We start from the raw sequence: 72089 nt of genomic DNA, 5'->3' as shown, positions 1-72089 counted from the left end.
ACATTAAATTTCTTTGTTAGGAAAAAACAAATTTTCATTTGTACGAACTAATATTTTTAGGAATTCACATAATTTAATCTATCTATGTTAATAAAATAACTTTCATATTTCCGACTTATTAAAGAGAATTTTTACATATTGTCAAGTTTACGAAATTAATTAACTTCAATTTCTTCTTAGTGTTTATGTTGTTATGGCTAGGGACATTTTACATCACATAAACTCACAAATAGGTATCTGTTGGACCATTTGGTATTATATTAAGGATTTAATAACACTATCTTGGTCGTCAGTCGTCACTATAATAGCAACAACTATGCTAATAGAAAAGCTAATTAATAATAGCTAATCAATCATTCATTTAGTCAAACACAAATTAGAAGAAATTTAATACTCTAATTAGGCCATTTAAATATTATTAATATTAAAAAGAAAGTAGAAGTACCTAACAACCAAGCAGGACAACCACCATATATACATACATGCTCTTTGAAACTATAGTACAATTTTATAAGTATCCATGCACGTTATAGATTAGGCAGTTGTAAGCAAACTAACTAGCAATTATGTTATAAGAAACAATAATAACAGTCAATCACATAATTAATTAGATGTACTACTTAATTAAGTATACTATACCTAACTTGCTTATTTTTATTCCAATTTTAGTTAATACCCACAACAGAAATCATCTAAAATTACAAAAATATGCCAACAACATATTCCCCACCCCCAACATAAATATGATATGCTACCTCCAAATTTTAATGTTTTTTTTTTTATAATGTGACAAATTCTAAAATCGGGTAAATTCGTTATTTTCTTATAACTGAATTTGAACGGAAAATCAGACTAATCATCTCACATGTAACTATATATTCTTTCCAGTGGCAGAGTCAAGATTTGAACTTAAGGGTCAAAAAATTTGAGAGGGGCTAACGGGTGGATAATATAAGGGACAATCGAAGAGATATTCGAAAAATCTAACCACAAATTCCGAGAATCTCATCCTTGAGGGGCTAGCCTCCCTAGCTCCACTACTAATTCTATCTATAAAAGGTACTCATAAGATGTGATCGTTAATGTAAATCGTTGTAATATAATCTTGTTTCAGTAATCGCAGACATATATAAAACATGATTTTTTTTTTTCTAAGAAAATACAAATGACTTTTATTAATCCACTACAAAAGAGAAAGATAAGTCAATTCCAAAACAAAATAATGGTAACCACTATATATAAACACCTTATCGGCGAACCATATAACGACGAGGTATTTAATATCAAGTATCAAACCATATAATTCGATGCTCCCTAATTAACAATGTGGCCGACCCATCATGTTGGTGGGTATTGCCTACACAATATTAACAAAACAATCCTTTGAAAATGACAAATCTCCAACTATACCACATGAACACTCTTTAGACTACACTTCTTCATCTTTCCTTATCCCTTATTATTGTGAATTTGTCCCTCCATTATTTTCTTTTGGTTTTATATATAGGAAAAATATTCACTCTAAAATGTACTATGTGTAGAAAGAACCTAACACATTTCTTGAAGATACGAGTAATAAACATACATAAAAAATACAAGAAATTTTGTTCAGTTCAGTTCAGTTCAGTTCATTATAGTAATAAAATCAAAATGTTTGTTTGACACAAAAGAATCGAGCAATTGAAATTTTGGAAAGAGTAGTTTATCTTCGCTATCATTTGTAATAATAGTCAAATAAATAGATTAGAGTGTTACCAGTAGAGCCGCTAATAAATAATTAATGCTTATCATTATTACATATCACTTCAAATGTTAGATTATGCCTTGAATCTATAGTTGTCATTGGCGAGCATCCGGAATAACTAGTGAATTACAACTTTATTGTACTGCAATTGGTGCATTAGTCTTTGCAGCATTAATGCTTTTTGCTGGTTGGTTTCATTATCACAAAGCTGCTCCAAAATTGGCTTGGTTCCAAGATGTGGAATCTATGTTGAATCACCATTTAGCAGCACGTACTACCAAATTACAACCTCATTATCTTTCGTTTTTATAAAAAAAATTCTTATTATTCATTAATTGAACTTCATTTGCTTAAATCGAAATTCTTTAAAAACCTCGGCCCTCCTTAAAATATCACGAGGTCTTGCTGCCCAATCAACGAGTCTGGTCCAAGTTTAGTCCAAGTTTGCTAATATTTTGATCTGGCCTTCTCGGGCTAAGGGTTTGGTTTTAGACTTTTGATAATTCTAATTTGCTAATATTCTGTGTTGGCCTTATGGGGTTAAGGGTTTGTTTTTAGACTTTTGACAGTAAAAGGATTATACATCTGATGTACTACCTCCAATTCTATAGTTTTTGAGCATCATAAAAAAGTTTTTGAGTTTTGTTTTAAAGTTTCTGAGTTTCACTATAAAGTTTCTGAGTTTATTCACTTACACATTCAGTTCTAAAAAATTACAATAAAACTCAAAAACATTATATATAAGTTTAGTTAAATTTGAGTTTTGACGGAAAAAATATTAAAAATTAACTTATAAACTTTATTATGCTCAAAAAAATACACATATGTTCAAAAACAAATAAAGTTTTAGGTAATAAGCTCAAAAAAATTACATATATGCTCAAAAAATAAAAAAGTTGGAGGTAGTACATCCAATGTATGTTCCTTTTTGTCGACTTTTGAAAATTCTAGTTGGTTTAGGAAGCTTTATTTGCCTCATTCTAGCTATTATACATATCATAACACTTGTAATATTCTTAATTCGAGTATGTAATTCCTCAAACCTATTTATCCATTTTACTTCAGTACAAGAAACTGGTCAATTAGCAAGCGACTACAATTTATTATCTTTCTGGCTTCTGCTATAACAAGAAGTACCTTCAAGAATTTTCATTATACATGGTCCAAAATCAAACAAATGATCATTCATTCATTCCCATAACCTTTACCAATTCAAAGATCAATACGTCTTCCTTGTGACGGGTATATCCATCACAAGTTTATGACGGGTCGAATATTACCCACATGGGTAGATAAGACAAAAATTAAAGTATCGAGGGAGTCACAAATGATTCGTCTTATCCATCCATGTGAATTTTACTTGACCCGTCACAGGCTTGTGACGGATATCGCCGTCATAAATGAGAATTTGTGTTCAATGATATAATACTATTTCCACCTCCATGATTTAATTTGGTTTTATCTAGTGAAAAAAATAGTCCCAAAAATAAGTAGGACCAAGCATAATGTCTGGTGGGTAAGAGAGCACTGCACGCCCTTTCATGCCCCATCGTTTTTGGGTCATTAGCAAAGACCAACCCTACATAACTAAGACCATTACTCCTCCTATAAGAACCCTCTTTAACTCTCCAATCTTCATTCATTCATTCAACCATTTCATCAAACACTTACTAAAACACACAATTTAACCCTAGTTAAACTTAACCATATAATTCACTTAATTCTCTCTTTCAAGCTTTGAAAAATGAAGTTTAGTAGCTCTGCCATGGGAGGAAGCAAGAGGAAGTTTGTTAACCGTGGTTTAAGTGGTGTGGTTAGAGAGCAAAGAGCAAGGTTGTATATTATTAGGAGATGTGTTGTTATGCTCCTTTGTTGGCATGAATAGGGTTTTATCGCAAATTCTTGTATAAGACCGTCTTATCGTTACAGTTAGGTTATTTTAGGGGTGAGGGGAGAAAAGTTAAACTTTGCTCTTCCTTTTAATCCTCTTTTTTTTTTGGTAGATTTAGTTATTTATTAATTATTGTTGTACATAGCTATAGGTAAATTAGTCAAGGTGATTAGCAAGAATGTATTAGGAGAAATCTTGACACAATTAATGGTTCAAATATATTACTAATTTTGATACACTTTTGTTCTTTGTTGATCAATTTATTTTGTGAGATTTAATTTGCTAAGTTCATTATTTTGGTTTATGCCATTCGGTTTGGTTCAGACTCGAGCCTGATAGAACCATTAGGGCGGTAAACTATCCCCGTGAATTTTAACATTGCTGCATTCTCAAGGCTTGAACTCGAATCCTATAGTTAAGTTAGAATATGAGTTTTTGTCATGTTAGTATGAGGATCTCTATTCATTAGCAACTTATGTCATATAATGGAGACATCTATTTTGAGCACGAATATAAGAGTCGATACATTTATAAAAATCGGAGTGATTAATTTTACCAATGGCAAATCGCTTAGGAATAGTTTTTTTTTTTTTTTTTTTTTTTTGGTGTCAAATGAGTCGTACAAGAGCATTACCGTCTAAGGGAAGACGTCGCTCAGGATTTGTTATGTTCTTTGTTGAAGACTTGAATGAAGTAAGTGATTAATTCGAAATTAGAGTTAACTAATGTATATACAAACGAAAATCGTTAAATGACCGAGCTTAATACTTTTAAAATTCCTCGAATGCGAATTAAAAAAAACAATCAAACATATGTTAACTGTAGCATAAGGTGATTGATTATATAAATTTCCGAGTAAGCATTTTTTGGCTGTCAAATAAAGTTGTTTGATCATGTCTCAAATTATTGTGTCTGTGATCAAAAGGATCTTTATTTTTTAGTATGCTTACTTGGCCAGGGATGAGTGGATGACATTCAAATTCGATACCAAGTTAGGTTCGGACGTGAAATGAATCATTGGTTCGGGTTTTTTAATAACTTATATTAATAAGTTCAGATTATTTTTATACGAAGAATGGATTTTGCCTTTTTCTGTAACGGGTTTTTTAGAGCAAGTTTCAATTGAGTAACAAGGCAATTTATGGACTATACAACCAGTTGTATATGTTGTACGGTGTAGAATCCGAGCTTTGTGATAAAGTATCCGAGCTTTGTGTTAAAGAATATGAGCTTTATTAGAAAGTATTAAACTCATCTATTTACACATTAAAAACATAAACTTTGAATTAGCTCAGAAAGAATACATATAAGCTCGGATTCTTATACCTTGGTTGCACAATGTTTATGGTACAACTAGATGTATAATCCTATTTATGGTAACAAGGGGCGTCGGAGCGGGAGCAAGAGGAGGTGTTTGAACAAAACTTCGAACCCATGGCCACCAGAACAAGGGGCGACCTTGCGCAATTGGCCATGGCTCAAAGTCTTTTTAAAATGATACAAGTAGTTATAAAACGGTCACACAATAAATATAAGCCGTAAGTAAAAATTGGTAGTAGTTACTAAACATTTTATTTAATTTTAACAAACCGACATTTTAAAATGATAAATATTCTAAATAGATCGGTCTCATCATAAAGTATTAATCCAAGTCGTCATATTCTCATATGTTCAATTAACAAAAGAACTATAATCAATTAATCATCAACAAAACATAACAAAACCTATTTTATCTTAAACTCAGCTTTCAATGTCTTTGCATCATTCTTTACCAACATGAGACGATCATAAATATAAGACGGTTATTGTACGAAATATTCTAAAAAAATAGTTTCATTAACAAGATCAACCCAATAACAAAACAATAATAATTTAATTAGTGAAAATATCTTACAAATCCTAGTATCTTACCACATTTAGATTATTAACGTGTGCCCTACATTGAAAAAACCGATTAATATATTGCACATTTGCATAGAAGATAAGGAGTCGATGTCTATTTCGGCATTTTAGTAATGAAGAGTATGACTACTCTTTTTGACTAAGAAGAGTATGACTGTTGTCTAATCACGCCTAAATCTTCTCTAATCCCCTTTCAAGATCATCTTTTACATATTTGTTCTTTTTTACCAATCTTGATGATTGTTGGTCCTACGTGATATAATTTGTGATTCATCGTACAATAAATTGGGTTAAAAAATTGCAATGAAACTTATCTCCAAGTTAAAAAATACTTTATTGGTCATTTTTGTCAACGACTAAAACTCAGGCTAAAAAAATAGTCACTTATTCCTTTTTAACAAAAAAAACAAACATCATCTTAGATTCTCAAAGTGAATATCAAATTAGTAAAACAAAAATAAATAAATACTCCCTTCTATTCCGAATAAGTGTTCCATTTGGACAATGTCACGAAAATTAAGGAATATAGTTAAAATAATGAAAATTATTGTATAGAGGTAAGAATATACTCCCTCCTATTCATTCATTTTGTCCCCCTTTTATTTTGTACAAGAATTAAGAAAATGATTTTGGATCACACAAAACACTCTATTCCACTCTACCCCACATGTAATTAAATTTGGACCACACAAAAGTTACCAAAAAGGGAAAGAGGGACAAAAATCCGACTAGCTTCGATAAGGAAAGAGGGACAAAATGAATGAATAGGAGGGAGTATGAGTTAAATAATGAAAAGTATTGAATATGATGGGTTATGGGTGGTTGGGGTGGTAAATAAAGAAAAGAGCTAAGGGTAGGAAAGTAAAAAACCATGTCCAAATATGGAACAGTTATGTGAATAGACGAAAATGACAAATGAGACAGTTATGTGAATAGACGGAAATGGCAAATGGGACAGTTATTTAGAATAGGAGGGAGTAAAATTTTTAGTCACAATATTTTGTGTGTGACGAGTTACAAGGATAATGATTTGCTAATCGGGATTTGAACTCGAGTTATGAGTATCAAAACTTTACGGGCTACTTAACCGTTGCACTAATCACAATATATGATAAGTATTAATACAGTAAACATATGGTATAGTCACAGTAACTTTTGCATTCAATCAACTGTAGTAGTGAATCTGGTGATCAATCATAAATTGTGATCATGTAGGACCAACAATCATATTAGCAAAATCTCTAAAGATACTAACGCATATACTGTATATAGGCATGCTTAAGAAAGTAATATCGAAACATAATACAAAATACAGATTTGTATAATGTTAGTGAAAGTTGTTTGAAATAAAAAATAGAGCCATTTATTTATCGGTCTAAAAATATTAAGTTGAAGAGGTGTATAGTTGCACCTCCCGAGTTTTATTTACTTTCATGTCGCATTGTGAAAATTAGATTAAACATTTGTCACTGTCCTAAATGTCCTTAAAACTCTCGTTAATTTTGATATGAACTACTTTGTAAATCGTACCAGCCGTCCAGCATTCGCTTAACCATATTAAGTTGTTATTCACTTTGTTGAAATTATTTGCCATTACAATTTTCTCTAGTGAAAATTCTAATTAAAGATAAATAAATAATTGAGATGAAATACGAAATATAAAAACTAAACATAAGTATGGTATAGGAATTTTGAGTTTTTGATTTGGAGGTCATAATTGACAAGCTCAAAATCTCCACTCACAATTAAGAGGGTCTTAGACCATTCCCAAGCAGAATGTCGACTTAATCGGGTCACCAGAATTTTCTTTATTAATCACACCTTATTAATCTTGACTCACTTTCACCCTCTCAATCAAAAGGTCACGACCCATGACCGTCCCAAGCAGAAAGTCACCACTTTAGGTCACCACCCATTTTTTTGTTACTTTGTTGTCCTCATTATTTATGTTCAAGCAATTAGAAGGTGACACCTATTAGGTCACCAAATTGACCTCCAATTGACATCTTCTACTTCAAGGTCATGTTAATATGGTGCTTAATTATGGATTAGCATGACCCTCTCCATAACTTTGCTTGGGCATGGTCTTACTAAGACCATCCCCAAGCAGTGGTGGCGCTAATTAGGTCGCAACCCGATTTTACTCTTAATCCCACCTTATTAACCTTGACCTATTTTCACCTCCCAAACAGAAGGTCGCGACCTAGATCATCAACCCAATCATTTTCCACCTTCCAACCCATTTTGTTTTGTTTACAACCAATAATAATGCGACACCTATTGGGTCACCAATTGACCTAATAAGGTCAAGAGCAACCAAAGAGGTCACAAATTAACCTCTTTCACCAAAAGGTCACACTAATCTCGTGCTTAATTGTTAGTTAAGGCGACCCAACAAGGTCACGACCCTCCCTCGTGACCTTGCTTGGGGATGGTCTAAACGTCCATCAAGATTCCATTATTACAAGTTTACCATCTATAAATAGTAAGGTAAGCTAACTGAGTCACTCATAAGGTAAGCTGAGTCACTCATAATCTGAGTTTAAATCCGTCAAAATATCATTTATCATTGTGACTTCCTACGAAAATATACCCAATCTAAAATTGATCGTTAAGTCTCTGTTAAAACAGAAACATCCGTCTTAAACTACTATGCACCTCAAGTCGGTAAAGGGTGACAAAGAATGTGACATCCCCTACTGTCAGTCTGTCACCCTTTGTCCTTCAAGGCTTCATGAACAATGACAAGACAAAGAAAGTAAAACTAGACTCAAATGTTGTACCGAGTACGTTTACCGATGTTAATAGTCATATTCTTGAACTAATACACAAAATTCTGAGCTCACAAACCAAGCACAACATCACAAAAAATCGACTATTGGTTTCGGGTCGTCTACAATTAAAATGGCTCACAAAACCGCATCAAAGACATTTCAGAAGCTAGAAAGAAAACATAACTCGAAATAGTCTACTTAATGTTACAGGAAAACTGAAATGCTGAAATTTCAGTAATCTAAATTCTAATCCTATCAGAGTTCAGAAACGAGATAAAAAGATCTCTATACATATGGTGTTTGGGATTAACACCAAAACGAGCCAGTATTGCTCTCCGCAAAATCAGCATATTAGTCGTAAAACAGGAACGACATGAACCAAAATTTTAAGCACAGTGCCAGTCCCATTGCATTGAATGTGAATTTGAGTCTTCATTGCAAAACCGGTCATCGATGTCAGGTCTGGGTTGGTGACCTTAATACCCAGAGAGAGTACATTTTCAATGTCAGTCTATCATTCGTCGCCTAATTTGCTGCCACCCCAGGCACTATAGCTTTCCTGAGAGCAAAAGTCCTACATTGCCAAATTAATAGATCATATTATTTCTCGGAGGAAGAAGAGTAAATCTAGTAGTAAGTACACTAACACTTTTACGGGACCCTTGCACCAATCTCACATATAAACTAAACCTGTAAACAAACGTTTGTATGAGATGGTCTCACATATGCAGCATTGCACCAATATCCTCAAATCATACGGAATCATACTCCGCATGATCTGTGAGGGCCATGGAAATATTTGTGTATGTCCATATGTGAGATTGTCTCATATAAGACTCGATGATGAATGAAAATCTTAGAAATGAACACAGAATATGAGACAATGTTTACCAGTTGGCTTAATCGGAATTCAGGCTGTGTATCGAGATCGGCGTTAGAAGGACCCACATCCAAATTTACACAGTCTTCCAGATCCTTCTTCAGCACATCAGATCCTAAATGAGCATACTCAGAAAGAACGGATTTTTTCTTTACAACAACATCCACATTGTCATCTCTTTCCGGAGACTGGCTTTGAAGGAAATCGGCGCACAGTTGAAGCCCTGCGATGAGTTGTTGAGAGTTTACCATATAAAGGTTTTCTTGACTTTCAATTTCATTGTTATCATGGTCAAGTGCCTGCTCAGCAGGGTTGTCAGAAGCACTGTTATCATCGTTTCTAAATAACGTCTCTTCGATTTGCGCAAATTCATCAGCAGCATATCCCATGTCTTCATCCTGTAAATCAATCATCACATGACATACATATATAACCAGCCCATCAACTCTATCACTAAACGAGGAAAACATGAAAATATGGCATTTGTGACAACCTTAAAAAGACTAATATCACCACCTGGTCACCACGCATCAATGATTGCATAAACTCAAATACTACTGTGATATGCTCAGCGCAAAAGCAATTGCTCAAAGTTCAAAAGCAATAAGCAAATGCAATTTTTATGATCAGAACATTCAAAAGCCTAATGCTTTAAAAGGGACCTAAGAATGGCGTGGGAGTTTGGATGTATGCAACCTTTTCATGCAATTAAAAAAAAAAGGTGGTTTTAATTTATCCCATAAAGAAAAACAAGACGGCAATTGGTTACTTCGAGAAAAGAGGAAACGTTTAATTCAAAATAAAAACATTATCATCCCCATTAAGCGAGTACCCAACAAAATTACAACATAAGGCTTTGTTTGGATATAAAGTTGGAGAAAGGGGAGGGAAGAGGTCGGATAGGAGGAGAAGAGAGGGAAGGGAAGTGAATATAGGTGTTTCCTTCCAAATCTTTCTTATGTTGGGAGGATTTTAATTTGGACTGTAAGAGGAAAATTGCATTCCTCCATCATAGTATTTAGGTCGTGTTATCAACCTATTGCGGCCTGCTCTTGCTCAATGAGGACCACGTCACCTCAAATCATGGTAATTTTATAAGTCTTCGCAAATGATAGTGTTCTGGTGTTGTAACCTTAATTCATAACCAAGATCTCCACTTCTCTCCCCTTCATTCCTTCTAATCCAATTTACTATCCAAAGTTCCAAACAAAAAATCGTTTTCCACCTCCCTTGTCCTTCAACAAACATATACTACAGAGTACTAAGCTAAGCTCTAGTCATTGCATTGGAGTAGTATTGGACAATTGAAAGGTTTAGCATGAATATTGTCCCAATACCTTGATATCAAATTTTAAAGGTTGAGACTTGAGATACTAAGAGACAGAGGTTATGTGCGAAAAACAATACACTTTAATAATCTCCAATTATAAACCATATACATCTATAAACTTAGTATCGAGAGCGAACAAGAAGCAAGGATAGAAAGAGCCAAGGAGACTAAACAGTACCTGAACAACAGGATCTGCACAAGGTAACAAAACCTCTTCAATTGGGTCGCCTTGCATTTCCTTTAGTGGAGGCTCAGGAGTCACAGACTTGGGAGTTACTGGATCTACTCTCACAACTACGTCATCAGTCACATCAGAGGCATCTTCTCCATTTTTGTCGCCTTGTTTTATTTGTTGTTGCTGACGGAAGACTTTAGAAATAACACACTCCCCATCTTTCTCATCCTCTTGTGTACCTAGATGATATTGGTGCATGACCCAATTCGTTTTTTCTGCCTTTCCTCCTTTTGCTGTGCTCATATATAGCACCATTATTTTCTTGCATCCTTTTTGTACACCATTGACAAAAACTGGCTTAGTCCTTCCAGTCTTATGCCAACGAACATCGCCCACGTCATCACCATGAATTTTCCGTCGCTTCCGGGTCCCAGTGTTATACGCCTTGATTGCTCTATGAAAAAAGTGAGATGCACTTCCATCTTGCTTAACACCTTCATCAGCGCCAAGTTATTGGAAATGAAACAGAGTAAGAAAATATCTACATTCCATTTGTATCATCCCCGTTACTTTTGGTGGTCAACTCAAGTAATGTTTGACCATCAAGTTCTCCAAATATATATATTGATACTATATATTTCCAATAGAGCCAAAGACTCATTACTCTTTGGTTCTGGATTATGATGGAGTAAAGCAAAATGACTTACTAAAGTGGTTGCGCTTCTTTCTCTTGTGAAGTAGCAGTCCTTCGACGAAGTTCTCGAAGCAATTTTCATCATGGGTCATTCGGAAACAACCTTTTTGTGTTTCTAACACAAGAGTAAGGCTGCGTACATCCGACCCCTCCTTACTCCGCAATATGCGGGAGCCATTGAGGCACTGGGGTAACGTTGTTGTTGTTGTTGTATGTAAAATTTGTTGTCATCTATTATTCTATTTTCATATTAACATTTTTCAAAACTTGTAGCTATTAAATATTGTGAGAAAATGTCATAAAGTTGACATCTTTTGACCAGCAAAGTTAAACGGGGACGATATAAATGGGACAAGAGTGCTTGTTACATCTTGCAATCTAGTGTGATAAAAATGTTGCCACTAGATACTGACCTGGTAGATTGCAGGGATGAGTGTAGCATATGCCATCTTCTTTATCAACAGTAGGGATGAACTCACTAATGAAAGGATGCGGTTTTTCATTTCCAGTACCAGATTTTGCGAGTAGATGTTGGATTATTTCCTGATCAGTAGGATCAAACTTCACGCCTCTTGGTAATCCTGGCCACTCCTGAACCACCTGCGAATATAGAGGGCCTAAATGTCTATCAACACCCCTCAAGCCACAAAAACAAATATCAAACACGCAGAAGTTGCAGAACATATAAGCCATTTTAGTAGGAAATATCATTTGACAAGATTCGATCTGAACAGTTAAAGAAAGCCGCCCACATTAACGTTACCAATTGAATCACACAAAATGTGCTGTTTGACCAAAATAGATGAATTAAAAGTCTCAAGTCCCATAAATCACTGCATGCACCAGATATTGTGTACATAAACATACATTGCTTGCATAAAATCAAGGAAACATGAAGAAAAGGTTTCAAATACACTCTCACGTTCATTTAAGGATTTAGAAATTTTTAATTGCAGCTTGTCAGCTTGAGTCCAAGAGAATGTCATATGTCAAAAGTAAAAGTAAAGGAAATAATCAATAGGAGAGTAGAATGTAGTACATCACTGTTATCAATTATATAATGACAGTTCGGGCATGATCGACACGGGTTGCTTTGCCACTTGGTCTTTTCAGAATCACATGTTGCAGAAGCACTCTTTATCTTGGTGGCAATTCTGTTGCCGTCAACCAACCACGATGGTCTGCATTGCACATCCAATTGATATTTACAATATAAGACTATCAGATAACAAGGCAACTACAACAACAAAATCTTGGTGCATTACATTTAGATGTTAAACGATACTAAACCAAGAATAAAATGAATAAAGAAAAAAGGTAAAGCTAAAGGCTAAGATCTCCCGTTTTGCCGTATAGTTAGATGAGTCATGCGTGGCATACAACTAGATCACGACAAATGCAATCAAATTATAGAAGGGGGTTAGTCATCATTTATTCAAATAGTTGAATTGAATTTGTCTACGAGAAACTATCAAATTTCAGTGAGCATGAAACAACATAAAAAGAGCTTTAAGAATGTTGTGATCATACCGGCCTTCTGAAAGTGAATTAGCCAGGCAGTTGATAAGAATTAATGATTCATATCATGTCTATAGAAGTTAAATACTTTCAGAAGAAACAAAGAACCAATAATCGACACACAAAATTGCAACTGCGAAATAAATCAATGGTAATCAATCAAACAATGTGACATGAACAGAATTAACATTATTCAAAATAACCAAATGGTATCAAATATCGGTTCCACTCTTGATCTCCAAATTACTTTCAAGACTTAATCTCGGTTGAGACATCATAAATACGGTAATTATCACCTAAAAATTGGCTCGTGGGCTATGTTACTCCGACTCTTCTAATTTCCTCGCGTACCCGTGTCCGACACTCGACACTCGGACATGGGTATGACCCTTGGACACCTCATTTTAGACCAAAATATGCATATTTTTCAAAAAAATAGCCGAGTCCGACACTTGGACACGTACCCGTGTCGGATACTTCTACACGAGTCTGAGTAACATAGCTCGTGGGAACCTTGAAACCTTTATACAGCGGTTATGGGTTACTGAAACTCAAAACAAAGTAGAGGGGGAACTATCACTCTCCATCTGTCATACGAAGTACAAGGTTATGGGAGTCATATGTCCTAGGAAGAAGATGGGTAACTAATATTCGCATAATGGGCTAGTTATTAGTCTACCATTCTATCTTCATCTTCTTACACTTTCCGCCACCACTATGACCTCTTACTTTGTTGTTTTTTCCGCAACCATTACCCGAGTAACAAGAATCCTCAATCCAAGCACGCTCTCAAAGTCCTAACATCATAACAACTTACAGCACACTAACAAGCCTATAAACATGACTTCTGACGGGCATCAGAAGTTAAAAACACGAATGTTACTATGACTTGATCAACATTGGGAATGAAGGGTTGCAGTACATTGAATCTTGTTAGGGATCCTAACATTCTAATAACCTAAAATTCTAGTAACCAATTGGTCCAATTCTACTCAGCAGTCAGCACACCCAAAAAAATGTCCTCAAATTATCAATTACTCTCTCCGTCTCAATCATTTGTTTAACTTTGATTAAAATACCGTTCACAAAGAACAAAAAAGTAAACAAATGACTGAGACAGAGAGAGTACTTGCAACTATAATCATCAACATGACCGTCGTATATAAATTAAAATTAAAAACCCAAAAACCAATGCTAATAACTAATAAAAAAACAATCAAGATCAAAAGTAAGATGATAAAGTAACGATCTTTACAAGTATCTGATCACTAATAAAACTTAGTATAAGTAATTACAAAATAAAGGATGAAAACCCATTAATTAAAACTAAGGAACTAAGTAAATAGATACAGATAATAAGACAATAAAAGAGAAAAGAGAAAATTACCCAGCCATTAGAGAGAAGAACTGAAGTCAGAGAAAGCGAAAAACTTGAATTCAAAAGTCTTTCTTTCTTCAAACTTCCACTTTATGTCTACTCTACCTTTTGCGTTGTGATATTTGAGAAACTTCAATGTGGTTTCTTTATACTTTCCCTCCAACGAGTATTGGACGGAGCTCTCGTAAAACGGTTTTATAATAAAATAGGGTAACTCGGAATACTCCAAAATGTATAAAAAAAAGGAAATTAATACCAAATTTAAAAGGTATAAAATATTTTATTTTTTGATATTATTTGAGTGATAAAACACTAAATTTAAATAATATTTTTGTGAAATTGTTTTTAATGGGGCATATTCTGCACCGCTGACCAAGTCAACATATTGAGCAAGGTCAAGGATATCCACAGCAAAGTCAACGACTTAGACAGACTAGCCGATGCAACCCATCGGCCTGTCACCTGGGGTCTCGGCCTGTAACCACCACCGACACATATCCGCGTACTCATATCCAAGACCCCTCGGCCGGGCTGCCATGGGTCCATCGGCCGAGGGTAGAACGGTCTTTCCACCGCTAGCCACTTGGCTACTCGTGACAAAAGGTGAAAGCCTATAAATACTCCTCAACCTTCATTAAGGAGAGGATCCACATTCTAACCTAAGAATTACTATTCATCTGGTAATATCTCCATTATCTCTCTACAATACACATTTAGCCAAGTAACAACTTATCCCTCTAAGTTTACTGACTTGAGAGTCGGAGTGAGTACGCTTGGCACAAGGCCAAGCCCTCAGTTCGTTCATTGTTGCAGGAGAGGCCGAGAGGAGCGATAAAGACAAGAGGGACTCAACTCAAGACATCATTCTACAAGCCACGGGTGGTAACGATACTTGCTCTGAAATTACACCCGGAACAATTGGCGCCGTCTGTGGGGAAAAGACACTAGAAGCTAGTCACATTCATTCCCAAACAAAAAAAAAAAAAAAAAAAAAAAAAAAAACCCACCCCAAAAGCTAAGAAAATGTCGAAACAACAAGAGGCATTCGTGACTGACGAAACCGAATTCTGCCAAGATGATATCGTCCACAAATCTGGAGTTGTGCAACCCTCCGCCGGTCAAGTGATTCAACCGGAGTACGGGATGCCAATAATACCAGACACACCGCTACCTGCCGACCAGGTCACCATCATTGGACATGTGGTTGATGTAGCAAAACTGAAGATGCTCCTGGACCTAATTGGGAGTACGCCGGCTCACACTGTCACGCCGACAAGAGCGACGGAAACCGTCCAGGAGACCAGGGCCCAAAATGTGACCCCAAGAAACTTGAACGGAGCATTAGGAGAAGCTGACCCTGTCAAGACACCGGAGGAGCCCAAAGTGGTCGTGGTAAACCTAAGTCCTTCTCGCACTCGTGAGAAGACATCGTCGCCGCAGCACCGACGAGGCACCCCCCAGAGGAGTGAAAGAAGCCCGACTCGCCAGAGTCGGAGAAGAAGCCCGACTTACCATAGTCGGAGAAGGAGTCCTTCCCGCTACGAGGGGAGGAGCCGGACGAGGAATGCGAGGAGCCGATCGCCCCGTGCCGTTCGACACGTGGTCAGACAGCCCCTCAGCGCCTACGTCCTGGAAGCCCCGGTGCCGACTAAGCTGAAGTTACCACCTATAGCTTACAAAGGAGAAGGCGACCCAACCGACCACGTCGAGGCTTACGAGTCTCACATGTCAGTATGGGAGCAACCCGATGAGGTTTGGTGCAAATCTTTCCAACGACACTGCATGAGATGGCACAAAGTTGGTACAAGGGGCTACCCGACGGGTCGGTATACTGTTACGCCGACCTAAAGGACGCGTTCCTAGCCCAGTATTCCTGCAACAAGAGGAGGGTCGTAGAGACATCGGACCTCCTGACTATCAGACAGGAGGGAGGCGAGTCTCTCCGAAGTTATGTGAAGAGGTTCGACGCCAAGGTTCAACAAATTCGTGAGTGAGCAATGAATCGGCGTACTCAGCGGCGATGAAAGGCCTCCCAAGGGGAGACCTAAAAAACGAGCTCATTAAATGCGGCGGCCTGACCTTTGACGCCGGCAGACAATTGGCTGATCGAGCCATTAAAGTGGAGGACTACCACAAAACCTGGGTAGGCCCTAGCGAGGCCAAACCCTCAGAAAAGAAGAGCCGCCGGGAGGACAACCCGGATGAAGGACGCCGTGGCAATGATCGGTCACGGTCTGGTGAAAGACGCCGTGACAATAACGAGTCACGGTCGATAAAACCGCCAGAAACAGACTCGACGGGCGCTGGGTGGAGTTCGGGATCGTACCACCAGAGGCGGTATAATGATAAAACCCCCCTCGTCGTATCGGCCGCCGAGGTCTTCGCCCTGAGCAAGCACGAGGGCCGGAAGTGGGAAAGACCCCCCAAGCCGAAGGGAGACGGTGACACGAACCAATACTGCGAGTACCACGGCCATACCGGTCACCTTACTGACAACTGCCGGCATCTGAAGAATGCCATTGAAGAGCTGATCCGAAAGGGGAGCCTCGGCAAGTACGTTGCCAAAGGCCAAAAAATTGACGCCGGCAGTTCAGATAAGAAATCCGTTTTCGAACGGATAGGAGTGATCCATGTTGTCATCGGGGGCAACGAGAACGGAGGGTCCGCTCATGGGCACAAACGGCACCTGAACGAGCTATATCAGGCCATCAACTTTGTGCCCAACACAGCGATCCCCGCTTCCAACATCCCCGATATGACTATTGGAAGGAAGGACTACGAGGGAGTTATCGCTCCTCACAGCGACCCACTTGTAGTCAATTTGGACATATCTAACCACCTGGTCAAGAGGTGCCTGATTGACACGGGCGCCTACACGAATATCATGTACAGGGAGTGCTTCCTCAGCCTCGGCCTGAAAGCCAAGGACTTAAGCCCCTGCACCAATCCACTGTACAACTTCTGCGGGGCCCGGCGGTACCACTGGGGTCAATCAGACTACCGATGATGTTCGGCGAAGGGAATGCGGCTAAGAATGTCTTAGCTGAGTTCGTGGTCATTGACGGCTCGTCCGCCTACAACGTCCTCATAGGCCGAGTCACTCTGAGCGAGGCCGACGCAGTAATGTCCATCCGGGCCCTAACACTGATGTATGCCTCGGACCGGGGGGAAGCGCATAAGCTCGTCTCCAAGGACGAGAAGGACGAGGTGGTCAACGTCCAGATAGCTGCCAGAGGATGCAACATGCAGTCCCTCAAAGCGGCAAAGAAGTCAGAGAAAGGAAAAAGTCCGTCCTTACAACAGGAGGGCGACCTCATGGACGCAACTAGCGGCTGACGGGGAAGGTGTACCTTTGATGAGCCATTAGGACGCTGGTAATCTCGGGAAAACTTTGTATAGCGGCGGAGGTGTCCAAGATAGTTGTGGGCACCCCAACGCATGTTTATACCTAATGAAAAATCGTCCAAGTCTTCCATCAAAGTGTCCATTTTCCCCCATCAGTCATTGACAGGAAGTAGACGCCAGCTCACGCTGTCACATCGACAAGAGCGGCAGTCACTAATGGAAAAAAACCCTATTGCGTCATTTGTAGAGGGTCTTTTGCGTCGGTTTTGGACTGACGTATATTGAGGGGTCGTATTTTATATGCGTCACTTGTGAAACCGACGCAAATAGGTAGTATTTGCGTCAGTTCCTACAATAGAATGGACGCAAAAAGTTGTTACAACTGACGCAAATAGGTAGTATTTGCGTCAGTTGTGTTTCAAAAACTAACGCAAATAGGTAGTATTTGCGTCAGTTCCTACAATAGAATGGACGCAAAAAGTTGTTACAACTGACGCAAATAGTTATTATTTGCGTCAGTTCTACACATAACCGATGCATTTGCTTTATTTTTTTGCGTCCGTTTTGTCAAAAACTGATGCAATTGATATTTTCTTTTAGCACCAATTAATTTAACTATTTGCGTTATTTCTTTCCATAAATGATGCATTTGCTCTACTTTTCGCTTCATTTGAAGTTAGAACCGATGCATTTGACATTTCATTTTCGCTTTAATTTATTTCCCTCATCTGCGTCATTTCATTCAAGAACCAACGCGATTGATTAATGCTTTTTTTTATATATATAAAAATTTACTACCGAAATTTCGGCACCACCACCCCATAAAATTGACAATCAGAATACCAACTACAACAAGAAATCCAACCAACCAACCACTAATACATCACATGTAAAACAAGATTACATCTCATTCACCCCAACGACGTTCCAAATACAATCTAATGTATAAATAATACCACAAACGTTTTAGTTACTAAGCTAATCTATACTAAATGTTCTCTAAACATCTACTAGCTCAAACTTCTCAAGCCAAATTCATATCGCTGATTGACCTGAAATAGCCCGCATTAATCCATTTGCTTCATCTTGAGAGCATCGTTGGTCGTTTCACAGTAAAAATATAATTGATGAAATCATTGAACTGTGATCATCAGATGTGGACATTAGATATTGTCCAAGCAAGCGAGTGGGCCAATCAAATCCGCTTCAATGACAGCCTAAACATTAACCAATATTGGCCAGGAAGATATTCAATTAACGAATCAGAAATCAAGCATACTTATTACCTAATAAAAAAAAGAAAAAAAAAAGAAATCAAGCATACATATGGACTTAATTATGCAAGCAATAAACCTTTAGTTCCTTACGAAATAAGTTAACAATAAAATGAAATTCGGTATATAAGGATGAAAACCGGACAAGGCTCTATTCTTAAAATGCTCATGAAGTGTTGACAATAAACCAGGGGTTTGAAATGTATTACCTGAATCTATGCTCTATTACCAGCCGTAATATTTGATATGGTCCAACAAGCCTCTTTCTTAATGCTCTTCTTGTGATTATGACTCAAGAGGTTTAAATGGCATGGAAGTGAGCCGTTGTTGATTATGAACTGAAACATCACGGAAAAGCATTTCTGAATAAAAGTTTGTATTCCAGTAAAAACACCTCCTTTACAAATTACACACTCCATATAATATTCTCAACAACAATATACAAGACAGAAGTCGCAGAACAAAAACAAATCATCCACTCGGTAATCGTTTTGGCAACTATATACAAACAGTATTTAATTGTTTCAGTTCTTCCATCACTCAAAAAGTAAATGTTTACAGAGTATTGCTAATAACAATGCTAGTTAAGAGGTTTAAACCCCTTTAAATGTGTTTCTCATGTCGCAAAGTTACGTAGAACTCTAACATTATGGGCAAATTAATACATGAACACTCAACTATAATGCAAACTATGCCAATTGATGGGAATGTATAAATTTGACAGTCATTTTTCGATGCAGTCTAGCATCAGAAGAGTCCTCCATTTATCATAGTCAGGATCATGAAATGAAGTCTCAATTGTTAGTCATTTTTCGATGCAGTCCAGCAACAGAGAATACAAAAAGTCCCATTCATTTCCGTCAGTGGTTAGCATAATAATTAACTAACTTAAAAGGGACTGGTTATTCAGTGATACCTGCTCACAGACATCATCACTTGGAGAAGCAAGGAGACTCGCAAAAATGGGAACAGCTCCATGATCAATCACGACCTTGGTGTTTTCTCAGGTCCCTGATGCAATGTTTGTAAGCGCCCAAGCAACCTCAAACTGTGAGAGAAGTTGCAACAATTCACTTAATAAGCAATAAGAATGAAAGATTTTATTTTCATGTAGCAGATCGAGTGCCAAAAATTTCAATTAGTATCAAATAACTCTCCAAGGCCTCAACTTTGTTTACAGACTTGGGACTTTTATACTGCCAGAGATTTTAAAACCAACTGAAGGAAAAAAAGCAAAAGCATATCAAAAGAGCTACCAAGCTTACCATCATCACAAGGAGCAAAGAGAATGGGACCGCCATACAAGTTACTTTTCTCAGAAGTAAAACCTGCAAACACAACTGAATTAAAGGTTAATCAACAGCTAAAATAAAACCTGCTAACACAACTGAATTTAAAAGTTAACCAACAACCGATTAAATCCATACACAACAACCGCACCCAAACCCCAAATCATCTGATAAACAAAGCATAAATAATGGGAATAGTAAAGAGTGTCGAAACAATAGGTCAAGTTATATAAATCCCTAATAAAAGATGCAGGCACAAGGCCCTTGATAGAGGATGTATTGTGGAACCTGTAGATTGCTGCTAAGGTTCAGGGTGCATGGCAATGTGGAGAATCTCTGAGCAGCAGAAGTGCTCTGTGACTTCCTAGGCTGTAACCAATATTACAGTAACAACTCAAAATGGTTCTCTCTGTATGTAGTAACTAATATAGCATGAAAAACATTCAGCTTTTTTTTATATTGTGCCTCGCTGGAAATTTTTGATTTGATTACACCATAACATTGTCTATGATATGGACAAAACGACAAAGTTGTAATTTATGTCAAAGGGCTTAAAGACTTGATATTCAGCTACAGTTTTTTCGGCTTTGTTAATCTAGTTTGGTAGCATATATCTGACAATTGTGGACATGGCTATTTTGTGAATAGCTTCATAATTTTTGACATAAATGACACATAACATGGCTTATGTCATGTAAGATTAATGTCAAGTGTACTGGCTCATATTTTGTGAAATAGCTTCATTCAGTCTTTGTTGTCTCACTTGTCATCAAAAAATTATGCACCCTGGCATGTCATATACTCATCCAAATTTCCGAGCCAATTACATTATCTTTAAAAAACGAATTAACAAATTAGAATATAGTGAAGGGATGTTGAATCTGGAGTACAGACTTTAATCTTGTTTAGGAACAAAAAAATTAACAAATTAGAAATTAGAATATAGTCACTGTATGCTATCTAAAAAGGAAGAGAATGAAGAACAATAGAGCAACCCTAGATGGGAATCCAATAAAAAAAATGACGAAGACTGTAGATACCAAAATAAATTTAACTTTTTACTTAACACCAAATCAACAACGTCAGACAATCGTTTTCATATTTAAAAGCCCCAATTTACTCAATAACACCAAATCAACATCAGACAATCGTTTTCATATTATTAGGGTTTGAGTACAAAACCCTAAATCTAATTAAAAAAAGAGAAAGAATGAAGAAAGAAACCTATGGAATGTTGAGGATGAAAGGAAGGTGAATCAATGGTGCAGAGTAGAGAAGAAGAAGATCCGAAGGATAATGGAGGTCGACCATGGTAACAAAATCCAAGCATTTTGGATAAAAATGACACCATTACATCTGAGGACAAAAAAATATCGTATCAGATCTATAGCTTGATTGAATCAATCAAACAAAAAAAACAAAACCCTAACCACCAATTCTTATCATGTTAACAAAATAATGCAAGAAATTATAATTAATCCCAAATTAGAAGATCTTACTTGAAACTGAAATGCGGCCATCTTTATCGTCCTCGCCACTTTCCCTTTTGCACCAATCGAACCAATTGCGAATGAAGTGACTGTTGGTTTAATAGCTTTATCGTATTGTTCTTGACTTCTATGTGCAGTCGTGTGGTGGTGACGAAGATGTGAGGGAGGGAGTTGTTGGTGTAGGGAGGCAGTCGTGTGGTGGTGACGGAGTAGAATTAGGGAGAAGCCATGAGAGGCGAGGGAAGGACATGTTCGTGTGGGAAGTCTGATTGTTCTCAGTGTATAATATGAGGGGTTTAATTGTTGGTTTTTTTTAATTAATATCATTTGCATCGGTTTTAGGTACAACGATGCAAAAACGTAATATCAAATAAGTCAGTTATTAACATAACTGACGTATTTTATCAAATACATCGGTTTTGCTGAGAACCGACGCATTATATACGTCAGTTTCTTCCAAAAACTGACGCAAAAAGCTTGACTATAGGGCGGAAATGGATTCCCGCTAAAATTAAGTACTTTTTGCGTCGGTTTTTGTAGAACCGACTTAAATCGACTGACGCAATAGGTGTTTTTTTCTACTAGTGAGTCCCCATAAAGAAGCAGGCACCGTCGCAGTCACCCCAAGTAGTAGACGTCACGGCAGTCACCCTAAGAGGTAGACGCCGTCGCAGTCACTCCAAGTGGTAGACGCCACGGCCGTCATCAAGAAATAGACGCCAGCTCACACTGTCACATCGACAAGAGCGGCAGTCACCCCAAGAGGTAGACGCCGTCGCAGTCACTCCAAGTGGTAGACGCCACGGCCGTCATCAAGAAATAGACGCCACCACACTCGTCACATCGACAAGAGCTAGCCCCCCATAAAGAAGCGAGCACCGTCGCAGCACCCCAAGTAGTAGACGCCACTAGCGATCACCCTAAGAGGTAGACGCCGTCGCAGTCACTCCAAGTGGTAGACGCCACGGCCGTCATCAAGAAATAGGACGCCAGCTCACACTGTCATATCGACAAGAGCGGCCGTTATTACCGATAAGCAGACGCTGGCTCACACTGTCACACCGACAAGAGCGGCAATCACCCTCGTAGCGACGCCGCGCGATTCACGGCCAAAGACAATTGACACTCGCAGAAACGATCAAAACGCCTTAAAAGCGTTTAAACACGATTGAGATGCGCACTCTAGATCGCTTTGGTCAAAGCCGAGGCGAAACAAAAAGGCAACTCGACGAAGACGAAAAAAGACCTCGCCAAGCCGGAGGCAAAGTGAAGACGCTAAAATACGGTTGGTACGCTCAACTATTAGCGCAAGGAAACTCAAAGTGAGGTAAAGACCTCGGCCAAGCCGAAGACAAAAGAAACGAACTCTTATTAAAAATGATAAGTTACAAGTGAGGAAAATACAGACGACGGCCGTCCCCATAAGGATAAGCCAAAACGCAACCTACCAAAGTTATACAAAATACAAGGAAAAGAAAAACAAAAGATTACAGGTATCATTTAAAACGCCAAAATGGCGGGGAGGAAGGCTTAATAATTGGCTCCCGAACAAATGGGCTATCCGAGACGCCGGTGAGCCTGGTGATGACCGCCGATCTCCCTATGCCTGTTGTCTTTGCTTGCCATCGGCGGCGGTAGCAGCATCTTCTTCGATGGGCAACCCAAAGAAATGCGTTCTTAGCGGCCCGGCTTCAAGAAGATCGGCTTTAGCCTCGGCGGCCTCGGCCGCCCTTGCCCTCTCGGCTTCCTCCTTGGCCGCCTTAGTCTTCTCGGCGAGGGTCGCACTCTCCGCGGCCGCCTCTTTCTCTATCTTCACCCTCACCGCCTCCTTGGCCTTCTTCTCCACGGCTTTCTCCTTAGCTTCGAGCTTATCGTCAAACAAACTCGTCAAATTTGCCCCACGGAAAGGAACCAAAAGAGAGGGAAGAGCTCCTCAATCACTTCCCAGCGGCTTCTTCGGCCGGATCCCGAATCGGTGCACATGTTAGGGAGCATGACGGTTTGGAGCATCTCAATGTCCTCCTCCTTTTGTCTAATAATGGCCTCCTTGCTCCGAATCACCTTCCCCGGATCTGAAATCGCCCCTAAATTCATTCCTCTGCTTTGGAGATAAAGGTCGGCGTGCCTCTCGAACAAGGTCACACTTCTCCAAAGCTGACTTTGCAACTTCGGCCGCAGCGGCCTCGGTCTTGGCTCTCTCGGAAGGACCTTCTTTTCGGCGTCCTCCCCGAGTTTTCTCTCGGCCCAAGAGCGCTTTCTCGGCATCTCCCCTAAGCCTCTGCTCATTGAGGAGATCCAGCTTCGTCTTCGCGGCCACCTTCTTAGTGGCATCAAGCTCAAGAGCGGACTGAGCCACGGCCTTCTCCTGCTCTGTAATACGAGCACCGGTCAGCTCGTTCCATCTCGCCAGCTCCTCGATCAACCTCGTGCTTTCCGCTACAAGCTGGGAGGGGGAAGCCTTCTGGGATGAAGGGTCAATGGTGACGTTATGATCACCACCTGCAGCCGGGAGGGGGAAGCCTTCTGGGATGAAGAGTCAATGGTGACGTTATAAACACCAGCCTGCGCGAATTTCTCCTCCACTTGCCGCTCATTAAGAGCGACGGCCGACAGCGGCTGATCTGAAAAATTTAACGAAAGCATCAGTATCAACATGCATAGACATGCCAGAGAGCCCGTCATCAGCAGCGCCTAATGAACCGGCTAAATCTGAGCCACAGAATAGATCAGTACCATGCTTGGCCTTCTTGGCCGAAGGACGCGTTTCCTCGCCAGCGGTATAGGCTGTCTCCTTTCTCTTACGGACAAGGGGAGACCCCTCCTCATCAGAGTCCTCCCCATTGGTGATATCAACGATCTCCACCGTTGCCTTCTGAATAGGGGGAATGGGAGGTGGAACTGATGTCGACGCCATCGCCGCCGAAGACTTTGTTTTTCGCGTGTGGCGCGGCATGTTACTAACAACCTTCGCCTGGGCCTCCACCACATCCAAGCACGGTCAAGGCGGACCTTACAGGCGTCGCCGTGATCCATAACGTACTGCCTCCCCTCATTAGGGCGAGCCCTTTCAGCATCACCACCGAAATCGTCTGCGTCATGATCGACATCATCGTCATCCTCCCATTCCTCCAAAACTTGAGGATCAACTTCGGGAGAAGGAGACCTAGGGCCCCCAAACCTTATCGGGATGGCATCTAGTATCCCCTCCCCATCAAGACGCGACGGGGAACCCCCCGGCGCAGAAGTGCTAGTCCCGGCGTAAGCAGAAGACATGATAGCAATGGTTACTTAACAAAATAAGAAGTTAGGAAATTTGTTTGTTTACCTTGAGGAAAAACACTCGCCGGAGCAACAACTCTAAAAATTAGAAGACAAAGAAGCCCTTGAAAGTTTAGAGGAAAATTTTGGAGAGAATGAAATTGGTGGCCAATTTCACGGAATAACTGCCCTATTTATAGGAAAAGCCCATGTAGAAGGACCAATCGAGAATGACCCATGAAGCGCCAAACCCAATCAAAGAAACAGACACGTGTCGGACATGCAACCACGGAATGTCAATCGTTGCAACAGTTGAATGTCAATCAATGCAACAGTGACCAAGCGTATTCAACACGCCCCTTCATATCTCTGCCTATTCATCTTCCTCAACAAATTCCTAGGTATCTACTCTCCGCCGGCCACACGATCGACCAAGCTACGTAGCACCGGCTGGGGGCAATCAAAAACAACCGGCACTCTCAACCCTGGTCTCGGCCAGCGTCACTTTCTCTTCCACATCGGATGCCCTTTATACATCCATGCGGAGGGGGGATATATATGGTACGGCCTAATAAGAACCAGGCCGAGATAGAAGAAGCCGTCTGAAAAAAATTTCGAAATTACTTGCGCGAAATATACGCTCGGATACATCGGAGCCCATACCACGGCATAGACTACGCTGTGGGCAAATTGATGGGGCATATTCTGCACCGCTGACCAAGTCAACATATTGAGCAAGGTCAAGGATATCCACAGCAAAGTCAACGACTTAGACAGACTAGCCGATGCAACCCATCGGCCTGTCACCTGGGGTCTCGGCACTGTAACCACCAGGTAGGGACACATATCCGCGTACTCATATCCAAGACCCTCGGCCGGCCTGCCATGGGTCCATCGGCCGAGGGTAGAACGGTCTTTCCACCTGCTAGCCACTTGGCCACTACGTGACAAAAGGTGAAAGCCTATAAATACTCCTCAACCTTCATTAAGGAGAGGATCCACATTCTAACCTAAGAATTACTATTCATCTGGTAATATCTCCATTATCTCTCTACAATACACATTTAGCCAAGTAACAACTTATCCCTCTAAGTTTACTGACTTGAGCGTCGGAGTGAGTACGCTTGGCACAAGGCCAAGCCCTCAGTTCGTTCATTGTTGCAGGAGAGGCCGAGAGGAGCGATAAAGACAAGAGGGACTCAACTCAAGACATCATTCTACAAGCCACGGGTGGTAACGATACTTGCTCTGGAATTACACCCGGAACAGTTTTATCCAAGAATTCGTGATAAAAAAAAACTATGTTCGGGCGTTGGGTGTTACTGTATTAGTTACCCCATAAAGAAATAAATAAAAATTACATTTCATTCCTGGATTTCACTCAGTAAGTGGATCATACATCCGATGTACTACCACCAGTTTTTAGTTTCTGAGCATTATAATAAAGTTTTTGAGTTTTGTTTTAAAAATTATGAGTTTTACTATAAAGTTTCTGAGTTCATTCACTAAAACATTAAGCTCAAAAAATTTTCAATAAAACTCAAAAATATTACATACAAACTTAGTTAAATTTAGGTTTTGACGAAAAAAAATTAAAATGTAACTTATAAACTTTAATAAGCTCAGAAAAAATACACATATGCTCAAAAACAAATAAAATTTGAGGTAATAAGCTCAGAAAAAATACAAATATGCTCAAAAATAAATAAGATGTGAGGTAGTACATCCGATGTATGTTCCTTTTTCTCGATTTCACTTGGGTTAATTTTGTTTGATGTCCTAAGCTTTTATTGTTCATTGATAGACCTGTTAAATGAGTTAATCGGATCGTGACTCGTGATGGGTCGGGTCATTTCTGGTTCGCAAGAATTCGGCCAGGTCAGACCGGGTGGATTGTTATCAAGTTATTTGGGGTTAACAGTCAATATCGATAACAAATAATCGGGTCGGGTTCACTAGGATCGGGTCACTTCGTGTTTTGGGTAAGATTCGGGTTCGAGTCAAGTTATTCGCTCCGGGTCATTCAGTCGGATCAATTTTATCAGGTCTAGCAATTGATGACTCAGCTAGGTAATAAGCTTCTTTTTTTTTTTGTCCAATCCACTCATATTTTCGATTTGGTCTGAACTCGTCGAATTTAAGTTTGGTCCGACTAGCTTTTAACGGATCCAAATAAAGTAGACTGGAAAACTAAGGTTAAATTCGACGTGTTCAGACCATCTTCTAGTCTTCTATAAATACTAGTTCATAGGTAAAACGGATCCAAATACTATCATTTAATTATAATAAAACCACCAACGTTATTTGCCTTATTTATGATACCCATTTAAATTCGGTTTACTAGTAAAACGGACATTAAAGATCATCTTCTAGTCTTCTATAAATACTAGTTCATAGGTAAAACGGATCCAAATACTATTATCATTTAATTATAATAAAACCACCAACTTTATTTGCCTTATTTATGATACCCATTTAAATTGGGTTTACTAGTAAAACGGACATTAATATCTCTAAAACAATAATGTGGATTGATCATCTTAAAATATGAAGGGTTTTTCTAATGTGTGCCGAACTTTTCCCTCACTTTTGATACAATCAGAAAAACCCTACGGTAGATCTCATAATCTCAACAACCATTCCTCAGTACAAATTAATTGTAAGACGGTTTAACACTAATTTTGTGATTAAAGCTTCGATTTTTACGTAACAAAAGTAATATTGCATTCGCATAGCTAGAGAGTAATCAAGATGGATGAGGTACAAAATATAGTCCATAGAGGGTCTAGGGTTCCTAGGTTCGTCTAAAGGCTCTTAGGGTTCTCCTCTCTTATTCGGGGCTTAATCTCACGATTTTAATCGTGAGAAAGGGCTTTCTTCTTGTTTTCTTGTGTTTTCTTTGATTCTCTATGCAGGTACAGATGTCGAGCAACACACGGGGGTCAAATCGATACAATAAGGCGCCGGGTACAGAGGGCATTGATGATCGACACGGGGTTTTTGAGTGGGAAGAGGAACAGACGACGGGTGAGAGTAAGGGGATTCTTGTCGGGAAATTGTGGGCATCGCGTCCGCTTAATGTGAAGGCCGCTATTGATACTATGGTTCGTCTGTGGAATCCAACAAAGGCTATAGTTGGGAACGTTGTTGATGCGAAGGAAAAGACGTTTGTTTTCAAATTCGATCTAGAGCGAGATAAAGCGAAGGTGTTAGAAGGACAGCCGTGGCACTTCGAAAAATTTGTGTGGTGTTTTAATGAACCTAATTGCTCAGGTAAAGTCACTGATGTCCCTCTTTATCTTTTTCCTATATGGGCAAGGGTATATGACTTACCCATTTCGGGTCGATCGAATGCTGCGAATGTTGAGAAAATTGGGGCGTGTTTGGGGACGTTCATTGAGGCTGATATGGGACCAAACTGTGAGTTGGATAGGGCTATAAGGGTGCGTGTTATACATGATGTGCGAGAACCGCTAAAATCTGTGGTGCCCATTAGAATGCGGGATGGGAAAGTGGTACAATTTGACGTTAAATATGAGCGACTTCCGATCTTTTGCTATGGTTGTGGGGTTATGGGACACGGAGAGAAGGACTGCGAACATGGGCCTTATGATGAGGAGGACCTGTCCTTTGGGGAATGGCTTCGGGCATCTCCCTGGAAAATTGTGAAGACATTGAAGGAGGGTTCGGGGAAGGCTCGAAAAGACTTAAACTCGACTTTTGATGAAGAAAGGAGGAAAGAAGACGCGGCTGATATCTCGGCCATGATTGATAAACTCCAGGCCATTGCTATTGATTTCAAAATGAGGAAGAATGGAGGGAAAGAGTCGAAAAGCCAACAGACTGGACCGGCAGAGAAGAAATCAGGGGTGGCAGTGAAGGGAAGTGGCGAAATGGTGGTGAGCTTGACTGTTGAAGATGGGTGTGAGGCGCTTGGTGAGGAGTACGGGCAGGGGAGTACTGGGGGGGGACCTGATCAGATGCAAGTGGAAGGGGAAACTGGAAATGGGACTGTGAGTGACTGGGAGAGGGAAGTGCGGGAGGAGGGAGAGGAAGCTGGCCAGTTCACTTCGTCGAGGTGCGGTGCGGGGAAGGGAAAGGGGAAAAAGGGGGAGTGGAGACGTTGGGAGAGACTGGGAGAGAAAATGGTAGGGAGTGAAGATGTGAGTAGTCTTGGTGGAGGAAAACGCAGCAGAGATGGCGGAGAGGAGTGTGGTGGGGAGAAACGTGTGAGACTTACAATTGACGGGGGCGTCTATATACCTGAGGCGGAGGTTGAGGGAGCTCAACCCCGCCAGGCCCAATGAATCTCTTAAGTCTCAACTGTCGGGGCTTGGGCAACCCCGACACGGTTCATGCCTTGCGTACCTTGGTACGTCGGGAAGCCCCGGCCATGATTTTTCTTTGCGAGACAAAACTTTGTGGTCGTGACATGAGGAGGGTGAGGGAGAAGTTGGATGGATATAATGGTATTGAAGTGGATAGTGTGGGTAGATCGGGGGGTCTTGCTTTTCTATGGAAGAGGGAGGTTGATTGCTCTTTTGTGACGGCTTCGATACACCATATCGACGTCCATGTTCGCGAGGGAGATAATGAGTGGCGTGTTACTGGTTTCTATGGGTGGCCGGCGGTCACGGACCGTCATCTTTCCTGGGAACTTCTTCGTTTACTACATACCCAATCGGCTCTTCCTTGGGTTTGTATCGGGGACTTCAACGAGATTCTTTACTCTACGGAAATGAAAGGAGGGAGTCGAGCTCAGTGGCAGATGAATAATTTTCAGTCAGCTGTTGATGATTGCAGATTACGTGATGTTCCGTGGGAGGGATATACCTTTACTTATGATAATGGGCAAGCGGGGGAGGCGAACCGTCAATGCAGATTGGACCGTGCACTGTGCTCGGAGACATGGCTTGATCTTTTCCCGTATGCTAAGCTCTTTAATCTGGACCGTGAATGGTCCGATCATGCTCCTTTGAGGCTAGCGTTTGATAGAAGGGAGATAGGAGGAAAAACAAGAAGTAGATTCCGCTTTGAACAAATTTGGGTAGGGGAGGAAGGGTGCGAAGAGGCTATTGTGAGGGGTGTCGAAAAGGGGCAGGGGGATTTGGTGAGGTCGCTCAAGGAGTGCGGGAAAGAATTGTGTGCCTGGAAGAAGATTAGCATTGGGAAAATAGGGCGTTCACTTGATCTTAAGCGAAAGCAGCTGGCTCGAATCAATGAAGGGGACCGAACTGAGGATAGTGTGAGGAAACGAAAGAAACTTATCGCTGAGATAGCAAGCTTATACAAACAGGAGGAGCAGTATTGGAGGCAACGGTCGCGTGCTCTTTGGCTCAAGGATGGTGACCGAAACACAAAATTTTTTCATTCACGAGCCGGGGAAAGGAAACGAAAGAATTTTATTGGGAAACTTATTGATGATTCAGGCCGTGTGAGAGAGGGGGAGCATGAGGTCGCGGTGGTGGCTAATGAATATTTTCGGGGTTTGTTTACCTCGGCTGAACCTGCTAACTTCGAGCATGTTTTGGATGGGATAGAGGGAAGAGTCACGGAGGAGATGAACCGTGGCCTGCGGGCAGAGTATAGCGAGGCAGAGATTATAGAAGCTCTGAATCAGATGCACCCTTTGAAGGCTCCAGGACCAGACGGTATGAATGGGCTCTTTTACCAATCTTATTGGCAGATAATTGGACCGGAAGTGATGAGTACTGTACTTAATATTCTCCGCGGAAATATGTCCCCTGCTAGCATTAATAAAACCAATATTGTTCTAATTCCAAAGAAGAAGGCGCCGGACAAAATTCGCGATTTCAGGCCCATTAGTCTCTGTAATGTGGCCTATAAGCTGGTCTCGAAAGTGCTAGCAAACCGTCTGAAAGTTTTTCTTGGAGGCATTATTTCGGAGAATCAGAGCGCTTTTACGCCGGGTCGATTAATCTCTGATAATATTTTGATTGCTTTTGAGCTTTTCCACCATATGAAGAATAACAGACAGACGGAGGGTTACATGGCACTCAAATTGGATATGGCGAAGGCATACGATAGGGTGGAGTGGGGGTTCCTGCGTCGTGTCCTGATCCGGATGGGCTTCGATTCTCTTTGGGTGCAGCGGGTTATGGCTTGCGTTTCTACAGTGACGTTCTCGGTTTTGATTAATGGCTCGCCCTCGGAGGAATTTCAGCCGGTTAGGGGTCTCCGTCATGGTGACCCGTTATCCCCGTATCTGTTTCTTCTTTGTGCGGAAGTTTTGTCTAATTTGTTACGCAAGGCGGCTGTGAATGGCTCTCTTCATGGTATTCGGGTGGCCCCTCATGCACCGACTATCTCTCATTTACTCTTTGCAGACGATAGTATTTTCTTCGCGAAAGCAAATGTGGAAGAGGCGGATGTGATTAACGATATTCTACGCCAGTATGAAGGGGCTTCGAGACAGCTCGTAAGCTTGGATAAAACTACTGTCTCATTCAGTAAAGGGGTGGACGGAGGAAGGAGGAGTTTAGTAGCGGCTCGGCTGGGGGTGACTGAAGTGGAGGAACAGGCTCGCTATTTGGGATTACCCACGGTGATAGGTCGATCCAAAAAAGTTATTACGGATATTATTCGTGATAAACTGTGCAAAAAACTACAAGGATGGCGCGGGAAAATTTTGTCTAGGGCTGGTAAGGAGATTCTCATAAAGGCGGTTGCCAATTCTCTCCCTACCTATGTGATGAGTGTCTTTAAAATTCCTGCGAATTTTTGTAATGAGTTGCGGTCGATTGTATCGAAGTTCTGGTGGGGTCATGATGAGAATAAGCGGGGGATTTGCTGGGTCTCGTGGAGCAAATTGGCTCGGCCGAAGGGAATTGGAGGTCTGGGATTTCGTGATTTTCGTATGTTTAACCTTGCTCTCCTCGGCAAACAAGGTTGGAGGTTGATTACTAATTCTACGAGCTTGTGGTCACGCCTTATGCAAGCTAAGTACTTCCCCGATAGTGATTTCATGTCGGCTTCTCTGGGTAATAACCCGAGCTACACGTGGAGGAGTATTTTCGAAGCCCGGAGTGTTCTTGAGGCTGGCTTGAGAAGACGTATTGGTGATGGGAACGATACTAAAATTTGGGGTCACGCTTGGATCCCAGGCACCCAAACGGGCCGTGTTATTTCGCCATGTAGGCAAGGGAGTGAAGAGTTGGTGGTGGCTGAGTTAATGACCGCGGATGGGAGGGGTTGGGATGAGGGGAAGTTGGAGCTTCATCTCCTTCCTTTTGAGACGGAACGAGTGTGTAACATTCGGTTGAGTCCGAATAGGCCGAGGGACATGTGGTACTGGGGCAGAGAAAAGGATGGGATCTATACGGTTCGGAGCGCTTATAAAATGCTTGTGGGGGAAGCTGGTGATATGGAGGGTGGCTCGAACTGGACTAGTGATAAATGGCTCTGGAATCGGCTCTGGAAGGTATCGGTTTGGCCCCGTGTGAAACTCTTCTTCTGGCAAATGTGTAGTGAAGCTTTGGCAACACGAGCAAACATCGCAGCCCGAATAGGAGGTGAGTACTCTTTATGTCCTTTTTGTCATTCTAACCATGAATCTAGTTTACACCTTTTCAGGGATTGTGGGGTGGCTGTTTGGGTATGGGAGGAGCTGGAGATGGAAGAGGTAACGGAGTCAAGGGGTGGGGATATACGAGAGTGGGTGGAGGCTTGTTGGAATGATATGTGTCGGGAGGAATGCGTTAAGTTCATGGTGGGTTGCTGGGCCATTTGGGAGCACCGAAACAAAGTCATATTTGACAATGTCGCGGTGGAACCGGGTGTGGTAGCAGGTAGGGTGCGTGATGTGGTCAGGGAGGGAGTAGGGGACGGTGGCGGTACGACTGGAAGGAGAAGAAGCAATGGGAATGTCGAGGAGGCTGAGGGGTGGAAAGCGGCGAGGGAAGGGTACGTCAAAATTAACGTTGACGCGGGTATAAAGGAGGGTGAGGGGGTTGATACGGGGGCCGTGTGCCGTGGAGATAGGGGGGAGGTGCTTTGGGGGATGTCCATTGCGCGTACTCAAGTGTGGGAACCCCATATAGCTGAGGCGGTTGCTGTTTTGGATGCTCTGGAGGAAGCTGCGCGAAGAGGGATCCAAAAGCTGGAAGTAGAGAGCGATTGTTTACAAGTAATTGATGCAATCCAGAAGCGGAGCGATGGGAGAAGCATTTTTGCACTTATTATTGATGATATTGTGTCGTTTAGTTCTAATTTCCTTTCCGTTTGTTGGTTACATGTTAGTCGAGTTAATAACTGTGTTGCACATGCGTTAGCTCATTGTATTCCACGTACAATTGGTAGAGTTGTGTGGGAGGATGGTTTACCACCGACTGCGACAGCTGCTGCTGCTTTTGATCAATTATTAATAGATTGAGACCTTCGGGTTTTCCCCTCAAAAAAAAAAAAAAGATGGATGAGGTACGTTTTCTATTGCCTTTTTGTTTCATACAAATTCTTGTTTACGACGAGAGTGTAACACCATATCTTTTGCTTAGTACAAATTATATTGTAAGACGGTCTCATACTAACGAGAAATTCATAATTGTGAATGTGCATTTGCGTTGTTAGCCTGTTGCCTTGTGGAGTTATCCTCCTTGGCCAAGGAAGGAGCCAGAGTGGATTGGGGAAGCATTAGAAATTGCGCGGGATTTTGATGACAAAGATGAATTCTTAAGGCTCATCAACCTCCCTGAATTCAAACATCATCGCGATTTATATTTATATGATCCTGTAGAATTATTTGAATGGGATGCTTTGAATTGGCGACCGTTTTCAGTAATTTCTCTTTCGTAACTATCTCTTTCGCCCTTTGCAATCTCAAACAGGGCACTCCTATTGACTTCGTTATCCAAGCTCTTTCAACGTAAGTAATTTCTCTTTCGTAACTAACTCAATAATCAGTGAATTGGCGACCGTTTTCAGTCGCCAAATTGGATTTTTGGCGTCGCCTTTGGATTTCATACGGATACTGGGATAAGATTACCTAGTGTCAAATTGGCTTCTGTTTTCGGTCTCCCGCTTTTTATTTTCTGTTGCCAAATTGGATTTTTTGGCTTCGCCCTTGGATTTCATACGGATATTGGGATAAGATTACCTAGTCGCCAAATTGGCTTATGTTTTTGGTCGCGCGCTTTTTATTTTCTGTCGCCAAATTGGTGACTGTGAATACAGTTGCCTACTTTAGACGCCTTTAATAGATATTCTTGTAGTAATACGTAAGAAGAGTCAATGTTAGTCCGCAAATATGACAACTTGTAGAGTGTTTATGTCTGGCTATGCAGCATACGCCAATTTGGCGACCGTTTTCCGTCGCCAAATTAGATTTTTTAGCGTCGCCCTTGGATTTCATACGGATATTGGGATAAGATTACCTAGTCGCCAAATTGGCGTCTGTTTTTGGTCGTCCGCTTTTTATTTTCTGTCGGCGACTGTGAATATTGTCGCTTACTTTAAACGCCTTTAACAGATATTTTTGTAGTGATACGTAATATCCTGCAAAACACGTATGCTGCACAAATTGTCATCCTTGCGGACTAACACTTGACTCTTCTTATTCCAATAATATAACTACGTTGTTGTTGATACTTTGTTTTTCTTTCCCTAGATTTTTTCTCTACAAAAGATGGATCCATCGTAAGTCGGTCTATGAGTTACTTGTCATGCTTTGCTGCAAAAGGGTTTGTTTTCTCATCCCTAGAGGTTTTCTCTGCATCAAAGTTTGTCTTGTTTCGATTCCCATCAAACCGCGTCTTGTATGAATCGTTGGACTCTTGCCACAGAGAGAAGAATTGGAGGTTCTAAGGATGCTTGTGCGGGCTACCCAAAACAAGGAGCGTGTCAGGCAAACTTTCATGGACTACGCCGAGAAGAGGGAACTGGTTCCTGTAGCTTTACTGTTTTTGGCTGCCCCGGAGCTTTTTTTGTCCTCAACGTCTTCTTCTTCAATTGTCACGCTCTACCACGTCTTTAACTCCTTGGAAAAGAGGACGGATATTGAAGAGGCTATGTTGCTACTGGTTGATGCTTTAGCTATAGCTGGTCATAAGTTGGTGGCGTATACTAGGCTTCAATATCCAAATGTATGTTCTTCAACCCTATTTACATTTTTCGAGATTTTGAGTTAGTTGGTTTCCTGTCGATTCCCTTTCTGTTACCTTTTTGTTCTCTCTCTCAGGCGCAAGCTTTTGAAAGCTCATATCTGGACGTTGCTTTCCTTGTTCGTGAAGTTGCTCGCAACAAACTAGGACTTTCTTCTCCAGATGATTATCTTTTAAGGTTTGTGTACGAAAAATAAGAAGGAAAGGTATGGGACACGAGGGAGGGAAAGGGAAGGGCAGAGGAGGGGGAGAGTTTTCCCTCCGATTCTTTCCTTTGTTGGTGAGATTTTGATTTATCTTCTAAAAGAAATCCATTTTCCGTCCGCCTTTATTTTGCTAACCAAACAAAGATCATGTCCTTTTAAATTACCACTCTCCCTTTTCCACCAACAATAGGTCTTGGTATAGACGGGTGGGGCGTATAGACGGGTAAAGACCTCTAATAAAATGGATAGGGGGGACAAGGTGGGGCACCCTCCATGTGCTTCCCACTTTATGGCAAATGGGTATTTTGTGAGGGGAAATGGTATCCGTCTATACGTATAGACGAATAGTGTTCGTCTATAATGAGAATTTGTGTTCCACCAAAGAGGAAATTTCAAATTTAGGGCTTGTTTGGTGGATAAAAACATAAGAGGGTAAGGAAGGGAGGGCTTGTCGAGTGTGCGACATGGGTGCGCAAGGTAATATTGAAGTCCGAGCAACATAGCTTAGAAGGGAAATGGATCCTCTCCATTTCCTCTCACAATCTCCTTAAATAATCATTTTCTCTTTCACTCTCATTTTCCTTTATTTTTATGCGTAAATTTAGAACCGTTAGTTTGCTTGCTTTCCTGATACTCTTTTTCACATGTCGTGCCTTTTCAGTTTTTTTAAGCCTGTGAGACCAGAAGCTGACCAGCTAATAGATGTAAGTATACAATCCTTCAGTTACCTTTTATATTCATTGTGAGGAGTATTTTAATCAAAGGTAAACAAATGACTGTGACAAAGGGAGTATATCTATTTACTTTATGTATCCCTGTAGTTCTATACTATTGAACTTTGAACCTTTATTCAGTCTATGTTACTCTGTCTCGGGTACGAGTGTTTGACAAATGTTCATATCCAAGTGTCGGATTCGGCTTGAAGTAAATTTTTAGACACAAGGGACAGAGTAACATAGTACTCTTTTTCACATAGTACTCTTCTAAATTTGAAATATTGCCATTATCAATACTATATATTAAATCCAGAAACCAAGGGACTTCAAAGTAATTAAAGAAAGTTATACAAATTAATTATACTATATAATTTTAAATCAATAGCACCGTGTGATGGACCCGATTATGGGATCTCAATGCAAATATTATATAGTTTGGGTTAAAATTAAATTATATAGAAGCTTGGTAATTTTCCTAAACACGGTCAATTTCCTTAAAATAAAATAATTAATTAAGATGGTCAATTTCCTTAAAATAAAATAATTAATTAAATGGTCAATTTCAAGGAGACTAAAAGAAAGAAGATGCCTGATAATTTTCCTAAATATTTATAGAAGACTAGAAGATGGTCAATTTTCTTAAAATAAAATAATTAATTAGTATAAACATGCATACTTATGGTATTAATTATTATTATCATAAAATTAAATATTAAATTTAAAATCTATGCAATTTTTTTATTAAACTTTATAGTTTATTAGATGTATAGAGATGTTAATTATTTAACATACAAAAATATACTCCCTCCGTCCCGGTCAATTGTTGTCCTTTGGTTTTGACACAAAGTCCAAGGAAAGGAAAGGGTAAGGGGGCCAATTACTAAGTGACAAGTGGAACAAATGGAGTGTGGATGATCAAATTGCTCATCAAGTTCATTCTTAAAATAGAAAGGACAACAAATGAGTGAGACACCCCAATATGGAAAAGGACAATAAATGACCTGGACAGAGGGAGTAATAAGTAGGTTATAAATAATTCAAGTTAGATTCCATAATATATAATATTGTATAATTCTTTCGATTTGATTTAATGCATATATATATATATATTGATATAAATATATAATCCTCTTAAAATTGATGCCTAAGTAGTAAAAGTAATTTCGTCAGTAAAGAAAAGAATTGTAGTAATATTGGATATAGTTATATGATAGTAATCACTCATTTGAAAAGCAAAAACAACAATATTATCAACGAGATTAGTGAGAGTGGTAGAAACAACGGGAGTAGTGAAATAATCAATATTAATGCGGCAATAGTGAAAGTAACAATAATTACGGCGGGAGTAGTGAAATTATCAATATTAATGCGGCAATAGTGACACTAACAATAATTACGGCGGGAGTAGTGAAAGTAACAATGATTACGGGCAAGTAGTGAAATGTTATTACTATTGTTTCATTAATAAGAGTAAAATGTTAATAGCAGGAGTAATGAATTTGTCTCAAAATTTATTTCATCGTAATTTTAGGATATGTTATAAAAAATATATTAATGATAAATTTATGGGTTATGCAACTTTAAGTAATTTTATTTAATAAAAAAAAATAATGGTAAGTAGAGGTAGCCCGGGCGGAGCCGGGCACCAATACTAGTTTTTAGTATAATGGAAAATAGTTGGACAAATAAAACTTAAAAATCATTAAATATAGTGAATTTTGTAAATAACCCCCATTTATGTTCTAACTTTTACAAATAACCCCCACTTATGTCCGTTTTTACAAATTACCACCTTAAATATCACTTAATCCCAAAAATTACCACCAAATGTTGATTACGCTAACAACTTTTATAAAACCCGATCTATATACGACATTCCGTCTTAAACTTTTACAATATACCTAAACTACCCTTATTATCTATTAACTCCATCTCCCCCAAACTAACAGCATCCTTCTTCATCAAAAATCCCCAAATGAAAATATGAACCCTAATTGAATTTCATTTACTTCCTCACCCAAATCTAATTTCACTTAATCCCAAAAATTACCACCACATTTATTTATTATATATAGTAGGCTAGTGATGATAGTGTTTATGGTGATATATAGAAGGCGGTCGTCGGTAATTAAACACAAGGCTTGGAGCACATGCATCGTCGGCGGAATCCGTGACAATCGCCGGCAGTATAACCTTCGGTTGCGCAAGTGTTTTCGCAGTTGTTTTTACTAACACATGGTCCCCTGAACTTCTGACTTGCTCTACTGCACATCCTTGCTTCTGCCACTTTCTAGCTGATTGCTCAGATCGTTTACAATGCTAGAAATTGAAATTAGGTATTAAATTGGGGAAAACGCAGAAGAAATTCGAGTTGTAAATGAGTTAAATACCTGTGATAAAGAGAGGGATGAACAATTGATTTGGGCGTCGGGTTTGTCGATTAGATTTGGGTGAGGAAGTAAATGAAATTCAATTAGGGTTCATATTTTCATTTGGGGATTTTTGATGAAGAAGGATGCTGTTAGTTTGGGGGAGATGGAGTTAATAGATAATAAGGGTAGTTTAGGTATATTGTAAAAGTTTAAAACGAAATGTCGTATATAGATCGGGTTTTATAAAAGTCGTTAGCGTAATCAACATTTGGTGGTAATTTTTGGGATTAAGTGATATTTAAGGTGGTAATTTGTAAAAACGGACATAAGTGGGGGTTATTTGTAAAAGTTAGAACATAAATGGGGGTTATTTACAAAATTCACTTAAATATAATACTACATGTCTTATAAATCTTTCTTTCTCTACTTTAGTGGTGCAAGCTTGACTAGTTGTTATCGGTTACGGAATACAATACCCATATGTAGGCGGTATGACTATAAGACGAACAATGAACAGATAAAATTTACAGAACTTGAAGAGAAAGATGTCGTGGCGTGATAGAATTACTGCCCTAAAGTTGAATTTGACCCGCTCGATACACACGGCCTCTTAGCAACCAAATTCCCAGAGTTACACGACTTCCAAGTCTAAGGTGTACGACAAAGACTCAGATTGAGAATTACTAACAGAACGTTGCCAAAATCAACTATGAAAGATAAGTTATACTATTGAGCCTTTAATTGGTGTAGATCCCGGAAGATGTGAGTATTCTAAGGTGGCAAGATTGGCAACACAAGGGTGACTCCAAGTTATTGACGGCCTTACCGATTCAACTCAAGAGACATGATTTAGATCAAGGCTATATCAACAGGTATGAATTTGATCATCTTATTTGTGTAGTCGATATGCTTTTAATATTTCTTTACCGGGTAGGTTCACCTTAATTTTACCGTGTACTATATGTTATATCAGGGTGCTCCCAAGCCTCACGACTGCGGATGCAGGTAATCTGCTTCTTCTTGGTTAATCATTCACCATTTGTAGAGTGGATGTAACCTTTCTTATACATTTTTTTTTCTTTGCAGATTGTCTAAATAATGCTATAGAGAAGAAGTTATCAACAATGCCGACTTTGTATTGCCCTCTTGAGGTTAGTCGCGCTTGGCAGTCTGTTATCTTGAAGCCTCCCAAGTCCCAAATTGATTATATTGTTTTGAATTTTGTCCGAAAACTACATGAAACTCGAGCAAAATAACTTGTTGGAGTTTAATTTTAGGATTTTATCGGAACAACAAAGCAACGAGTAAAGTATCCTCTCCAAGGGTTTCCCTTCCCAATTAGCACAAGTTTTAAGTCGAGTTTGCGGTCACTTGCATACAGGGCTAGTGCAAAATTTGGGATTGATTTCAGGAATACCCCAACAAACAGTTGGAGGAACAAAGTAATGAAGCCGAGTAGGCTTAATTCTCTATTCTCGCGGGTGAGGCTATCCCGATTCTCTAATATTGCCAAGCGTCTGATAAAATGATGGCTCGCTTATCGTCAATGTTTGATACCGGTGTAGCGACCGTTGCTCTTCCTTTTTGGAAGAGATTGATCATAAAGATTTGATTTTGGGAGTACTTTTCGGCGCTTTTAATAATTTAATATCTAATTTATGTAATGAGAACAATTTTTTTTCCCCCTTAAAAAATGATTTCTTATGGATCATTTTGTATTTTTTTTTTTTTTTTGAAATTGTCATCTCATTAATAATCAACTAGGCGTAGGTTACAATGAAGATAACAAATAGACAAAGGAAAATCAAGATTGTTAACGTAAAAAATACATTCAAAATAACTATCTAAATATCGTAATGGCGCCGCTCTCCAAAATCATAAATTTCTTGAATCTATGAATAATCGATGTCTTTGCATCCTTCTTGATGGAGGGAAACAGTGTAGCCGTCTTGATGTATTCATCCACGAAACAAATCTGATAATATCCCCGTCGATTAAAACTTATTATATTGATAACAATCCCACGAAAAAATGGAAAAACCCCGAAAGAAGGGACGCAACAACAGATCTCACCAAAACCAAAAGGGAGACTATTATTGAAAATAAGATAGATCTGCATAATACGAGTTATAAGTGTTCAAGATTAAATTTATATTGTTTTTTTGTCACTTAAATAAATTTTTGATGGTCGAAAATCACACTATTGTTTTTTTAACAATATATTTGTAGACTATTTTACAAATACATATTTTGTTTTTATTTTAGTTTAAAATTTAAAACGGTGTAATAAGTAGACACATTTATTAAGGAATCGATTTTAAGCAGGGGTAAGGCATAAGTACGGGTACCGTTGAACGAAGACGAGTGCGTGAAATGGTAAGCAATGTGAAATTGAGGAATGTGAATTTTTTTTGAAGGATTCAATTTTAAATATATAAGTAATACGGAGTATACTTTAAAAAAGAATCTCATGCATGTATAGTACGGGATGGAAACTAGTAAAAATATGAAATGGTACGACTCTATTACAAATTCTCATTTAAGGTTAAAACAGATCAAATAAAATAAATAAGAAAAAAAATGTCTAAGAAATAACCAAATATTTATCCAAGCATCGCACTGAAGCTTGATAAAAACCTTATCAGTTATCACGCAATGTCAATCACACGATATTAAATATCGATTTCACTCTTGACCTTAAAAATGATCGTCATGGTCAAATCTCGTTCTTTTTGTCACAAACGTAACACATACTCGCTTTGAAATGCCATCTCCATACTCACCAAAGAGTTAGTTATACTATACAATGTCGCGGTCCAAAGAAATACTTGTACTCTATAGTTAAACAACCATTTATGCACCCATAAGGAAAAGCGAAAACCATACGAAACCAATAGCATGCCAAGTTCTTAATACAAGCACAGGTAAGAATATTTACAACTGATGGATCAAATTATTAGCAAAACACGGAATTAATTCGAACAGAAATGGGGAAATAAATCTATTTACAATGGCAATAAAAGAGACTAAACCATATTAACAGCCATATATACAAATAAATAGTTACAAAAGAATTCAATATCACTAGTCCTTTCAGTGGCTTGACAGGAGCACATATTTTCAGCCACCGGAGACGCAAACGCATCAGCTCGGAACCCACGACATCTCCAGCCGGTAGAGAAAAGGGATGCTGAAAGGAATCAACACAATTCAAAGTATACCGTTTTCTTCTTTTTCTTTTTCTTTTTCTTTTTCTCATCTTTTTTTTTTTTCCTAAATATATGAATTTTTTTTCCTTTTTTTTTTTAGAAAAATAAAATAAAATCGTTTGTGTTGGTTATTAACAATGATTTCAAAAAGACCGAGGTAAGGGAAAACAAGTAGTCCCTGATCTGGAGCATTCAATCTAGCGCCAGGTCAACAACGCCGGTTGTAGATGATGATTCAGATCAGATTGACGAAACACTGTACAAACTTGGGAGCGTGCAGAAGAGGTTAAAGCAGCAACATGGCAATGTCAGTTGCCACCTTGAAGAGAGGACAGCCAACGCTCGATGTGCTTTTGGTGGTTATCTGCGATAATGAACATCCAATAGCTATCTTAAGCACTAGTAGAAAAATCAACGTCTAGGTTGAGAATAATACGTAAACTATTTTGCTAAGCCAAGTCAGATGAACTATCTCGGGTAAACAACAATTCCAAGTGCTCCGACAAATAGAAAAATAAGGAAGGTCAAAGCAAAGCTCCCACAACAACATTATATATGTTCGAACTACTTTAAGCTCAAACCCTCTTTACATGACTAGATCCTCTTTACATGACTAGATCCGACCATAAAGTTGTTCTGACATATAGTATATGTTTGATACAGCCAAAGATCACATGAAATAAAACTTGACGCTTGTTCATCATTTAACTGACCAGTAGTCACAGACCTTCCCTGACTGCCGCTAAAGTAAGCTGTCAAATAATCAAAATTCAAAAAGAAAAAAAAAATACTCCGTACTAACTAACCTGCACCTCGATATATTTAACTAAGACTAAGTGTGTGATTGGATACAAAAAGAGGACGGAAGGGGAGAGGAGATGGAAGGAACGAAGGGCTAGGGAGGGGAAATGGAGGGAGGGAGTTCTCCCTCCAAATCTTTACTATACTCGGGGTATTTTAATATGCGTTGTAGGAGGGAAAAGGAGGGATCTATTTCCTTTCCCCTTGTCTCGATCCGCATCCATTTTGCTAACCAAACAAAAGTTAATTACCTCCCTCCATTTACCTCATCTCCCTTCCCTTCCAAACCCTCTATCCAAAAAAAGGGTACGGACTAGTAATTGTATAATTGCATTTAAAATGGAAATATGAAGGCTATACGTCTCAATCCTGTCACCTAATGGACTGTTCTTCAATATAATTGCATCCGTCTACGTTCATTCATGGAAAAAACATCATTATTCATCCATCTACCACCCCTTTATTTTTCCTTCACAGTCATCACTTCCTAATTTTGTCCTTTATTTTGACCGCCATCACTTCCGCAACAATTACACTCCAAATCGAAGTAAGTGGTAAGAGTTAATTCAAAGCCCAATCTAAGGCTCAAATCAGGCAGAGCACATACCCTTTAGAACTTAGAGATACAGTTCCAGTGCCAAGACAAGATGGATGAACTAACTATAGTGTCTTTCAAACATTTCAGACATTGCAACAAAAGAGAAAGCAACAGATAAAGTGTCTTGCATTTTGAAATTTAAGGTGGCCAACAAGCTGAAGCACTCAAAACCACATTTTTTGCACAGTTAGCACTTGATACAAAGTATCTTGATGGCCACCTTAAATTTGAGTGCTTCATACGAACGAACCTGGTTAAATTAGAAGTACAATACTTCAGGCAACAACCAGTAAGCACTTGATACGAACTAACTTGACGCTTCGCAACAATTAAGCATAAAACAAACGGGTTTGCTAGATGAAACACTTAAAAAGTAAACAAAAAACTACAACATTATTACCACAACTTAAGGGCTCTTCGAAATGGTAGGATAAGGGGACTGAATGTACGCGACCATACCGTTGTGTTAACAACACGGGAACTCGGGAAGGCACAACTTAAGGGCTCCTAGAAATGATAAGATAAGGGGGGGTAAAAAATGAACCCCTTACCTTTGTGTTAACAACACAGACCAAACTTGCGTCGAGAATTGTGTTTCACAATATGAAGAAGTCGTCTAGCTTAACGAGTCATTTTGCTTTATTCCATCAAAATCCATATACCAAAGCTAGATAATAGGAAGCCGTTTGCTCCATTAAAGATGGAAGCATTAAAAAGTAACAATATCTTCCATAAAAAGACAACCTAATATGATAGTAAAAGGAAACATGCCGACATACAACCAGGGTCAAAAGCATTTGACAGACGAAATCAAGGGCTTACCAGTCACATACACGTCTGGAACACGAGAAATGCTGCCTAAACTGTTCTTATTGCTGTCTGGCTTCTCTTCACAGGTACGCCCATAGCAACGGACAAGAACCCCAAATCCACCATCCATCTCATCTTCACTCAAGAACCCAGGAGCATGAGGCTCCGACCATCCTATCGACCAATCAGAGCTGTCGGATTCAGAATCAGAAGAGTACCCACCACCATCAGATGGCACCACAACAGAATCATGCTCCTTGTCAATATTTCCCGCCTCACGACTAGGTCTTTTTCTACTAACTCTCTTGGAACTAGACCCTAGCTTACCGCCACCAACATCATAATTCAACAAATCCAATTCGCGCTCGTTAGATTTAGCTGAGGAATTCAAAGAAGATTTATTCTGCAATTTACCATCTTTTTTTTTACCACTCCACAACCACCAAGATAGGTTGGGAAACTTCCCAGACATATAAAAACGGAAATTTTCTCCCACACAACCCTTTCAATTCACCACAAAATATAAATTTTCCAGATCAAATGCTTTGTAGACAACAATTCCCACAACTTGAAACTGCAACAATCAACAAATAAAACCAAACAACAAAAACACAATAAGAACACAAAATCCATAATTTGGTTAACCGTTCATGTTTATAACTCACTTTTTCATCAAATCAACATAATTCATTAATCCCACATGATAATAGTGACCAAAGTCTCTACTTGAAATGAGATTGGAATGAAAATATAACAAAGCATGAAAGATCAAATTTTTTGTTCACTATAATTCATTAATCCTTATTCCCAACTTCAAATGGAACCAACGACTCATTAATCTTTGGTTTTAGATTATGATGGAATACATCAAAATGATCCCTAAAGTGGTTGCCCTTCCTTTTCTATTGTGAAGCATCAGCTCTTCGATGAAGTTCTCGACGCAATTTTCATCTTGGTCATTCGGAAACAAACCAATTGTGTTGCTAACACAAGGGTAAGACAACGTAAATCCAACCCCTACCCCGCAATTTTCCGAAGCCATTGAGGCACTAGGGTAATATTGTTATTGTTGTATAATTCATTAATCCCACATTAATCCGGATCAAATTCTCTACTTGAAATGACATTGAGATGAAATTATAACAAAACATGAAAGATCAAATTTCAAACCAATATAATTCATTTATGCACATATTAATCCTTATCAAATTCCATACTTAGAAATGAACTTATAATCAAATTTCAACAAAAATGAAAGATCAAATTTTTAACCATTATAATTCATTAATACATACCCTTATCTTTATCAAATTCCATACTTAGAAATGAAATTACAAAAACCATGAGAGATCAAACTTTTAACCATTATAATTCATTAATCCATATACTAATCCTTATCAAATTCCATACTTAGAAATGAGATTAGAATCAAATTACAGCAAAGCCAAAATTAACCATTTTAATTCATTAATCCCATATACAAATCCTTATCAAATTCCATACTTAGAAATGAAGTCACGACAAAACATGAAGATCAAATTTCTAATCATTCTAATTCATTAATCCGACGAAAGATCACATTTTTAACATCATAATCAACAAAAAGAGCAAACCCATTTAATCATTTCATAAAACAAACAAAACCCAGAATTTAATTCATCGAGACATTTCAAATTACAGAAAATTCAACGGGAAAAAAATGAAGAAGAAAAGGAGAAATTGGGTACCTGAAGGTTCCGTGAAAAGAACAAAGAATGAAGAGGAAGTAAGCTTTAATTTTTTGGTGGAATTTTGAGAAATCTGCAAATACAAACAAAGTTGGAAGAATATAAAAAGAAGAGTAGTTAAAAAAAATAATAAATTTATATTTACGCCATGATTTAAGGAACAATATTAAGAAGTTGAGTTGAAGCATGAAACTTTGGTGGACTAGTTCATTGAATATTGCAAGTAATAGATTCTTTATGTTTTTTGAATAGTGCATTATCTCTTATCCAATTGGGTGATTTTTATTTTTTTTAAGAAAATAAATTTGTGCTTTTATGAGTATACTTAATTTATGAGATTTTGAATTTATGGAGACAATTCATGTTATGGGGATGAGTTACAAATTAAATTTTTCATATCAAAAGATTTATGTATATATGTTAAAACTTAAAATTGAAAATTATTAGAAATGTTAGATTCAATGACAATATTGGTAAGGATTATGGCAATTATACACATGAATGACCATTATACCATTGTCATTTCTACTCCTCATTTTCCATTTTGTTTCAGAATCAATAAATTTTCTCAACCACCGCCTCCCCAGCACGTCCCAAACCACCGGACCACCCTTGCATTAGCCGCATCACCCATCACCCAGTCGGCCGAACCACCACATCTCACCGCAAATAAAATGAGTGAAGTTGAAAATTATCTCACTGAATTGAAGGAAAAATTGTTCAAACATGAATGCAATTACTAAAGCCAACGTTGTGCGTTGATTAGTCCACTATACGCTTACATGATCACTAGATTTATTTTGTACTCCTATTATGTTAACAAAAGGCAACAATGTTAACAAAGATTGGTAGCTTTAGATGTTGCTTACAGCTCGTTACTGTCAATCTCCAATCATAGAGATGGTACAGAAGTAGCATGTTAGAACACATTAGATTGATGATGCCAAGTCCCCTTGTTATTTGATTGTTTGCTCTTAGTTGAACTACTTAGTGAATGAAGCAATCAAATGGACTTTCAACAATGATTCAAGATGATCAAGCCCAATCAAAAGTCAAGAAACGATACTTTCCAAAGCCATAGTCGATATATGTAAGAGTAAGTGTAAACATTCTCATTTTAGTCAAGTAATAGAAAACCATGCAACGATGTGCATCACCGTGGTTTCGGTACTATCATACGGAGGAGTTTTCGTCCAAATGTTTTTAAGTGTCAAAACTTTGCAAACTTTAAATCTTAAACATTTGAATTTTCGAAAACTTGAAAACAATCAAAAATTTTGAGATTCTATGCCCACTTGACTAAGCCTCTAGATTTGTGCAAACACCTTTTACCAAAATGGCAAAGAAGACTTGTCAAACTTCTAAAGTAAGAAAGGCTTTTTGCCATTTCGTTAAATTGTCACATGTTGAGTGTAGAAGCTTAAGTTTCTGATTTCTTAAGCCCCAAACCTACAAGTCTAACACTTACCATCACTCAAAGCTATCATTTTAATATTGGATTTAATCTTTCAAAGTGTACTTACCTAAGACTTAAATCCACTATAAATAGAGTGTCTTAGTCACATTTATTTCTTAAGACTTCCAAAGCATTTATTGTAAAAACCTTGCAAATCATTTGTGCATTAAAAGCTTTATTCTTCAAGCATTTGCAAAACGTTTTTCCGGTTTTAAGTCTTCAAAATTGTTTTCGAAAAAGTCAGAAAACCTCCAAGTATCGATTCATTTGTCTTTGTGACATGATGAGTTTGTTCCATGATTCTCGTGTTAGATCTTCATTGTAATCTCCATGTTCATTTAAGTGAACTCTTGAGATTCAAGATTCAGAACACCTTGAGATAGAACCCATAAACTCTTGAAGCGGAGTAGCTTTAAGTTTGAGTGCAACCGGAGTAGGTTGGCGAGTTATTTTCATTGTAAGGGGTTTAGTAAGTTTGAGTAAATTTCTAAACAAGCAATAAAATAACGGTTGGACGTAGGCCTCGGAGTAGAGGGCCAACCAATTTTTAAAATGTCGTTTGTTTGTTCATTTACTTTTACGTTCTTCCACTTTGCTATTTCTCGCATGTACCTAATCAAGTTACAGTGTCACACCACCTATACCGTGACATAGAATCTGCTCAGTATCTTCTTGTGAACTTACCTTCAATTAAGTTTCTCAAGTCTTGTACTTCTTTATTCTTAGCTTAAAATAGTTAATTAACTAAGTTAAGAATAAAATTTTAAAAAAGGTACACCTAATTCACCCCTCCCCCTCTTAGGTGTTAATCGTTCTTAACTCTTCAATTGGTATCAGAGCCTTGTGCTCTTGATATTGGTTAAATCCAAAGAGTTGATCCTATAGTTATGGACGATTCAAAACACACTAAGTATCCCATTTTCAAAGGAGAAAACTATGCCTGGTGGAAACATCGCATGGAGCACTATGTCAAAAGTGCGGACTATGAATGTTGGTTAATCATTCAAAAGGGTCCCCTCAAAATCGAAGTGACTAATGCTGATGGCACTAGCTCCTTGAAAAGTGAGGATAAGTATGTTGAGGCCGACTATAAGAAAATCGAGAAAAACTCTAAGGCCATGTCCATTCTTCAATATGGAATCGGTGACCAAGAGATTAATCGTATATCTGGATGTGCCTCGGCCAAAGAGATTTGGGACACCCTAAACCTTGCTTATGAGGGAACGTCACAAGTCAAAAAATATCGTATTGATCTTCTCATGCAACAATATGAGATGTTCAATATGGACCGAGATGAGTCAATTAATAGTTTGTCTTCACGTTTTTCTAGTATTGTCAATGACCTTAAGAGTTTAGGTAGGAGTTTTCAATCCGAGGATTTAGTCCGTAAAATCCTTCGTAGCCTAACTGAAAAGTGGCAACCGAAGGTTACGGCTATTGAGGAAGCTAAAGACCTTTCATTGCTCACCCTTGATGAACTTATGGGCTCACTTATGGCTCATGAGTTAACTCTCATGAAGCGTTCTAGTGAAAGCTCTAAAGGGAAAGGACTCGCTCTTAATGCTCTCTCAAGTGATGAGGAGGATGAAGATGATGAGTTTGCAATGTTCACTAAAAACATTGTTGGCATGATCAATGGTCGAAACTCTCAAAGGTATAGCAACAACTCTAGTAAACGCCGTTTTCCTAAGAGAAGATCTAACTCCACTGTTGGTTGCTTTAAATGTGGTGATAAAGGTCACCAAATCAAAGAATGCCCAAAGTGGAACGATATCAAATCTAAGGAAAAACGTGACTTTGCAAAACGTGATTACAAAAACAAGGTAATGACTGCTATTTGGGGCATGTCTGATTCTGAAGAGGACGATGTCCTTGAGGATGAATTAGACGCCAAACTTAGCATCTCGTCTAGTTCCTCAAAACATACTTCCAAATCATCAAAGAAAGAAGACATCAAGTGTCTTATGGCTCACTCCGTGGATTCGGACTCGATTCGGACCATGAGGTAATTAAGCTCAAGAAAAAGGTTCGATCTTTCTCTAAAGACAAAGTTTGTCTCCTCCTAGATCAATTCATAGATAAGTGTCGTGTCCAAACTAATAAGTTGGAAGCTATGCAAATCGAAATTGAGGACATAGCTGAGGAAAATGTAGTCCTTAAAGAAAGTCTAAATGAGAATGATCAACCTAGTTCCATGTTGGGTCTTGAAAAAGAAATAAAAAAACTTCGAAAACAAAACTTGTTTTTAGCCAACAAAATTGATGAAACCAAACAATGATCCTTGCACTTTGTTGCATCCATTCTAAAGGAAATGTGTCGTCACTAACACAAGAACGTGACCAACTTTTGATTGACTTAGCTACTTGTCACAACGAAAAAGATGATCTTGTTAAGATTGTTTGAAAATGTTAAATGATGAGTCGAGTCATGTCAAATGTGCCTTAGAACGAGCTCAAAAACTAAATGATGACCTTCTTGCTCAAAATGAGATGTTAAAGAAAGTCGAATGACTCATGCCACAGAGGTTTCTCTTTGTGGCATCCGATTCAAGAAAAGAAATAGATACTCTCACGGAATTAGTGTCTTCTTTAACTAAGGAACGTGACACTCTTCTAGCTGACCTCAAATTATGTCAAAGAGATAATAAACAATTGGAACAAATTGGGATGTTACTTAGTGACGAAGCAAGACTTGCAAAACAAGCGTTTGACAATTTAGGTAAATTGAATCTTAATCATCTTGCTAAAATTGAAACATTAACTAAAGAGCTAGATGAGGCTAAGATGTTTTACTTAAAATGGGAAGGAAGTCAGAATGTTTTGGAGTTTCTCTTGAAACAATCACAAGAGTACGAAAAATTTGCAAAGAATCTTTGGACTTGGTTTCAAATGCAACAAGAGACGGCACACTGTTGCACTCAAACCAGGATCCAAGTCAAACCGACTTAGAAGAAAGTATCTTGGTCTTCCCGAGTACATCATTTGTAACTATTGTGGCAAAACAGGTCATGAGTTTAATGGTTGTGACAAAAGAGTCCGTGACTTAGAAAGAAACACTAAGAATGCTAAACAAGTGTGGATAAAGAAAGAAGAAGTCAAAAGGTCGTTGTCAAGAAGGAGCCCAAACTTGTTTGGGTTCCTAAACTAAATGTTTGATTTCTTATAGGCATTAGTGAGGGGCAGCAGAATTGGTACTTAGACAAAGGATGCTCTCGTCACATGACAGGAGATGAAAACCAATTCCTCTCGCTAGAAGCCTACGATGGTGGCATGGTGACTTTTGGCGACAACAAGAAAGGTGAAATCATTGGTATTGGAAAGGTTGGTAAGTCAAAGTCATTATGCGTGGACAAAGTGTTGCTTGTCAAAGGTTTGAAACACAATCTCTTGAGCATTTCACAACTTTGTGATCGAGGTAATATTGTTGAATTTCTTGCTAGTGAATGTAGAATCATCAATGGTAAAACTAGAGAACTCATACTTGAAGGTAAACGTGTTAAAGACGTCTATATGACTAACTTGTATGCATTGTCGGGTCAATCACTATCATGCATGAGTGTTCAAAAGAACGACCCTTGGCTTTGGCACAAACGACTTGGTCATGTAAATGCTAAGACACTTAACACTCTTAAGAGACTTGATCTAGTTGACGGCATTCCTAACATTAAATTTGAATTTAAATCACTTTGCGATGATTGTGTTAAAGGAAAACAAGTTAAATGCTCTTTTAAATCCCAAAAGGTTGTTAGCACTTCCTTACCTCTTGAACTCATTCATATTGATTTATGTGGTCCCATGCGAGTTGTGAGTAGAGGTGGAAGTCGCTTTATTTGTGTCATTGTAGATGACTTTACAAGATTTGTTTGGCTTCTTTTCTTAAGTTCTAAAGATCAAACATTTGATGAGTTCCTAATTTGGGTCAAAAAGGTTCAAAACAAATTTGGATACAAACTTGTCTCATTAAGATCTGACCATGGAACCGAATTTGAGAACTCGTCATTTGAGTCTTATTGTAATGAGTACGGTGTTAGTCATAACTTTTCGGCAAGAACCCCCCACAACAAAATGGGGTTGTGGAACGAATGAATCGAACTCTTGAAAATATGGCTAGGACCATGCTCATTAGCTCTAAGGTTCCTAAGAATTTTTGGGCCAAAGCCGTAAACACATCTTGTTATATTTACAACCGTGTCATGATTAGAAAAATCATTGAGAAAACTCCCTATGAACTACTACGAGGTAGAAAACCTAATCTTTCACACTTAAAATGCTTTGGTAGTAAATGCTTTGTGCACAACAATGGAAAAGACAACCTTGGCAAATTTGATGCTCGTAGTGATGAAGGAGTTTTTGTTGGTTATTCCGATCATAGTAAAGCCTATAAAGTTTATAACAAAAGGACCATGAAAATGGAAGAAAGCGTTCATGTAATATTTGACGAATCTAGTCTTTTTGTGTCAAACACACAAGTTGATGATGAGGATGATGAATATGATGATGATTTTGAGATTGGTATGATACGACATGAAATGGATCAAGTGGTAGAAGAAGGTTTGAGCAACAGTTGGAACCACATTTGCATGAGGAGGATGCGCAAAATTTAGGGGAACTAATCGTCCTCCTACACAAGATGATGCTACCTCATCCAGGGGGAACAAGGATGGTGAAGAACAGCCCAACCTAATCATAAACGAACCACAATCACCTCCTTCAAACATTTCTCATGCAACGAGTCCCCTCATCATTACGGACATGCAAACAACCCGAATCTTCTAACTCACTTATTCCCAAGAAATGGAAACACCAAAGCTCACATCCATTATCAAACTTAACCAGTGACCTAACCTCTGGAATAAAAACCAGATCATCGCTTCAAAATTTCTGTGCACACAATGCTTTCATCTCAAAAATCGAACTGACCATGTCACAAAGAGCCTTGACGATGAATGCTTTGGATGATTGCAATGCAAGAGGAATTGGAGCAATTTGAAAGGAACAAGGTATGGCATCTTGTCCCTAGGCCCTCTCAACGCGTCTTTGTAATTGGTACACGGTGGGTCTTTCGCAATAAGCTAGATGATGTTGGAGAAATCGTAAGGAATAAAGCTAGACTAGTGGTGCAAGGTTTTAACCAACAAGAAGGAATTGATTACGATGAAACCTTTGCACCGGTAGCTAGGCTTGAAGCCATACGAATGCTTGTAGCTTTTGCGTCTTTTCATGGTATAAAGCTTTTTCAAATGGATGTCAAAACTGCATTTTTAAATGGATACCTTGATGAAGAAGTGTTCGTTGAACAACCTCCAGGCTTTATAAACAACGAGTTTCCCAACCACGTTTTTAAACTAGATAAAGCACTCTATGGTTTAAAACAGGCTCCTAGGGCTTGGTATGATAGGCTTTCAAAGTTTCTATTGGAAAATGGTTTCATACGTGGGTCCGTGGATAAAACGTTGTTTATCAAGTCACAAGGAAATGAATCGTTGCTTGTGCAAGTATATGTCGATGACATTATTTTTGGTGCAACTAACAATGTTCTTTATAAGTACTTTTCTGATTTGATGACTTCGGAATTTGAAATGAGTATGATGGGAGAACTTGGATTCTTTCTTGGTCTTCAAATCAAACAATGTGAAAATGGAACGATGATTCATCAACAAAAGTACTTAAAGGAAATGCTAAGTAAGTTTGGGTTGACTAACTCTAATCCTATGCCTACACCAATGGTGTCTAAAGTCAAGCTTGACAAAGACGAAAACGGTAAGAGCATTAGTGAAAAGGTATATCGAGGTATGATCGGTTCCTTACTTTACTTAACCGCTAGTCGACCCGACATACAATTTAGTGTGTGTGCTTGTGCCCGTTTCCAATCAAATCCTAAAGAATCTCATTTCAAAGCCGTCAAACGGATTTTTAGGTATTTGATTGGAACACAAGGACTATATCTTTGGTACCCAACTCACTACGAACTTGATCTTGTAGGTTTTTCGGATGCGGACTATGCCGGTGATACATTGGATAGGAAAAGCACTTCGGGCATTGCTACATTCCTAGGACCATGTCTCATTTCATGGGCTTCGAAGAAACAAAACACCGTTGCATTGTCCACGGCCGAAAGCGAATATGTGAGTGCCGCTCTATGTTGTGCACAAATTCTTTGGGTACGTCAACAATTGCATGATTATGGCCTTACTTTCGAGACTACCCCTATTTTTTGTGACAACACTAGTGCAATTAATATATCAAAGAATCCTATACAACACTCACGAACTAAACACATCGACATACGACATCATTTTCTACGTGATCAAGTTGAGAAAGGTCATATTTGTCTAAGTTTTTGTAAAACGGAAAATCAAATTGCGGACATTCTTACAAAACCGTTAGAAAGAGAACAATTCGAAAGACTTCGGTCGGAAATTGGTTTATTAGGTGACATACCGCTAAATTAAAATACGTTTTCCAATGATTGATTAGAAGGAGGATTTACATGAAATTAAATGTTAGTTAACATGGTATAATACATGCAAATGTCGACCAAATGAAATTGACAAATTTAATGAGTGCACTTGAGTTGTTTTTGCATTGAGCTTCCAAAAATCCACTTTATGTCCCATCACTTAAAAGCCTACACCCTAGCCTCACATTATCAACACTCAACCGTCCCTCACCTAGAATAACTACACCATCCCCTCATTTACTTTCATGTTTCCACTAAACACACCCTATTACCCACTAAATAAACAACCACCCTCACCTTTTTCGGTTTCCCAAAAACCGTCAAAACCATTTCCCCTTCCACTCTCTTAAAATGCCTCCAAGATTTTCAAAAGAAGTCCTTCAACTCAGAGATACATTTAATCCAAAATTCATTGCCAAAAAGATGGCTCCCAAAACCGCTGCCAAACCAAAAGAGATCGCCTCTGCCACTGCCAAACCAACCGTTGCACGAAAGAAGACAACCGCCAAAAGGGGCGGTGGTCGTGGCAGAGGAGGAAGAAGTAGGAATCCTCCTATTTCTCTCCAATTAGATGCGGAGGTGGACATTGACACCGATGAAGAAGACTCCGGTTCTAAGGGAACCAAAACGAATGAAGATGTTGAAAAATCAAGTGATGTTGTCGAAACAAGTGAAAAGGGAAATCACTCAAGTGAGATGAAAGAGGGGGAACTTGAAGGAGAGAAATCAAAAGAGGGAAACAAAGAAAAAGAAAGTGAGGAAAAATCAGAGAAATCAAAAGAAAGTGAGGAAAAATCAAAAGAAAGTAAAGAAAAATTAGAGGAAAAAGAAAAGGAAAGTGAGGAAAAATCAAAAGAAAATCAAGGGGATTCAAAAGAAAAAGAAAAGAAGGAGAAGAGTGACGATGAGAAAGATGTTGTTGAAAAGAATGATGATGATGTACTATTGAAAGATTTGGTGAGTGAAACTTTAGAGAAGGATAAGAGGAGTGAGAGTGATGCAACGGAGGCCTCCACTGTTGAAAGGGAAATCGGTTCCAATGCTGAAAAAATCGATTATGAAGTTGTTGATGTTGAAGATCGTGATGATACCACAATGGTGTTTGATGATGGGCTTGACCCATTGTTCTCAAAACCTGCATCACGAACCCGGTCCAAGAGAAAGATGCTTGAAATATTTGGTGATGATGACGAGGATGTGACCCCGGAGGCATCCCCTCCAAAACCCAAGGTTACTCAAAGAAAAAGGGGATCCGGGTCAAGAACCAAAGCAACCAAAAGGGCTCGTTATCATCGGGATTTGCCGAGCATAGATGAAAATGAGATCATTGAGGAGAAAGTTCCTCTCAACACTTGCATGGATCTTGTCATTGCTCCCTTTGCCGAATCATTCAAGAATGACATCTTCAACCATCTTAATTCTCTTGATCTCCCGGAGGAGATCTTCAAGATATGTCACGGTATCTTTGATTTGTTGCTTCCACAAAGGAAGGCGCTATAAGAAATCCTGGTATGACACATCTCTTGCTTTCAAATACTTCAAAGAGGCCATGTATGCACAGGGTTGGGTGAATCTGTTGGACAAATATAGTCCCATGTATTTGTCCGAAGTCATCCAATTCTATGCAACAGTCAAGGTGGATGTTGAATCTGGAACTCTCTCAGCCTTTATCAATCAGAAACCCTTTGTCCTAACCATTGACCAACTTGCTACTCATCTTGATATCTGTAATGTCGGGCTTACTTCTTTCCCAAAACGTGATTGGGGTGAAATTGATGAGGTTACATCTACCCAGGTCATGAAGGTTCTTCGACCTCATGATGATGATGGCCCTACCAACATATATGCCTTTGAATTAACCGCACCCATTCGGTTCATCTTTAACCTGGTTTTTCGTAACCTTGTCCCTTCCAACAATAGCCGTGGGAGATGTTCTCTTCTTGACATGCTCCTCATTCATCACATTGTTAAGCACAAACCCATTAACCTTCCTCGCCTTATGTTTCACCGAATACTTGAGATGTCCACTGAGTTCCAAAGCGGCAATTTTGACAAAAATGCCGTAGTTCCTTATGGTATGTGGCTCTCGATAATTTTTATGAGGGAAGGGTTGGTGTTGAAGGGAAGCCCTGCTATTGAGAAATTAAGTGATGAGATGACACCGGGCCTTCTTTCTCGGATGAATTTGGAGATCAAGAATGGCAAATTGGAAAGAAAAAATCAGTCGGGTTCTACAGTGGGTTCTACCGTTGAAATGGGTGTGGTCCTTGCCAAGTTGGATGAGCTCCTTGGGATTGTGAACCGGTTGGTCAAAGAACAGGGCAAGTTGAGGGATGAAGTTGGTGATCTTCGCACCATGAATGAAGATCTCCTTGAACGTTTTCAGAATGCCTCCTAAACTCATGCCTCTTTAACCCGTCTCTCCTTTTGAACTTTGGCTCTTTGTTTCGTTTTCAGACACTCTCTTGCACCTTCGGTTGTTTGTTTTTATCTTGCTTGAACTATTTGCGTGTGTTTTAATCGTGTTGCTTGCCTTTTGGACATGTTTTCTCCTCCTTTGACGATGTCAAGAGGGGGAAGTAGTTTAAATTATGCTATGTGTGATCTTCTAACTCTTAGGCTAACGTTCACCTTAATTATGTCTTAGCTTCCATGATTAGATGTTTTACTTTGGCCAAGCATGTTGCACCTTTCGAATACCTTGATCATGTTTATTAATTATGTTTATGTTGAAATTGACCAAAGACCGACTAACCATGGGCTAAGGGGGAATATCACACATGTTTGGACTTGTCATCATCAAAGGGGGAATTTGTTAGAACACATTAGATTGATGATGCCAAGTCCCCTTGTTATTTGATTGTTTGCTCTTAGTTGAACTACTTAGTGAATGAAGCAATCAAATGGACTTTCAACAATGATTCAAGATGATCAAGCCAATCAAGGAAGTCAAGACAATGATACTTTCCAAAGCCATAGTCGATATATGTAAGAGTAAGTGTAACATTCTCATTTTAGTCAAGTAATAGCAAAACCATGCAACGGTACATGTCATCCGTGGTTTCGGTACTATCATACGGAGGAGTTTTCGTCCAAATGTTTTTAAGTGTCAAAACTTTGCAAACTTTAAATCTTAAACATTTGAATTTTCAGAAACTTGAAAACAATCTGAAATTTTGGAGTTACAAGCCCACTTGACTAAGCCTCTAGATTTGTGCAAACACCTTTTACCAAAATGGCAAAGAAGACTTGTCAAACTTCTAAAGTAAGAAAGGCTTTTTGCCATTTCGGTAAATTGTCACATGTTGAGTGTAGAAGCTTAAGTTTCTGATTTCTTAAGCCCCAAACCTACAAGTCTAACACTTACCATCACTCAAAGCTATCATTTTAATATTGGATTTAATCTTTCAAAGTGTACTTACCTAAGACTTAAATCCACTATAAATAGAGTGTCTTAGTCACATTTATTTCTTAAGACTTCCAAAGCATTTATTGTAAAAACCTTGCAAATCATTTGTGCATTAAAAGCTTTATTCTTCAAGCATTTGCAAAACGTTTTTCTGGTTTTAAGTCTTCAAAATTGTTTTCAAAAAGTCAGAAAAACCTCCAAGTATCGATTCATTGATCTTGTGACATGATGAGTTTGTTCCATGATTCTCGTGTTAGATCTTCATTGTAATCTCCATGTTCATTTAAGTGAACTCTTGAGATTCAAGATTCTGTAACACCTTGAGATAGAACCCATAAACTCTTGAAGCGGAGTAGCTTTAAGTTTGAGTGCAACCGGAGTAGGTTGGCGAGTTATTTTCATTGTAAGGGGTTTAGTAAGTTTGAGTAAATTTCTAAACAAGCAATAAAATAACGGTTGGACGTAGGCCTCGGAGTAGAGGCTGAACCAATTTTTTAAAATGTCGTTTGTTTGTTCATTTACTTTTACGTTCTTCCACTTTGCTATTTCTCGCATGTACCTAATCAAGTTACGTGTCACGATCCTATACCGTGACATAGAACTGCTGTATCTTCTTGTGAACTTACCTTCAATTAAGTTTCTCAAGTCTTGTACTTCTTTATTCTTAGCTTAAAATAGTTAATTAACTAAGTTAAGAATAAAATTTTAAAAAAGGTACACCTAATTCACCCCCTCCCCCTCTTAGGTGTTAATCGTTCTTAACTCTTCATAGCACAAATCCAAAAGTCTATTATATGGTGCAATGGTGCATGGATTAGAGAAGCCAAAAGCCAATATACCGCCACAACAAACGACGGATACCGTGCCTCTATCCAACGGCGGCAACGATTTAAACAAATCCTAATTTAATTAGTGTAAATCAATTTCTTAATTTGATATAATATAATTAATAAAATTAAGAAATAGAATTATTATTTAATCGATATTAGAATTAGCATGACGTATGTGATTAATTTTGTAGAATTTAATTAATTTTGCGAGAGAGAGAATTAGAGATACTTAGAGAGAGTGAGGGTTAGATAGAATTAGGCAAATGGCATATTATGGAAAATAATGGAAAAAAAAATCTATGAATGAGTAAAACCCGTACAAAAATGAACAATTACGTATTGGGGGTAATGACCGAACATTAAGTAGTTTATCGGAGTAGTTAGCCAAGGGTATTTAACCATTTAACTTCACAAGTTCATTGAATTTAATGAGGTGGTGAATCATTTTTACGGTTAGGTATAGTTTGGTGGATTAAGGAATTAGAATTACAATTCAAAATTTAATTCTTTTGAATTATTTTCCTATAAACAACTCACACTTCTTTGATAAAATCATTTGGTTGCTATCGTAAAATTTCACAAAAGTTATCAATTACCTAGAGAAATTAGTAAAATCAATTCCCCCCTAAATAAGTAGGAAAAATTGACAAGAATAATCCCACCTTTAAGCCATCTTCCCAAAATGATCCCACCTTTTAATAATCCAAAAGTAATCCAAGCTTTTACCCCCATCTTCTTTAAACAATCCCTTCATAAAAGTGACTTATTATAAGAGGTGTAATATGGTTGTGTTTAAATTATGTTTTAATTACCTGCTTCTACTAACCATTTCTCACTACTTTAAATCTTGTAAAACAAAACATTACTAAACGTTGCTAGTTTGCTACCCATTTACTAACCATAAACACAAAATAGTTGCGCCATATGTAGCGTAGTATTGAATTAATGTGGACAAAATTTGCACAAGGAATGGACTGAACAATGGACATCAAATAAACCAATAACCTAGTTTCTAACTTTCTTTGGTTGGTAAAATTCCCCTGCTTTTGCAATTCATGTGCGTGATCAACCTCTCTCGAGCACTTCCTTCTGCCAAATGAAAGAAATGGGGTCTTTCTAATGGTGTATTTTTTTAACATTTGATCTCTCTGGAAATTTGTTTAGAGTATTTTAGGGATAAAGAGAGTGGGAGAAGAAGAGATGAAAGAAGATAAAAATAAAAAATCTAAAAAGGACAATAAATAATAGTTTGAAACCGTTCAATCAGGTGACAGGTAAAAGAGATTGTTTAAAGAAGATGGGGTTAAAAGATGGAATTATTTTCGGATTATTGAAAGGTGGGATTATTTTGGGAAGATGACGTAAAGGTCGGATTATTACCGTTAATTTATCCTAATAAGTATTGAAAATTTCTAGCAATATTGAATACATGCATTTTACAATAAAAATTAGCAACCAAATAATTTCTCATTCTGGAGAAAATGTTCAATTGTACAAAACAACTTTTTAGCATAAAAAATTTATAATCAGTATATTATAGAGATGGAGTGTAACACCCCTCATACCAAGGTACCTTATCAAGGACTATCCTAGTATGAAAGGCTGGTATGTGGATTGTTCGACTGGCACGCTTGAGCACAGCCCATGGCTTATTTTAGCACGACATGAGATTGGCACGACACGGCACGCTATGGTTGTGGCCCGGGCATGGGCCAAAGTTTGAAAAAGAAGATTATGTCTAGCTGAGGCACGACACGACAACATATGGTTGTGCCAGGACCACTGATGAGTGCCCATTTTGTGTCAATTTCATCCTTCTTCTCTATGCATATTTCCTGATCATACGCGGTTTTTGACCCTTTTAGCCCCATTTTGTAGCTTTAGTCCCGTACTATGAGCTTTATGTTCCTCATTGCAGGTTTTTGCATCAGGAAGAGGGCTAAAGGAGCTAGCTAAGGAGCTTACAAGGCGTGCATAGAGAAGAAGAGTGAAGAAGAAGAGAAGCAGGACTTCCGGCCGGTCCACCGGCTGGGAGTCCCCATATACGAGTGTTGAAGTTGAAGAGGTGAAGGAAGACTCCAAGCCGGCTAGACGGCAGTCGGTCAACCGGCTGGAAGTCCTCCCCCTGGGCCGGTCCAGAGCCGGCAGCCGGTCCACCGGCTCACCACACCTGAAGATTTAGAATTGACACCAAAAATTTCCAGCGGGTTTTGAGCCGGTCCTCCAACCGGCGGTCGGTTGACCGGCTCAAACTCCTTTCCCCCGCATTTTGAACTTCATTGTAATTTTTGACCTAAATGAGTGTAAACTATAAGTACCCCTCCTTTATTCATTTTCGACACACAACCTTAGATCTAAAAACTTTCCTTAATTTATGCAATCTTTCCCTAATTAAAGCATTAATCTTTCCTTAATCAATATTTATTATTATTAATCATTTAGTAAAATTAGTTTAGTAGTAGTATTTGTCAATTGTTTACCTTTGGTTTCTTGGATTGTATTGGGAGATATTGAAGGATTCTCTTCATTAATTCAATCAAAGCAATCATCTTTACTCTTTGTTGGTACATCTCTTCTCTTATTTACTTGGTTAATCAATTGTTTACATTTTAACTTGTCTTTTATCATTGTTGGAATCTGCTATGTCATCTCTTTTTGTTATTTGTTCTTTTCCATTTATTTGCTTGAACAATTTGAACATGACTGAGTAGTAATCTTTTTAGGGTTTAGGGGAAGTCTAAATGGGATTATTGGGCATGATTGTTTGATTATTTGGGGTTTTGGTGATTTGTTTATCTTTCTCAACATAGCACACAAGGTGTTTGATGATTTGCATGAGTGAAAGCTTGTGCCTTTTTTCATTATTGCTTAATTCCTCCATTGAATGAAAGTTTGTGATGGTCTTGTTGCATGTTTAAGAAAAGTGTGATGCTTAATGAGAGTTAGTAATCACCTTTTAGGATAATCGAGACATCGATTCACCATCCTAGGATAAACTTTCACCTTGGACCCTTTAAATCATCTTGTTTGTCCCTGTAACACCCCCATACTCCAAGTGCCTTACCAGGACCACTCAGGTATGAAGACATTACCATCTCGGTTACCCGAGGCAATGATAATCAAACAACAATAAAGAAACAACATTTATTATAAATAGTTTAACGAATAGTTACAAACCATGAAACCAACTAAAAGTGCGATACATTATTCTCAAATGACTGTCTAACTGAAAATTAAATAAACTAAGGCTACAGCGGAAGACTCCTATCGTCATGTCGTGGCATCCCAAATATCCCAAGATTTCATCTCAATACCGCTCAATATCTGCTCACCATCCCCGAATGGATCACCGCAGGTTTACAAAACAACACCGGGGTCAGTACTAATCACACAATCAATATAGATAACAATAATAAGATAAACAGACAGCTGAACTGTCACACACACACACACACACACACACACACACACACACACACACACACACACACACACACACAAACTCCCATCATCTCAATACTGACTGTCCACTGGACCAGCCCTGCCAGTGGGGGACCGCAGCCGTTCCCACCTAAGCCCCGCTCATCATACCGAGCGATAATCCTGTCCCATTAATGTGCACATCCCCTTCCGTGGCGGGTTCCACGAAGGGCGAAACTAGGGCGTGAAGTCACTCCCGCAAGTGACCCCACTCAGCCGAGAACGCATCTCGAGAACCGTCAACAAAGAATCACAACCACAAACACAAGACAATCATCATATCAAACAACTAACTACAAAGACATCACCAATATCCCATTATGGGACTAATACCGAGTAGAAATCCTACCCGGAAAGCACAACAAGCGACGGTATCTACAAAATGTATCAAAACGCCTCTTCTACGAATCCTCCTCCTATCACATAACACATAGAGACTACACATCACATACTACACACAAAACCCCCAATCCCTAAATTAGGGTTTAACCAATCTTAAGAAAGCATTATAAAAATTATGTTAAAAGCTTACCCTTGACGCAAGGAACTCAACGATACGAATTACGACAAGAACTGACCGTCAGAACTCCGGGAATTGCTAAGAATGCGATTAGGAAGATGAAGTGGCTGCTTTCTCTCTTAAACAGGGTTTTAGGTTTTGTAAAAGTGATTTAAAACAATGACGATTATGTTTAAATACCTTAATCGCATAATTAACAAAACCCGAGAAAACTCCCCGTAAAACCGGACGCTCGATCGAGTACCCAAGGTACTCGATCGAGTACCCCCTTACTCGATCGAGTGCCCCAGCTACTCGATCGAGTACCCAACAGGTCAGAAACTATTTTATTTCGCAACTTACCCTTACTCGACAGAGTAAGGGCTACTCGATAGAGTACCCCAAGACATATAAATACGGAGTATTACAGTCTTCCCTCCTTAAAAGGAACTTCGTCCCCGAAGTTCAAACCACTACCAAACAAAGGTACTCCCACAACATTCCCGACTCAGAAGTCAAACAAAATTTTAACATAACATAAAACATGATACTAACCCAACTCATCCCGACAAACATACCGACACTACCTATAAAAGGTGTATAAAACTCTTAAAACTGCTCGCGATCATCTCCTACCCCCCTAAAAGAAACAAGGTTACGTCCCCGTAACCATACATACCTGATCAAAAAGGAAAGGGTAACGCTCTTTCATGATATCCTCTGCCTCCCATGTAGCTTCCTCAGTCTCGTGGTTAGACCAGAGGATCTTAAGCAAAAATGTCTCACCACTCCTAGTCTTCCTAACCTTTCGGTCTAGAATCTGCTTAGGCACCTCCAGATATGATAAAGACTCATCTAGCTCTAAGCTCTCTGCCTCCAACACATGCGACGGGTCACTCACATACTTCCGCAGCTGCGATACATGAAACACATTATGCACTCTCTCCAACGCAGCTGGTAAAGTCAAACGATAAGCAACTTCCCCAACTCGCTCTAAGATCTCATAAGGCCCTATAAACTTCTGACTTAACTTGCCTTTCTTCCCAAATCTCATAACTCCACGCATCGGAGACACTTTCAGAAGAACCTTGTCCCCAACTTGAAACTCTATGTCCCGACGATGTAGATCTCGCATAACTCTTTTGTCGATCCCGGGCGCTCTCATCCGTTCCCCGATCATCTTAACTGCTCCACCATCTCATGCACCATCTCTGGTCCTAAAACCACTCGCCTCGGACTATCGTCCCAACAGATTGGACTCCTACCTCTCCTCCCATACAAAGCCTCAAACGGTGCCATACCAATACGGTGTGATAGCATTTTGTTGTAAGAAAACTCTATCAAGTCCAACCTCTCGCTCCCAAATTACCACCAAAATCCATCACACAAGCTCGCAACATATCCTCAAGAGTATTGATTGTTCTCTCGATCTGCCTGTCTGTCGCAGGGGATGAAATGTCTTTGTACTCATCTTCAAAGTTGTTCCCAACGATTCCTGCAACTCCTTCCAAAACCTCGATATAAACCTCGCATCTCTGTCAGACACTATGTCCTTAGGGACTCCATGTAACTTAAGCACGTTCTTTCGATAGGCCATAGCCAGTTGTGCCTTAGTCCATGTATCTTTCATTGGAACAAAGTGAGCTGACTTGGTCAAACGATCCACTATTACCCAAATCATGTTGTTACCTTGTTGACTCTTAGGCAAACCCACAATGAAATCCATGGAAATGGATTCCTACTTCCACTCAGGCACCTCTAAAGACTGAATCTTACCTTGTGGTCTTCTCTGTTCCCCTTTAACTCTTTGGCATGTCAAACAACGGGACACAAACTCAGCTGTCTCTTTCTTCAACCCAGGCCACCAAAACGTTTTCTTCAAATCCTTGTATAGCTTGTCTCCACCTGGATGAACTGAGTATGGTGTGCAATGCGCTTCTGTCATGATCGTCTTTTTCAACTCCTCATCATTAGGAACACACCACCTACCATCAAACCTCAAACTACCATCTGTATGAATAGAAAACCGGGACGCTGTCCCTTTCTCTACTCCAGCTCTCCACTCCACTATCTTAGGATCCAAAGCCTGTTTATCCCGAATATCATCATAAAGCTCAAGCTGTACTGTCATATCGCCCATGGCAACTCCTTTCTGCATCATATGTATCCCAAAGCTCGCTACCTCATCCCTCAGCCTCATCAAAGATAGAGCTGTACACAAGGAATGTACACTCTTCCTACTCAAAGCATCAGCTACAACGTTGGCCTTCCTTTCATGGTAGATGATTTCCATGTCGTAGTCGCCAACCAACTACATCCACCTCCTCTGTCTCATGTTCAACTCCTTTTGCGTGAAGATGTACTTAAGACTCTTGTGATCAGAAAATACCTTAAAGATTGCTCCATAAAGGTAATGTCTCCAAATCTTGAGAGCAAATACCACTGCACCCAACTCCAGATCATGGGTAGGGTAGTTCTCCTCATAAGGCTTCAACTGCCTAGAAGCATAGGCAATCACTTTACCATTCTGCATCAACACACATCCCAGCCCATTCTTCGAGGCATCTGTATAAACCTCAAAATTCTCGCTCCCTTCAGTAATGCGAGGACAGGAGCCGTGGTCAAACGCTCCTTTAATGTTTGGAACGCCGTCTCACAACTCTCATCCCAACGAAAACTGTTCTCTTTCCTCATCAACGCTGTCATCGGTCTAGCTATCTTGGAGAAATCTTTCACGAACCGTCTATAGTATCCAAATAAACCCAAGAAACTCCTAACCTCAAAGAACATTCTTCTGTGCTTCCCACTTTGTCACCGCCTCAATCTTCGCCGGATCCACACTACCCCATCTTTAGAGATCACATGCCCCGGAAAAAAGCAACTTTCTCTAACCGTAACTCACACTTGGACAAATTAGCATACAACTCATGATCCCTCAAAGTCCGCAACACGATCCTCAGATGCTCCTCATGCTCCTCCTTAGTCTTAGAGTAGACTAAGATATCATCGATAAACACTACTACAAATGGTCCAAGAACTGTCTCAAGATTTTATTCATCAAATCCATAAACACCGCCGCGCATTAGACAAACCAAACGGCATCACCACATACTCATAATGGCCATACCTTGACGTGAAAGTCAGTCTTTGGTATATCCATCTCTCTAATCTTCACCGATGGTACCCCGACCTCAAATCAATCTTAGAAAAGATCACAGCACCGCTCACCGATCAAACAGTCATCTATCCTTGGCAAAGGATACTTGTTCTTTATCGTCACACGGTTCGGCTCCCTGTAATCTATGCATAGCCTCAAACTCCCATCTTTCTTCTTCACGAAAAGAACCGGTGCTCCCCAAGGCGATACACTTGGTCTAATGTATCCCTTCTCTATCAAATCATCCAACTGCTTCCTAAGCTCCTCCATCTCCTTAGGACCCATACGGTACGGTACCTTAGAGATTGGCCCCGTCCCTGGCTTCAATTCAACGGTGAAGTCTATCTCCCTCTTCGGTGGCAACCCCTAATCTCCTCTCGAAAACGTCTGCAAACTCTCCCACCACCGGTATCTCATCAACTGTCGGAATCTCTATCCGGTCATCTCTCACATGGCACAAGATCAAAGGACATCCCTTCCTCGGATAAGACTTCAAGGTAACAAACTGAATCAACTTAACCTTGGGTTTGACTAGAAACCCACGGTAAGACACACTAACACCCTTTGGACCTCTTAAGGACACTTTCTTTTGATGACAGTCTATCTTAGCTTTATACTTTCCTAACCAATCCATCCCAACTATCATCTCAAAACCGTTAAAAGGAAACTCTAGCAAGTCTACAGGGAAATCAACTTGCCCAACTATCAAAGATACATCCCTAAACAACCTCCCACACGATACAGACTCACCCGAAGGTATGAAAACTTGCTCACTAACAGACTCATATACTCTCAAACCCAACTGTTTAACATGACTCGAAAACACAAACGACTGAGAAGCCCCCGAATCAAACAAAATAAACGTAGGAATACCGTTAACAAGGAATGTGCCGGTGATAACGTGCGCATCCTCCTCAACCGCCTTCTTCTCCATCATGAACAACTTGCCATCGGTCTTCCGCCCACCTCCCGGACAAGATCTTGGGCCGACGCGGTCGGCTTAGCACCCGACCCTTGATTGTTGTTGTTGTTCGTCGGTGTCTTCGATAAGAATTACCGCCGTTGCGGTTGCCTCCACTCGTAACTCGACTTCCCGATTTGGCCATGATCCACCGTAGGTCCGTTGCTTGCGAAGCTCGTGCGTCTCGAAAGATCTCGATGCACTCGTGCACTCATGTCTCTTGTGGCCTACACCACCACAACCAAAGCAGGTCACTCCCCAACTATTACTCACACTCCCACGGCCGCGCCCAAAGGAAGCCCCAAAGACTAAACCCGGACCAAAGAAAAATCCCTTAGATTGATTGTGGTTGCCTTTCTTGTGATTCGATTGGCCACCACCCTCGCTCTCGGACTTCCTCTTCTCACCACCTAACCTCTCCCGAGCCATCTCCACCAACCTCTCGCTCTTCCACCCTCTCATAAGCTTCCTTAACATCGGTAAGGATCCCCACGGGTAACTTATCCATAATCGTGGTAGTCAACCCTCTTTCAAACCTCAATGCCAGGTTCTCCTCACTCAAACCCATATCCTCGATACCTGGACTTCTCATTGAACTGTCTCGTAGTACTCGGCTCACCGACATCTCGGATCATCTTAAACTTATCAAACTCTTCCCTCAACTTACTCCTTACATGCTCCGCATTTAAACTCCTTCCTCACAAAATTTCTACGAAACTCCTCCCAAGGTATAGCAGGTAAGCCTTGGTTGGTGTATATCTCCTTAGCACTCACCTTCACCGAATCCCACCACTTGCACGCTTTGCCTCCCTCGGATAGAACGCAGCCTGTTCCACTCTCATCTCATCAGGACAATGAACCAAGTCTAAGATGTTCTCCATCTCTCTCAGCCAACTATCAAGGAGGTTAGGTTCCCCAACCCCTTTGTATTCCTTCGGGTTAAACCTCGCAATGTAGAGGCTGATTTTAGAATGATCAACCTCCTTCTCCTTACTCTTATCCTTGTCCTCATTCACTCTCTTCAGGGTCTCAGTAAGAGCATCCTGGTGCTCTAACATCTTAACGATGTCATCCACGGTCATAAGCTCAACTCTCGCGTACAAAGCAGTTCTCTTGGGCGACATCTTGAAACTATACATATATAAGAAAAGGGATAGATATGAACATACGTACTAAACTTCAAAACACGAAGACGCGGCCCCCAGAACCTACTCGATCGAGTTCCCAAATCCACTCGATCGAGTAACGGGCTACTCGATCGAGTGCCCCACGTACTCGATCGAGTACCCAAACTCCAGAACCAAACAGACCTTCTGATCTCTTTCCTACTCGATCGAGTATCTAGGCTACTCGATCGAGTGACCCCCTACTCGATCGAGTACCCCTAGTTACTCGATCGAGTGCCCCAAAACTCGATTCTCGACTCAAAATCGCCAAAAACCCACCCGATCGAGTCAGTCCCACTCGATCGAGTAACACTAATTCGTAAGAGCTACCCGCATGTTACGTCATATGCTAACATGTTAAACTTTATAAATCACATATTATATCATAACGATCATGCTATTAATTGCCACGCTGTAAAACATTTAACATGCTATCATTTCATCAACAGTTTCTATATATCATCACTTTTCTTTCACCTTCTCAACTTCCAACTTCGAACATCCAACAATCAACACATTCCATCAAATTTGTAAACAAGTTAACCAAACACACATACAACTCGACAAACACTTCCCCCATGTGACCGGTTCAAAGTTGTAGGGCGACCCCCGCGACTTTAGGACGTCTCCCAAGCCTTTGCACTAGCTCCTACAACTTTTACCCCGGGTTCATTTTAATTGACTCCCTATGTTCATTAAGTTCATTGGTTACGAGTTTCGGATCGTCGCTCGATACCATTTGTAACACCCCCATACTCCAAGTGCCTTACCAGGACCACTCAGGTATGAAGACATTACCATCTCGGTTACCCGAGGCAATGATAATCAAACAACAATAAAGAAACAACATTTATTATAAATAGTTTAACGAATAGTTACAAACCATGAAACCAACTAAAAGTGCGATACATTATTCTCAAATGACTGTCTAACTGAAAATTAAATAAACTAAGGCTACAGTTGAAGACTCCTATCGTCATGTCGTGGCATCCCACTATCCAAAGACTCATCTCAATACCGCTCAATATCTGCTCACCATCCCCGAATGGATCACCGCAGTTTACAAAACAACACCGGGTCGTATTAATCACACAATCAATATAGATAACAATAATAAGATAAACAAACAAATTAATCACACACACACACACACACACACACCAACTCCCATCATCTCAATACCGACCGTCCACCGGACCCGCCACAGCCCGATGGGGGACCGCACTGTTCCCACCTAAGCCCCGCTCATCATACCGAGCGATAACCCCGTCCCATTAATGTGCACATCCCCTTCCGTGGCGGGTTCCACGAAGGGCGAAACTAGGGCGTGAAGTCACTCCCGCAACTGACCCCACTCACCGAGAACGCATCTCGAGAACCGTCAACAAAGAATCACAACCACAAACACAAAGACAATCATCATATCAAACAACTAACTACAAAGACATCACCAATATCCCATTATGGGACTAATAATCGACAAGCGCACGGTATCTACAAATATCAAAACGCCTCTTCTACGAATCCTCCTCCTATCACATAACACATAGAGACTACACATCACATACTACACACAAAACCCCCAATCCCTAAATTAGGGTTTAACCAATCTTAACAAAGCATTATAAAAATTATGTTAAAAGCTTACCCTTGACGCAAGGAACTCAACGATACGAATTACGACAAGAACCGACCGTCGAACTCCGGAATTGCTAAGAATGCGATTAGGAAGATGAACTGGTTGCTTTCTCTCTTAAACGGGGTTTTAGGTTTTGTAAAAGTGATTTAAAACAATGACGATTATGTTTAAATACCTTAATCGCATAATTAACAAAACCCGAGAAAACTCCCGTAAAACCGGACACTCGATCGAGTACCCAAGGTACTCGATCGAGTACCCTCCTACTCGATCGAGTACCCCACTACTCGATCGAGTACCCAACAGGTCAGAAACTATTTTATTTCGCAACTTACCCTTACTCGACAGAGTAAGGGCTACTCGATAGAGTACCCCAAGACATATAAATACGGAGTATTACAGTCCCTTAGACCATTTGGATGAACCCGAAAGCCCTAGCCTTAAATCAATCGTATACACTTCCTCTTAATTGCTTGCATTAGTTACAACTAGTAGTTTAAACCAACTCATTTCCTTTCATTTTTTACCAGACTAGACTCCTATTAGGCTAAGTAGAAACCCCTCCATCCTCGTGATTCGACCCCAATTTACACACTAAATTGGGTTTAAATAATTGTTGGTGATAAGAGACTTGACCCTACCTACATCTTAACTCATCAAATGGCGCCGTTGTCGGGGATGGCGTTAGGTTATATTTAGTTTATCAAGAGTCTTAGCTTTAGTCTTATCTCACTTGTTAGTTTGTTTTAGTAGTTGTGTGTTTCATTGTAAAGTGTGTGATTTCTTGCCTTCCCCTAGTGTGAAAAGACACTAGGAGACTAACGGTTTATTGAGTGCATGCCTAGAAGGAACCACCAAGCTCTACTCTTCAACTCCGACCCCGAGAGGCTTTTTAGGACCTTGAGGACAAGGACTCTTGATAGAGTTCGGAACCCTCCACGGGCAATCATTGATAAAACAAATTCACACACCCCACAAAATATTGATACCACAACCACACTTCAACCAAACATCACAATTGAGACTCTACTAGAAGACCCTTTTCATAACTTCCCTATTCCACATAGCACACCTCAATCACCACCCCCTCATATACCAAATCCTCCACCACAAATGGCTCTACGAGATCACAACCGGCCTAACCCTAAAGCTAAATTTTGACAGATCGATAATAGAAGGTAATAAAGCTGCTTTAGGATATTCTATAAGAGATCACAATGGTAAAGTCAGTTTGTTGGGAGCAAAAAAAATGTGGATCCAATAGTATCCTTGTAGCGGAAGCTCTCGCTTTAAAAGAAGGTATTTTAGCAGCTAAATACTTAGGAATATCAAAAGTTAATTGTGGAGGGTGATAACTTATGTGTTATTAACTCGATTCGAGGTACTTGGTAAATTTCTAGTATTATCAAGGATGTGAAATTAGACCTTCATTTTTTCGATGAAATAATAATTAAACATTGCTTTCGTGAAGCCAACAAGGTTGCTGACTTCATGGCTTCTATTAGACATTCATGTCCAACTATTTCGAGGTGATTTGATAGCTGGTGGCTTCAACTTACCTCCCTAATTCGAAACATGTCCAACTCTTTCGAGGTGATTTGATAGCTGGTGGCTTCAACTTACCTTCCTAATTCGAAAGGATGAGATAGGTTGGTCCTATCCTAGAGGATCAACCTAATTTTCTTACTTAACCAAAAAAAAAAACATATTTTAGTTTTTTTTTACTGGTCACTTTTTGACAAAATTGAGTGTTTGACTGTTGGTACAATGGTACTCCTACTTCCCACTAAAATAACAGACAAATTAAACATACATTTTTGCTCATTGTTGCAACACAAATCAAATCCTTCTGTCAATGCGTTCATCTTTATCAACAAAAAGTTGAAACATTTGGCATGTTACCTTAGAATAATAAAGCGGACAAATCACATTTCACCAAAAAAAATAAAAAATAAAAAATAAAAAAATAAAGCGGACAAATACCCAATTACACCAAGATCATCATCAACCCTTTTCCTTCAAATGCGTTATGAAAAACACAACTTGTGAGCCCAACATTATAGATAAGTCTCATATCACATTCAACAAGTGTCCCTTAATTTGTAGGTGTATACCATTTCAAAATGGACCAAAGCCATACAATTCTGCTTGTTTCGAGTACCTTTGTTTTCTTGTATTGCATTCTGGACGGATTTTGAAATAAAATAATACTCTTATATTTACTATTTACTATTTTCTTTTCTATTTTCGTTTTCGAATTTTTCGGGTTTCTTCTCTATTTTCTTATTTGGAAGTGTTGTATAGTCAAAATTCAATTGCATGTAACGTAGTGTGTTTTGTGTGATCCAAATTCACCTTCTGATTTCTTGTCCAAAAAGGAAAGAGGAAGAAAATAGTAAATAGGAAAGAGTATAAGTATATCAATAGTGGCGGAGCTAGGATTTGCAGTTAGAAGAACGAACGGATAATGTCATAATGGCATAAGATTAACTTGAAAAACAGTTCAAAATTTTAACTGAAAATTTCAAATTTCTCATTTTTCAACGAGAACAAGCGCCCCTATTAACCTTTAGACCCTTTCCCACTAGGTATTAAGATTTGAGTGCTCAAAAAAGGGAGACTGGTTGGTAATTTATTCACTGAAATGTACATAAATTTTAATTGTCAGCAGAAAACGGGACTCCTCCCGTCATAATTGAATATGGTCCTCCACCGGTTGGAAACTTGCAATGTTGCATCAATTTATGTTTTGGAGTTAGCTGAAGAAAGCAAACAAATTGAAGAGCCTTAGTTTACAAGTTGCAGAAATGAACAAATTAGACTAAAAGTAGTAATTCCCAAAATGCCAAATTAAAGTAGGATCTTTTGTTGCTCTCCGTTCAAATAAACGTGGGTTTGTTGTCTACAAAGCCTACATCTATCGTCATTATTCACCAACGTAAACCTTGATATAGTGCGGAAATTTACGAGTCAAAATCATCTTCATTTCCTAAAAAGAAATAGAGAGTCCATTTTTTATCAACGGACGGGCGAGGTTGGATTCTATCAACATCGAACGGTTCACGATTTATACATAGAAAAAAAGGGTTAATAAAGTATGGAGATGATAATATTATTAAATGGATTCGTGAGAGAAAATGGAGAGGATCCTAATTGGAAATTTAGTCGCTTAATGATAATTTCATTCAAACACAATACTTACATAAAACAGTTTTCGGAAGTAATATGTTGAGACTACATGCAATTGACCGAAATATAAATACATATGCAACAGTTTTACACAAGTTTTTAGGTTGTTGATGCAAACTTTATTATCATCAAATATATCTCAAATCATAATACCACTCATGTACAAATTAGACAACATAAATAAAGATCGCGAGCATTAAACGTCGCTTATCTCCAAGACACCAACTATTCCTTTCGATTCAATCCATCTTTTAAAGGCATCACGACAATTTAAGAATGGTTTACAAAATTGAAATGACGATTATTTCCAATTTTGCTAAATGATACAAATTCCTCATAAACAGTTTA

General features: G+C 39.3%; 5 protein-coding genes and 1 long non-coding RNA gene across 7 annotated transcripts; 3 read left to right on the top strand and 3 right to left on the bottom strand.

Moving 5' to 3' along the window:
* The first annotated feature begins 3302 nt into the window (after window positions 1–3302).
* Window positions 3303–3873, top strand: LOC141631845 (small polypeptide DEVIL 5). Its single transcript, XM_074444468.1, has one exon. The coding sequence runs from the start codon at window positions 3489–3491 to the stop codon at window positions 3627–3629; it is 141 nt and encodes a 46-aa protein (XP_074300569.1). The 5' UTR covers window positions 3303–3488; the 3' UTR covers window positions 3630–3873.
* Window positions 3874–8374: 4501 nt separating this feature from the next.
* On the bottom strand, window positions 8375–14450 carry LOC141643930 (SUPPRESSOR OF GAMMA RESPONSE 1). Its single transcript, XM_074453329.1, has 6 exons — window positions 14296–14450; window positions 12430–12571; window positions 11804–11990; window positions 10700–11190; window positions 9203–9589; window positions 8375–8885 (listed from the first exon to the last, which is right to left on the bottom strand). The coding sequence occupies exons 1-6, from the start codon at window positions 14301–14303 to the stop codon at window positions 8826–8828; spliced, it is 1275 nt and encodes a 424-aa protein (XP_074309430.1). The 5' UTR covers window positions 14304–14450; the 3' UTR covers window positions 8375–8825.
* A 4040-nt stretch (window positions 14451–18490) lies between these two features.
* On the bottom strand, window positions 18491–21982 carry LOC141643929 (uncharacterized). Of its 2 annotated transcripts, none has more exons than XR_012543803.1 (6): window positions 21694–21982; window positions 21419–21550; window positions 20171–20233; window positions 19822–19953; window positions 19115–19243; window positions 18491–18848 (listed from the first exon to the last, which is right to left on the bottom strand). It is a non-coding gene; the product is annotated as an uncharacterized LOC141643929 (long non-coding RNA). The 2 variants fall into 2 exon arrangements; XR_012543802.1 differs by having other exon boundaries at window positions 20171–20245; window positions 21694–21942.
* Window positions 21983–27597: 5615 nt separating this feature from the next.
* LOC141631839 (uncharacterized) lies at window positions 27598–40045 on the top strand. Its single transcript, XM_074444463.1, has 10 exons — window positions 27598–27702; window positions 33529–33823; window positions 34565–34637; window positions 34740–35039; window positions 35135–35235; window positions 35925–35967; window positions 39102–39223; window positions 39325–39356; window positions 39438–39502; window positions 39629–40045. The coding sequence occupies exons 2-10, from the start codon at window positions 33705–33707 to the stop codon at window positions 39878–39880; spliced, it is 1107 nt and encodes a 368-aa protein (XP_074300564.1). The 5' UTR covers window positions 27598–27702; window positions 33529–33704; the 3' UTR covers window positions 39881–40045.
* On the top strand, window positions 29375–33334 carry LOC141641807 (uncharacterized). The gene has a single exon (XM_074450454.1). The coding sequence runs from the start codon at window positions 29375–29377 to the stop codon at window positions 33332–33334; it is 3960 nt and encodes a 1319-aa protein (XP_074306555.1).
* A 1239-nt stretch (window positions 40046–41284) lies between the features above and the next one.
* LOC141643928 (uncharacterized) lies at window positions 41285–45941 on the bottom strand. Its single transcript, XM_074453328.1, has 3 exons — window positions 45497–45941; window positions 43782–44343; window positions 41285–41924 (listed from the first exon to the last, which is right to left on the bottom strand). Exons 2-3 carry the CDS (start codon window positions 44239–44241, stop codon window positions 41869–41871), a joined length of 516 nt encoding a protein of 171 aa, XP_074309429.1. The 5' UTR covers window positions 44242–44343; window positions 45497–45941; the 3' UTR covers window positions 41285–41868.
* Between the last annotated feature and the right edge of the window lie 26148 nt (window positions 45942–72089).

Source organism: Silene latifolia, chromosome 2 (assembly GCF_048544455.1).
Source record: "Silene latifolia isolate original U9 population chromosome 2, ASM4854445v1, whole genome shotgun sequence".
Classification (NCBI taxonomy): domain Eukaryota; kingdom Viridiplantae; phylum Streptophyta; class Magnoliopsida; order Caryophyllales; family Caryophyllaceae; genus Silene; species Silene latifolia.
The sequence above is the reverse complement of the archived record's forward strand: the minus strand, read 5'-3'. Positions and strand labels throughout refer to the sequence as shown.

Bases quoted from the DNA above. Each gene is read 5' to 3' on its own strand.
- LOC141631845 (XM_074444468.1), top strand. From the start codon at position 3,489: ATGAAGTTTAGTAGCTCTGCCATGGGAGGAAGCAAGAGGAAGTTTGTT.
- LOC141643930 (XM_074453329.1), bottom strand. The intron at 11,991-12,429 runs GTACTACATTCT...CTATATTCGCAG, and splicing joins ATATAATTGATAACAGTGAT to GTGGTTCAGGAGTGGCCAGG. The intron at 8,886-9,202 runs GTAAACATTGTC...TTGGCAATGTAG, and splicing joins AATTCCGATTAAGCCAACTG to GACTTTTGCTCTCAGGAAAG.
- LOC141641807 (XM_074450454.1), top strand. From the start codon at position 29,375: ATGAGGAGGGTGAGGGAGAAGTTGGATGGATATAATGGTATTGAAGTG.
- LOC141631839 (XM_074444463.1), top strand. From the start codon at position 33,705: ATGGGATGCTTTGAATTGGCGACCGTTTTCAGTAATTTCTCTTTCGTA. The intron at 35,040-35,134 runs GTATGTTCTTCA...TCTCTCTCTCAG, and splicing joins CTAGGCTTCAATATCCAAAT to GCGCAAGCTTTTGAAAGCTC. The intron at 39,224-39,324 runs GTATGAATTTGA...ATGTTATATCAG, and splicing joins GATCAAGGCTATATCAACAG to GGTGCTCCCAAGCCTCACGA.
- LOC141643928 (XM_074453328.1), bottom strand. From the start codon at position 44,241: ATGTCTGGGAAGTTTCCCAACCTATCTTGGTGGTTGTGGAGTGGTAAA. The intron at 41,925-43,781 runs GTAAGCCCTTGA...TCATTATCGCAG, and splicing joins TCCAGACGTGTATGTGACTG to ATAACCACCAAAAGCACATC.